The 57,546-nt window shown below is 32.9% G+C and overlaps 1 protein-coding gene and 1 long non-coding RNA gene across 2 annotated transcripts; one reads left to right on the top strand and one right to left on the bottom strand.

Moving 5' to 3' along the window:
* Positions 1-28,995: 28,995 nt before the first annotated feature.
* Positions 28,996-50,970, bottom strand: LOC112729688 (uncharacterized). Its single transcript, XM_072208797.1, has 12 exons — positions 50,779-50,970; positions 47,823-48,381; positions 45,242-47,728; positions 44,837-45,109; positions 40,863-41,699; positions 39,849-40,697; positions 38,946-39,605; positions 38,034-38,855; positions 35,641-36,780; positions 29,973-31,003; positions 29,614-29,725; positions 28,996-29,289 (listed from the first exon to the last, which is right to left on the bottom strand). The coding sequence occupies exons 2-10, from the start codon at positions 48,318-48,320 to the stop codon at positions 29,996-29,998; spliced, it is 8,574 nt and encodes a 2,857-aa protein (XP_072064898.1). The 5' UTR covers positions 48,321-48,381; positions 50,779-50,970; the 3' UTR covers positions 28,996-29,289; positions 29,614-29,725; positions 29,973-29,995.
* LOC112726861 (uncharacterized) lies at positions 32,215-32,902 on the top strand. The gene is made up of 3 exons (XR_003165436.3): positions 32,215-32,433; positions 32,533-32,586; positions 32,675-32,902. It is a non-coding gene; the product is annotated as an uncharacterized lncRNA (long non-coding RNA).
* Positions 50,971-57,546: the final 6,576 nt, after the last annotated feature.

Below are 57,546 nucleotides of genomic sequence, written 5' to 3'. Positions count from 1 at the left end.
ACGGAGATTGTCGGCTTGAAGCAAGCTATGGTCGTCTTGTAAATCTCAGTCAGGCAGATTCAATTGGTTATGAGTTTTGATAATTAAAAGATAAATAAAACATAAAATAAAATAGAGATACTTATGTAATTCAATGGTGGGAATTTCAGATAAGCGTTTGGAGATGTTTTGTTACTTCTGAACCTCTGCTTTCTTATTGCCTTCATCCAATCGTGCGTGCTCCCTTCCATGGCAAGCTGTATGATCCTCTCAGTGAAAATGGTCCTCTACGGTTTCTGTACGGCTAATCAACTGTCGGATTTCTCGTCTCGGATGAAAAATACCGGGTACAGCTATCGCATGGCTAATCATCTGTCGGTTCTCACTTGTGTCGGAATAGGATCCCTTGATCCTTTTGCACACTGTCACTGCGCCCAACATTCGTGAGTTTGAAGCTCTCCACAGTCATCCCTTCCCAGATCCTACTCGGAATACCACAGACAAGGTTTAGACTTTCCGGATCTCAGATGCTGTCTATTGATTCTAGCCTATACCACGAAGATCCTAATCACGGATTCGGATGCTCTGTTGTCAGGAGAGGCGATGTGAATCCGTGGATCAGAGACCCAAGAGAATATACTCTGGCTGTCATCCAATGACTACGTTGAACATCATGTAGACCGCTTTGTGGTTGTCAGGCACCTAGATCTTGGCTAAGCGAGTAACGAAGATAATGGGTGCTTGTCCCGGGTCACCCCCTTCATTCTGACTTAACTGAATTAAGTACAAGAGTATATCTTGGAGAAGAAATAGGCTTGAATTGAAAGAGAAACAATAGTACTTGCATTAATTCATGAGGAACAGCAGAGCTCCTCACCTTAATCTGTGAGGTGTAGAAACTCCACCGTTGGAAAATACATAAGAAAGAGGTCCAGGCATGGCCGAATGGCCAGCCTCCAGAATATGAAAAATGGCATAAGATTCAAAAAAGGGTTCAAAGACTTGATCAAAAGATCTAAAATTGATCCAAAGATAAAATACAATAGTAAAAAGTGCTATTTATACTAAACTAGTAAACTAGGTTTACAGAAAATAAGTAACTAAGTGCAGATAGTGCAAAAATCCACTTCCGGGGCCCACTTGGTGTGTTCTTGGGCTGAGCATTGAGCTTTACACGTACATAGGCCTTTCTTGGAGTTAAACGCCAGCTTGGGTGCCAGTTTGGGCGTTTAACTCCAGCTTTGGTGCCAGTTCTGGCATTTTACGCCAGAAAAGGGTCTCTGGTGGGCGTTTTGATGCTAGTTTGGGCCATCAAATCTCGAGCAAAGTATGGACTATTATACATTGCTGGAAAGCCCAGGATGTCTACTTTCCAATGCAATTAAGAGCACACCAATTGGGCTTCTGTAGCTCCATAAAATCTACTTCGAGTGCAGGGAGGTCAGAATCCAACAGCATCTGCAGTCCTTTCTCAGCCTCTGAGTCAGATTTTTGCTCAGGTCCCTCAATTTCAGCCAGAAAATACATGAAATTACAGAAAAATACACAAACTCATAGTAAAATCTAGAAATATAAATTTTGCATAAAAACTAATAAAAATATAGTAAAAAGTAATTAAAACATACTAAAAACCATGTAAAAACAATGCCAAAAAGGGTATAATTTATCCGCTCATCATAGACTCGCCGCTTGGCACCCTAGTAACTGGCGCATCTGATCAACCCACTCCTGACTGCAATTTACCGGTATCAAACTAGACTTGTTGAAGTTAATGCTCAGCCCAGACATGACTTCAAAACACCTCAAGAGTCTCTTATAATTTCTCACTGTCTCCTCCTCCGGTGGGCAGAACAATATAGTGTCATCAGCGAACAATATATGTGATAACTCTATATTATCCCTACCAACTAAGAGCGGTAATATTATCCTATTTCTTACCGCCTCCCCGATCATTCTGTTCAGCACATCTACAACTAGAACGAAAAGATACGGTGATAATGGATCGCTTTGCCGAAGCCCTCTTTATAAACCCCGGTTAAATTAGTAAATAATTAATCAATAAATTAGTTTTTAATAAGGAGGATTAGAAATGTGAATATTATATCAAATTAGGATAGAGCTCATCGAAACGAGAATTTTGACACCAATTTCGAAGAAAACGGTCCAAAATTGAACCGAACGGACTGAACCAGTTGAACCAGACTCGAACTGGGCTGTCGGTCCAACCGGACCAGCCCTTTTAAGTGAACCCAAGCCTTCGTCCCCCTCATTTCAACGTAAACAAAGCTGAAAGCTTCCCAGGGAAAAGAAGAACGAGACATTCCCGTAACCCTCACGTAAATTTCCAACTCCCGTAACTTCTCCGTCCAAGCTCTAATCGCTGCACCGTTTGCGGCCACACGTTCACTGCGTCGAGCTCTACGTTTCTACCGGAACAATTTCACTGGTAACTTGTTTAATCACTCCCAGCCCTCTTTTCCCCCAATTTTCGAATTTTTAATGGGAAGGTTGAATTTCTTTGATTTCGGATGTTTTAGGATTTAATTAGCTTGAGAAAAACGTTCACTCTTGCTTATGTGAAGCTTGGGTAAGGTGAGGATACGATAATTTTATTTTAATTTCATTAAATTTGAGCTTTGAGTATTAAATTGGATATATATGTGTTATAAATGTGTATTAGGTTGTGAATAAATAATTGGAGCTTGAAATTGTGAATACTGGAACTTGGAGGAAGCAGATTAGTTGAGGTTTTGAGGGCTGTGTTCTTTTAAGAAAATTGTCTTGGAATAATACTTGGGAATCGGCTAAGGTATGGTTTAGATTTCTTGCATTTAATATATAATGTTCTGTGAAAACTTAGGCTAGATGACCATAGAATAAGTTGGATTGCATGTGTATATTTAATACTTAGTATCCTATTGATGAACATGGTTGGTTTGGTGTTTGTTGATTAACTGGTGATTTAGTGAATTATTGATTTGAGGTATAATTATTGTGGAGGTTATTGTGATAATGAGGTATTTTGTGTTAAGAGCCTAGGATTTGTGAACTATGATTCTTAGTTAAATTTTGGTTGTTGGGTTTAAATACTGTATAAGTATAATTGTTGATCTGAGGTAGATTTATTGTGGTGATTGTTATGATGATGAGGAAGGGTATATTGAATTGAAAATAATGCAGGTTTGGACCCGAAAAGGGTGGCAAAGTCCGAGTTTTAGAGGAGATGCTGCCGAAATTTTGTTTAGATGATTATTTAAAAGAGATTTAGATTTAAAGTTTATATGGTTTGATTTTGAGTTATTAAGAGAATGAGTATGTTTTAAGTTTGAAGTTTTATTCTTAGAAAATAATGAATTATGTTTTGAATGGGAACTATTGATGGACGGAATGGGAGGTGTGATAATGAAGGATAAGGACTGAATATGATTGATGTATGATGATGAATGAGATGTGATTGAGAATGATGTGGATGTTGATGAATTATAATTGAATTATTTATATGGCTTATGAATTTGAATGATCTGAGATACGAGATTCCCTGAATAAAATGCCGTGGCTTGCCACCACGTGTACCAGGTAGAAAACTCGATACTCTGTTGACCCTACGACGTAAGTGTGACCGGGAACTATATAAATTCCCGAGAATGTTACCCCCATTGAGCAATATTGATTATTTGAGATAAAGCTATGCAAAGACTCATGGGGATGCATGTCAGGGGACAGTCTAAGTACACTTCATACTTGTCGGGTTGGCTGGATAATCGACAGATGAGCCTCATCAGTCATAGGGCAGGCATGCATCATCTGCATATAAAAAGGCCCATGAATTAGGATTGAGAATGGTGGTTTTAGGTTATGATTTGAAAGTATATAATGCTACTCATGAAGCTATGGTGACTAGGATAGGATGTCCACAAGTTTCCTTTCGAGTGCAACAGCGTGAATTTGTGTATGATTTAATTTCTTTGCCTATGACTGGTCTTGATCTCATTTTGGGATTGGAATGGTTATCTAAGAATCATGTTTTGTTTGATTGTTCTAAGAAATCAGTACAGTTTATGCCGGAAGGGTCAGAAGCACCGGTTGTGGTGAATAGTTACTATTTGAATTCTATGATAGTAAACTGTTCTAGAACTGAATGTCAGGGTATTATGTTATTAACTGCGGGAGTATCAGGTGATGATCAGAGTTTAGAGCAGATTTTGGTTGTATGTGAATTTTCAGATGTGTTTCCGGATGATATTAATGAATTTTCACCTAGCCGGGAGGTCGAATTTGCAATTGAGTTGGTACTTGGAACCGGTCCGATTTCGATTACTCCTTACAGGATGTCACCTTTAGAAATGGCTGAACTGAAAGCTCAGCTGGAAGATCTGTTGGGTAAGCATTTTATCCTACCAAGTGTTTCTCCGTGGGGAGCGCCAGTGTTACTGGTAAAGAAGAAGGATAGGAGTATGCAATTGTGTGTCGATTATCGGCAATTGAATAAGATCACTGTGAAGAACAAATATCCGTTGTCTAGAATCGACGATATAATGGATCAGTTACAGGGAGCCGGTGTGTTTTCTAAGATTGATCTGCGATCCGGTTATCATCAGATAAGGGTTAGAGACGAGGATATTCCGAAAACTGCTTTCAGAACCCGTTATGGTCATTATGAGTATACAGTGATGTATATATGAACAGGATTTTCTGATCGTATCTGGACAAGTTTGTTATTGTCTTCATTGATGACATTCTTGTTTATTCTAAGACTGAAGAGGAGCATGTTGATCACTTGCGAACTGTGCTGCAAATTCTGAGAGACAGGAAGTTATATGCTAAGTTATCTAAATGTGAGTTTTGGAAGAGTGAAGTAAAGTTTCTTGGTCACGTGGTGAGTAAGCAGGGAATAGTTGTGGATCCTGCTAAGGTGGAAGCAGTAATAAATTGGGAGCGACCAACTTCAGTGACAGAGATCAGGAGTTTCCTAGGTTTGGCAGGGTATTATTGGAGATTTATTAAAGGATTTTCACAACTCGCCTTACCTTTAACTAAGTTGACTAGGAAGGATACACTTTTTATTTGGACTTTAGAGTTTGAGGAGAGCTTTCAAGAATTGAAGCACAGATTGACTACTACACCGTGTTGGTATTGCCTGAACCAAGTGAGCCATTTGAAGTGTACTGTGATGCATCGCTGAAGGGCTTGGGGTGCGTTCTGATGCAGCACCAGAATGTTGTAGCATACGCCTCACGGCAATTAAGGCCACATGAAATGAACTATTCGACACATGATTTGGAACTTGCTGCTGTTGTGTTTGCTTTAAAGATCTGGAGGCACTATCTCTATGGCGTTAAGTTTTATGTTTTCTCATACCATAAGAGTTTGAAGTATCTTTTTGAGCAGAAAGAGTTGAATATGCGTCAGAGGAGGTGGATGGAGCTTCTGAAAGATTATGATTTTGAATTGAATTATCATCCAGGAAAAGCAAACGTTGTGGCGGACGCCTTAAGTCAGAAATCTTTATATGCAGCTTGGATGATGCTACGAGAAGAAGAGTTACTAAAGCCATTTCAAGGTTTGAACTTGGGAGTTAGAGAAGAATCTGAAATTCTGTGTTTGAGTTAATTACAGATCTCAAGTGATTTTAAATCAGAACTTATGAAGGCTCATCAAGATAATGAAGCATTACGTAAGGTATTGTCAGCAGTTGAACAGGAAAAACAATGTGGAGTGTCAGAAGGTCAGAATGGTTTGTGGAGGTTCAAGAACCGGATTATTGTGCCAGATATTGGGGACCTGCGACAGAGTATCTTGAAGGAAGCTCATAAGAGCATGTTTTCAATTCATCCAGGGAGTACCAAAATGTATCAGGATCTGAAAGCGATGTTCTGGTGGCCAGGTCTGAAGAATGATGTAGCATTACATGTATCTAAATGTTTAACATATCAAAAAGTTAAGATTGAGCATCAGAGACCATCAGGAACCCTTCAGCCTTTGGAAATTCTACAATGGAAATAGGAGAGTATCGCAATGGATTTTGTGATAGGTTTGCCTAGAACCCGATCTGGTTGTGATGCTATTTGGGTGGTTGTGGATCGACTGACAAAATCAGCTCACTTTCTTCCTATCCGAATAAGTTGCACAATGGAAGAACTAGCTTGAATGTATATCAAAGAGATTGTCAGGTTGCATGGCGTGCCTTCTACCATTATATCAGATAGGGATCCTCGTTTTACATCAAGGTTCTGGGGAGCTTTTCAGCGTGCATTTGGGACTCAGTTAAGTTTGAGTACTGCGTATCACCCTCAGACAGATGGTCAGTCAGAGAGAACTATTCAAACCTTGGAGGATATGCTAAGGGCTTGTGTGTTGGACCAGTCAGCAAGCTGGGATCGGTATATGCCATTAGTAGAGTTTGCTTATAACAATAGCTATCATGCGAGCATTGGAATGGCTCCATATGAGGCTTTGTATGGCAGGAAATGTCAATCTCTACTATGTTGGCATGAAACTGGAGAAAGAAGTTTGTTAGGGCCTGAGATGATAGCTGAAACGACTGAGTAGATAAAGAAGATTCGTAGTTGAATGCTTATAGCCCAAAGCCGTCAGAAGAGTTATGCAGATCAAAGGCGGAAACCTTTGGAGTTTGAAGAAGGAGAACATGTCATTCTGAAAGTTACACCAACCACTGGGGTAGGAAGAGCTATTAAGACTAAGAAACTGAATCCCCGTTATATTGGACCCTTTGAGATTCTGAAGAGGATTGGGCCAGTGGCTTATAGAATTGCCTTACCGCCATATCTTTTGAATTTGCACGACGTGTTTCATGTGTCACAGCTTAGGAAGTACACTCCTGACGCAAGTCATATTCTAGAACCAGAACCAATCTAAGTAAGAGAAGATCTAACACTTCCAGTAATCCCGGTAAGAATTGATGACACCAGTGTTAAACGATTACGAGGAATGGAAGTATCATTGGTAAAAATAGCTTGGAGTCGAGCTGGTATCGAGGAATATACCTGGGAGCTCGAATCAGATATGCGAAAGGACTATCCACATCTCTTTTCAGATAACCAGATTTGAATTTTGAGGGCAAAATTCTTTATTAGGTGGGTAGGATGTAAACCCCGGTTAAATTAGTAAATAATTAGTCAATAAATTAGTTTTTAATAAGGAGGATTAGAAATGTGAATATTATATCAAATTAGGATAGAGCTCATCGAAATGAGAATTTTGACACCAATTCCAAAAAAAAGGTCCAAGATTGGACCGAATGGACCAACTGGTTGAACCGGGCAATCGGTCCAACCGGACCAGCCCTTTTAAGTGAACCCAAGCCTTCGTCCCCCTCATTTCAACGTAAACGAAGCTGAAAGCTTCCCAGGGAAAAGAAGAACGAGACATTCCCGTAACCCTCACGTAAATTTCCAACTCCCGTAACTTCTCCGTCCAAGCTCTAATCGCTGCACCGTTTACGGCCACGCGTTCACTATGTCGAGCTCTACGTTTCTACCAGAACAATTTCACTGGTAACTTGTTTAATCACTCCCAGCCCTCTTTTCTCCCAATTTTCGAATTTTTAATGGGAAGGTTGAATTTCTTTGATTTCGGATGTTTTAGGATTTAATTAGCTTGAGAAAAATGTTTACTCTTGCTTATGTGAAGCTTGGGTAAGGTGAGGATACGATAATTTTATTTTAATTTCATTAAATTTGAGCTTTGAGTATTAAATCGAGTATATATGTGTTATAAATGTGTATTAGGTTGTGAATAAATAATTGGAGCTTGAAATTGTGAATACTAGAACTTGGAGGAAGCGAATTAGTTGAGGTTTTGAGGGCTGTGTTCTTTTAGGAAAATTGTCTTGGAATAATACTTGGGAATCAGCTAAGGTATGGTTTAGATTTCTTGCATTTAATATATAATGTTCTGTGAAAACTTAGGCTAGATGACCATAGGATAAGTTTGATTGCATGTGTATATTTAATACTTAGTATCCTGTTGATGAACATGGTTGGTTTGGTGTTTGTTGATTAACTGGTGATTTAGTGAATTATTGATTTGAGGTATAATTATTGTGGAGGTTGTTGTGATAATAAGGTATTTTGTGTTAAGAGCCTAGGATTTGTGAACTATGATTCTTAGTTAAATTTTGGTTGTTGGATTTGAATACTGTATAAGTATAATTGTTGATCTGAGGTAGATTTATTGTGGTGATTGTTATGATGATGAGGAAGGGTATGTTGAATTGAAAAGAATGCAGGTTTGGACCCAAAAAGGGTGGCAAAGTCTGAGTTTTAGAGGAGATGCTGCCGAAATTTTATAAAAATTAGAGATTTTGTTTAGATGATTATTTAAAAGAGATTTAGATTTAAAGGTTATATGGTTTGATTTTGAGTTATTAAGAAAATGAGTATGTTTTAAGTTTGAAGTTTGATTCTTAGAAAATAATGAATTATGTTTTGAATTGGAACTATTGATGGACGGAATGGGAGGTGTGATAATGAAGGATAAGGACTGAATATGATTGATGTATGATGATGAATGAGATGTGATTGAGAATGATGTGGACGTTGATGAATTATAATTGAATTATTTATATGGCTTATGAATTTGAATGATCTGAGATATAAGATTCCCTGGATAAAGTGTCGTGGCTTGCCACCACGTGTACCAGGTAGAAAACTCGATACTCTGTTGACCCTACAACGTAAGTGTGACTGGGCACTATATAAATTCCCGGGAATGTTACCCTCATTGAGCAATATTGATTATTTGAGATAAAGCTATGCATAGACTCATGGGGATGCACGTCGGGGGACAGTCTAAGTACAATTCAGACTTGTCGGGTTGGCTGGATAACCGACAGATGAGCCTCATCAGCCGTAGGACAGGCATGCATCATCTGCATATTACTTGAAGCGAAGTGGTTACTTGGTTATTTTGTTATGCTATGATGTATGTATATGTACTTAGCTTTCTCTCCACATAACTTATTCTTTTTGATCCTCCTAGAGGTGTATGGAGAGGTAGGATTTTGTTTATGTACATTTGGGTTTTGGATATGTATATATGTGTGTATATTATCCGGCCAGTCTTGACTTCGCAGGCTGAGTCAGGAGCTCGTTATTTTGTATCTTTGACTCTCTGTTCCTATTTTGGGTTACTTTACACTTGACAGTTGTAGCTTTCTTAGCACGCAAGTTAACTCATTTCTCGAGCGTTGCGCTTTCGTTTCGCGATTTTTATTCCCTCTATTCTTCAAGGCTCCTAGCATATTATAATTCTTCTGCTATTATATATATACATTTTATTTTAGAGGTCGTAATACCACACCACCTCTGTTTTACGACTTAAGCGTAAAGCTCTGTGTGGTAGGGTGTTACACCCTTTCCATCTTGAACGGTTTAGACGGTGCCCCATTTTTATTTCTCTTCCTAAGTGAAATTATAAGTGAAATTATAAAAATGTATAGCCATTAGTGCATCAACTGTGCTTTTTATATCCAACAAATACTCGCTCACCGCACCAGAGATCTAGATCGAGCTAAGTCTGTTCTTGAACTGCATCACTTTTGCCTTGATGTGAGAAGAAAAATAAGCTTCTAATCACTTCCAAACTTGATGCGTGAACACACACCCAACCATTCTTGCTGTGAACAGTTTGGTCATGGATGCAAGCAATCAAGATTTCAATAGTGCATCTTATCTTTTCCACCGCGTATACTCAGGATTGATAGATTCAGAATCAGCAAGATACATCATTGGAATGTTCTTACCAGTGAGGTGGTGTCAAGTCATTCAGCAGCTAAATCTCAACTTTGCTCTCAAAGATCTTGGGGACTTGCACTACTTCCTTGGCGTGCAGGTTGTCAAGACAACAGATGGTGGTCTCTCCCTTCTACAAACTAAATACATTCAAGACATCCTGAAGAAAGCAGGACTAGAGGGTGCAAACCCTGCTCCACACCACTGCCTTCTACACTACTAAAACTCACTGCCACCGGGGGTGTTCCATTTGATAATCCTTCCCTATATAGAAGTATAGTTGGTAGCTTACACTATCTAACAATGACTAAGTCTGAAACTGCTTATTCTGTCAATCGAGTTTGCCAATTTATGTAGTTTCCATTTGAGGATCACTGGAAGGCGTGGTAAAGCGTATTCTTCGATACCTGAGTGACACCTTGCATCATGGCTTGTATTTACAGAAAGAAAGGCACCTTCCCATCCTGGTTTACTGTGGACTCACATACACTATCACAACCCTATTGAATGTGGATACTGATTTTTAGAGTGAAGTGGGGATTGTGGTTGGGTTCATTAAATTGGAGGATAAGGAAAAACAATTAATAGAAATAGAGAAATTGGTGTTGAATGAAGCTATACAAGTTATAAAAAAGGCTGCATCACTAGTGATCTTTTAATTAAAAAAATTAGTATTTGAAGAAAATATTTTTTTTCATTATTTTTAATTTTGACTACTGTATTGTTTACTCTCTGTTAAATTTGGATTGGTTTCACATGACAGAGGAAAGAAGTTTCACTTCTTAATGATATGACCTTGTTAGGATTAACATTCAAAATGATATGGTTAACTGTGATAATACTCTTGTATTCAAGTGATATTAAGGCCTCCAAAGTGCACGGATAAGTAAGTAATGTCTATATGTTAAGAAATTTTTGTTTTTGTTTGACTCATCCAGGTTGCTACGTCATTTTTTACTTATTTTTTTCTTTAGTGTTTTGATGCAAAGAGGAACCTAGAGGAACAGTTTAGTTATTCCTATGACTTCAAAATCACGGAATTAAGTCACAATTAGCCTCTAACCCTTGCATTAGATTAGGTCAATGTTACACCCTTAAAATGTGGTCCTTTATGAATTCCATGCGACATGTTGGACGGCCCTTAATTTATTGTTTTTATGCTCACTCAGAAAGACTCTTGTGGTAGTAGCTAATGGCTAGTTTTTTTTTTTTTTATTACGGTATCTTCCAACTCGGCAGGCTAAGGATTAATCCATCGCGATACTGAGCTCTATTTAAGAATTTGTCGTTGGCCAATGAGTTGCTGCATGCACAAGACAAAATTCAAACCCCCGACGCTTGCTTAAGCGGACTAGTGAACTAACCACTAGACCAACCCAACTTGGTTTAGCTAATGGCTAGTTATTTCCGTAGTTTTTGCATCATTGCACTATATTGTGAGTATTGACCCTTGCAAGTTGAAAGTTTAATACTCATAATTTATTAGTTTTAAAATCACTCACTCACATAAATGACATTATCATATAAATGACATTATCATATGTTTAATTTTCAAACTTATTAACAATATACTCACAAAATAATTTTTTTTTTAATAATTCAATACATTTTTATTCATATGGCAAGATGATTAAAGTAAGTAGAGTTTAAATTTTTATATAAACAACATTTTATAATAAAATAATAATTTTTATAACAACTAACTAGTTGTAATATTTCGTAAAACTAGTAGAAACTTGACTAGTCAAATTTCTTATTCAAATTTACTTCAAATTTTTTAAGTTTAGTCATCAACTTAAAACTTTTAATTCATAATTCTTCTAGTATGGAGTATGAAGTGACTGAATGCATCTTATCATATAAATGTTTCATGGTTCTTTCTTTATTTGTTTTTATCAAAATCAACTTGACTTGTAGCTTCCAATTTTGATTAGGAGAGATAAAATTTGATTTGTGATTATTATAGTTTCCAGTTTCATTACTCCTGATTTTTGTAACTTCTAATTTCGTGATGGTTTTAGTATGGTGTAAGTAGATTTATTTTTATTAATATTGTCTACTCCCTTAAATCAAACTTGTAAAATTAATCATTTCAAGCATCTTCTTCAACTTGTGAAATAATTAATTGGGTCTTCAACGAATTTGTAAAAATATCTGCAACTTAGTCTTCAGTAGGACAATACTCAATCAAAACTTTTTTTTCATTTACTAATTTTCTAATTTTGTGAAACCAAAATTAAATTCTTTAGTCTTTTAAATATATAAAGTATCAAATCAAATCAAATAATATTTTCTCATCAAAAATTCATTTCAACCATACTCTCTCGATCATAAAAAATTTCAAACATATTTTACAATTTCAGAATACATAAGTTAGTATATATACTTCAATGTTTCAAAAAATATTCAAGTAAAATCAAATATTTTAAAATAATACAAAACTTCATCAAAAATATATATAATCTCATCTAAAATTTTTGAAGTATGAGCTTCACAAAATAAATTATTCAACTCTAATAAATCAATTATTCTAATCAAATTAACATTTTTGAATAATAATTTTATAAGTATAATTAAAATCTCACAATAACATAAATTAAAACAACTATAGACATAAAGTCTACTCATAAATTGGTCCTAAAAAACAGAAGTAACCAAATCCAGAGTGCCAAGTTAAAAAATGAGGAGAGTTGAAGTAAAATGAAAAAAAGTTAAGAATTTGAATTGGGGCAATGGCAAGGTGGAGCTGGCGGCAATTTTGAGAAACTCCAGCAGCAATTTCGGACAAGCTGAAGTACAATAGTTCGAGTAGTAACAACGTGGCATCAACCAACTCTGTGGCACGCGGCGATGGAAGTAGTTCTGGTGAACAGGGAATATACAAGTGTGATAGTCACAAAGTAGAGCAAGAGTAATAATAGTAGCAGCTCCGGCGGACCTCCTCAGGTGAGCTCTGGTGATTCCAATGACAGCGGCGATAGCTGCGACAGTAGCAGAGATGCTCTCTTCTTCCGTCACGACTTCTCCTTTTTTTTTTCCCTTTTCTTTGTTCTGTTTAATCTCTCTACTTCTGCTCGCTTTCTCTCTCTGCTCAAATTCAGCGACGGTAACGATGGTGATCGTGTTCATTATCAACATCGTCTTCCCCTACTCTCTTCTTGCTTCTCTTCTTCTGGCGAGCGTCTCTTTCTCTCTCCTCTGTTTTCTTCATTTCTCACCTTCTCATCTTTTCTTTCATTTCTCTCTTCGAATCCAACAATGACAATGGCGGCAGCCTTATTCACCGCCCGCACCACTAAAAGAAAAATATTGAGTATCGTTGGAACAAATCTGATGGTATAAATCTCGCCGGTAATTGTTTACTGGCAGATTTTTCGTTCGCCGTTAATTACCGTCAAAATTTTTTCGATAAATCCGATGGTAATATATTATTAATTAATAATTAAATTAATAACTACCGGCGAATTTAACCGACGTACATAAATTTTAAATTTTTTTAAAAAATTGTTTAAAAATTAATATATAATTTTAAATATTTAAATTCGATAATTTCTAAACTAATAAATCAAAAGATACAATACTAATTAACTTAGAAAATAATTAACTCAAATAATAATAAACTTAGATAATTAACAACAATAAATAATAAGTCAATAATTAATTCAAAAAATAAACAAGTTAAGATTAACTCAGACAATCAACAATAATCAACTAATTAACTCAGATAATAATAAATTTAGAAAATTGACAATAATAAATAATAAGTCAATAATTAACTCAGAAAATAAACAAGTTAATATTATCTTAGAGAATCAACAACAATCAACTAATTAACTCAGAAAATAATTAACTCAGATAATAATAAACTTAGAAAATTGACAACAATAAACAATAAATCAATAATTAACTCAGAAAATAAACAAGTTAAGATTAACTCAGACAATTAATAATGATCAACTAATTAACTCAAAAAATAATTAACTTAGGTAATAATAAACTTAAAAAATTAACAACAATAAACAATTAGTCAATAATTAACTCAGAAAATAAACAAGTTATGACTAAGTCAGACAATTAATAACAATCAACTAATTAACTCAAAAAATAATTAACTCAGATAATAATAAACTTAGAAAATTAACAATAATAAACAATAAGTCAATAATTAACTCAGAAAATAGACAAATTACGATTAAGTCAGACAATTAACAACAATCAACTAATTAACTCAAAAAATAATTAACTCAGATAATAATAAACTTAGAAAATTAACAACAATAAACAATAAGTCAATAATTAACTCAGAAAATAAACAAGTTAACACTACAAGAAAAACACTGATGTTTACCAAAAAAATCCGTGGGTACTATGTTTACCGATCCGTCTGATTAAATATGACAGTATAAACCTCGCCGATAAATGTGTACCATCGAATTTTGATGTCCGTTGGTAACTTGCGACAAATTTAGCTTTGGAATATGATGGTTCATGGACAAAAAAATTTGAGTAATTTTATCGGGAAAAAAAAATTCAATGGTAACATTAGCACCACAAAATCAGCCTTCATGCCACTTTACCGTTGGACAAATCCGACGGAAAAGGTTTTTAATTTTCTAAAATAAATGAATGGTTGTTACTGTCAGAATTTTCTGTCAGTAAATCTGCTAGTAGTGTGAATATATTTTTTTTTCTAATCTATGATGTATCCCGATAGTTAACAATTGATAGTCAACTCTCAATTAACATAGAACAAATTAGTATTTTTATCTAAAAATAGTGATTTGTATATGATGTAAAATATCAAATATACAAAATGTAAGCATGAAATGAAAGTTTGATAATGAAATACATAAGATAGAAAACTATATTAAAATTTATCTTATTCAGATTCATCATCTTCTTCCTCTAGTCCTTCGTCCTCCTCTTCTGAGGTAATTTCCTGATCATCAAACTCGTCTTCTTCTTCTTCGTCTCCATCAACCCAGTTTTCTTTTTGAAGATCGTCGTCGTTCAGTGGTAATGTGTCGTCATCTATCCTAAGGTCAATAATGTCATAATCCAAAACAGCTGACCTAAAGGTGATTGAAACACCAGTATCCACCACCATTTTTGAAGGAGGTGGATCATGAATTTGGAAAGGTTCCTAACCCTTTGTTCCATCAGACTCGATGCAACCTCTTGGCTTAGTCTTAACCACAACCACCAAACTAGACTTGCATGATCCTAGATAAGGCAAATAGTATACCTGTTATATATTTTGAATTAGAATAAAAGGATTGCAGTGCCTATATTTCTTGGTCACATTTACTTCGGTGATATTGTAGTCCTTGTGCTTTCATGTTCCTTATCACGAACTTGGATCATACCATTGACACATTAAACACAAACACCTTGTGTGTAGTACGACTAAAATACTCTAATTGAATTATATTGTGCAACATTCATACCAATTAGAATGACCACCGCCTGAATCTCCACGAATCCAGACCCCGGTGTTATCTGTTTTCTTTCCAACCGACCATTGTAAAAAATGAAACCGATATCAATTAACATTGTATATTAGGTAGATTGTGCCCTTATTTATTAGATCCCAATTAAGTACAACTAGTTTCGAATCTCTTGTGTCAGCTAGATGCACTATGACGTATTCTCTGAACCAATTGAAAAAATTATTCAATGATGTCTCAGGATTTGTTTCTTGGAATAACCTATGATACAATAGGATAATAAATAAGAAAATTTCAGTGTAATGAAGTTTTGATTACATGAGAAGATAGTATCTTACTAAATGCAAAAGTTACGAATGCTTAAAAACTCACATCAAGTAGGGTGAAACCTGGTCACAATTAAGCAATACTTGCAGATATATGACATCAATTTTCTTTTTCTCTAACCAATATTCACTACCCGTGCCCGTTACAACTCCTTCCAGAACAAATATTGGATACGTTGGTCCTCTTGACGAGGATTCTCCCCTCTCAATTCCTTCTAACTCTTATTCTACGTAACTCAACATGAGACTCAAAATAGAAGGAGAAAAATGCGGATGTTTCTTTAGATATGAATGCTTTGCAGATACTATGCCAGGTTATGTGAGGGGCCAAACTCATCGATGTATACAACCATTTTAGCTTAGGGATTAAGGGTAAGTAGTGCATCCGTTTGTTTGGAATTCTCTTTCACTGCTGTTTACCAATCCATTCTCTCCTGAATTGAAATCTCTATGCATCACAAAATCTACAAGCAGTTAGATCTACATCTTCCTTGTAATACAACAGATAACCATTCAAACAATAATCAATTTTCACCGAATTTAAACCTAATTTTGAAACGTACTTCTTTGCTTTGTAGTGGTTCCAGGAGATGCCACCACTAGTCTTAACAGGTAATAAGTGGTTGCAAATGGTGGCCCACTTATCAAAAGACTCTTGAGTGTAATTTGACTCAAATTTAATACTCATCATTCTAACACATGCAGACAATTTCAAATGAATAGACCTATCGTAGAAGGGTTTCGCGATAGATTCTAACAGATGATAAAAATTCTTTGCTTCTGGGTTAGGCTCTTATTTAGCATCTTCCGTATCAGTAACACCTATTACATCAAACACCATCTCGTTGTATCTCTCTTGGTTACACTCCCAATTTATTTCTTCCATGTTTGGTTTTCTAACCACTCAGACACTCGTCGATTGAACCCTAGCCATATTGAAACTCGAGGCAGACTGGTTAACTCCTTGCTCATCCATTTCTCCGTGTTTCATTCATATCCAATACCCATCATTGAACCCATTACGGTAGATGTGAAGTGTTATATTCGAAGGTCCTAATCACTTAGTCAGCCGACATTTATAGTATATACAAACACCTAGATACCCCTTGAGACCTAAATGGTTCTATGTTGAAGACATACGCAACAAATGCATCAACCCCCTCAAAGAATTCAGGACTGTTGTCCCTATCATACATCCATAGATAGCTTGGATCATCTTTCAACAAACACCTTAGAATTCATCCAACAACAAAATTATTAAAATTTTTAGAAAATTCGGCATATGTATCCTATAATTAGAATCTCTAACCTAATTCGATTATCGTTTTCTCACAAACCAAGCATGTTTTAAACCATTTAAAAAAAATTCGGTAGAACTTTTTCTTAATTCAAAGACATCAACCAAATAAATTTAACTGTTTTCACAAAGAAAATAACTGTAGGAATAAATTAGAACAAACACAAATTCAATAATGCATCAAATCCTAACAATTCCAGTGCGCAACCCCTTATAACTCTACAATTTTTCAGCAACAAGGGTTTCGAGGCACCTCTACACGACCTTCTCCCACTTTTGTTCTAAAACGCTATCTTAAATAAAATAAGTCTGGCATCAAACTTAAACAATTGATTATATTTAGAGATAGAAAACCTACCTAAAACACAAATGCACAGAATATGAAAGAAGCAAACACCAATTGATCTCAGAGAAATTGCACTGTCCTAATAAAAAAGAAAATTTATTAAATTCACAAGGTAAAACTAATTCAACAAACTAAACAAAGTCTTCCAACAGCTCGAGAACTCTTAATCTCACCCTACTTAACCTATCTTAACTTAATTTGATTTCTATTTACATTAAATTGATATAAGAAATCCTAATCATAAACTTTATTACACTAATTTAATCAATAATTTGATAATACAAAATCCTAAACTCACAAAAAAATTGAAAAACTAAAAAAATTAAACCAAACCCTAATCACAAACTTCATTACACTAATTTAATCAATATTTTCATAAACTACTTAACAAAATCCTAAACTCACATAAAAAATCTTTAAAAAAAATAAAAAAATATGCTAAAATTACCTCTGATAGTAGTTGCAGGATGGTGGAGGTGTGATGGTGACAGGAGACAGTAGTGATGGCGACAATGTCACCATCATCGACAGCAGTGACCACTAACGCGAACAGTGGCGACGTTTTCGATGGCTCCATTGGTGACCAACAGCTCTAGCGGCAACAACGTCTAGCGACAGCGGCAGCGAAGGCTCCAGCTGGTGGTGGTGACATCGATAGCTTTATAACGGAAGAGAGAAGACAAGAGGAGAGAGAGAGAGAGAGAGAGAAGAGAGGGAGTGAGTTTGAATTTTACCCTAATTTTACTGTCGGATTTACCGACAAAATTTTTGATAGTATATTGCATAAATGCAGTGTTTCACTAAAACGATATGCCGGTGGCTGAATCTGACAGAAAATCTACGAGTAAAGTTGGCGCTACTGAAATAAGATTTTTCGCCACTGATTACCGTCGAATTTAGTTTCGAACATAAAATTCAACGGTAACTGATTTGGAGAACTAAATCTACCTTGTATCCAATGCAAAAGCTACCGCTAAATCCGACGGTATTTAGCGTGTTTTTTGTAGTGTAAGATTAACTAAGACAATTAACAACAATCAAGTAATTAACTCAAAAAATAATTAACTCAGATAATAATAAACTTAGAAAATTAACAACAATAAACAATGAGTGAGTAATTAACTCAGAAAATAAACTAATTAAGATTAACTCAGACAATTAACAACAATCAACTAATTAACTAAAAAAATTAACTCAAATAATATCATAACAGAAATTAGAACAATGCAGTTGGGGATCTTACACTTGCAGAATAAACAAAATTCAAAATAATAAAGAGAAACCAAAATAATAAACACATAATCATCAAAACTAAATTCAAAATCAGAATTATAAACAAAATTTTAAACATAGAATTATCAAAACAGAATTAAAAAAAAATCTTAAATTAAAATAAAATTAAAAAATCCTAAGTCTAAACTAATACCTGAAGTAAATCTGAAAAATAGTTAAATCTCTAATACAAATACATCCTAATTTTTTCTTATTATACATAACAAATTGAAATTAAATAGATTAGAATTTAGGGTTTATCTATCCAAAACTAATTGGTGAGTTACCTGAAGATAGTGGTGGCCCATTGGACTTTTCTAGCGTGGTGGCAACATGGATGGTGAAGTGGTGGCGGCAGTGACCAACTGGCAAGGCTACATTAGTTTTTTTTTAAATAAATTAAAAAATAAATTGTAGGAAGAATGAGGAGGATAACATGCCTGGAAGGAGGAAGGAGGCAGCTCCGGCGATATAGGCAACAACACAGCAATGACAGCAGTGGTGGGAGCGACGAAAACGGTGACGATAGAGCGACCAATGTAACGCAAGGAGTCCATGCAATCTTTGAATGCTGTTGGTGGTGGCCGATGCTGGTGGAGGGGCTGCCGGAGGTGGTTTGTAGGAGAGAGAAAGAGAGAAAGGAGAAGGTTAGAGAGAGAGAGAGAGAGAGAGAGAGAGAGTGGAGAGGATTCGTGATTCGAATCTAGAACAAAATTACCGTCAAATTTACCGGCAGATAAATTCAACGGTAATGCTTTACGAATAACCAAAACGCAGCATTTCACTAATTTAGAATCCACCGATAAATTCGATGGCAATGATCGTACCAATTTTTATTTTTTTTTCTCCAATTATCATCGGCAAATTTACCGTCAAAAAACCAAATCTGACAGTTATTTTTTTACCCAACGAATTTATTGTCAAATCCGTTGGTAAATCTGCCAATAAATTCGCCGCTAGTGTATGACGCTTAATTCATCGATAAATCTTACAGTATTTATCGTTTTTCTTGTAGTGAGTGCTCTCTTCTTCTCTTCTTTCTTTTCTCTTATTATCTCCATTACCTTCCTGTTCTTTATTTTTTTTATTGCATCGTGTGTATATGAGTGTGTTAGCTGAGTAAAAATGAGGGTATAAGTGTGTGATTAAAATTAAGAGAAAAAAAAATAAAAAATAGATCCTACCATCTCATTTATTTATTTATTATTATTATAATTTTTTTCTAGTTATTACAATGAGAGCGTTGGGATAGTGGCAAAATGTACATCAACACTACATAATTAAAAAGCATCCAAGTTAGTTAATTGAGCAAATTCTACTATTTTTAAAAGGGAATTAGTTTTCTTCGATTGAGAGATATACTAGGAGCCAAAAGAAAAGGAAGCTACATATGAACTAATTGGTTAAAGACATATTAGTAAATAATAATAAGTTAACTAAATTTTATTCATGATTCAAGAAACACACCTTCTGCAATTTCCACATCATAAACACCTCCTGTAAATATGCAAACCACCTTTTACTTACAATTGCACATATTTTTCCATCCTTCATGGTGTTGAGTCGACCCAAGCTTTTGGCAGTTGTTGAACGAATTAAACATTCTAACCAATAACAATTAACCACCACTTCCAAATTTGTCACGTGAGTGAGATGTACAAAAGAAGGTACTATAGTTTTCATATAAGAATTGCTATAATTATTGGAAAAGTTTAAGGACGAGCAACTTTGTTAAATTTTGGCCAACATATAACTAGTAAAGAAAAGTAAGCCATTGGATAAAATCTCACACCAATCTCACACCATTAAAACTATCATTAATGACTATTTGATGACTACAAATCACAAAAGTTGTTGGTCCCCTAACATTCCTCTTCTTTATAATCAATGACTCTATCCTTTCAAGTGTTGCGTCTTGTTCAAATCCAACATTATTCTCAAGATAAGGTTCAAGATTTTCAGCTTTGGAACAACCCCCTAACGGCTTTCAACTTTAACTATAATTTCTTGAGGTATCAACTTTTTGAGATAGCGACAATCCTTCAATCATAAACTCTTCAGGTTAGGGTTACTATGAAGGAAAGAATGTGGAATATGAGAATTATGCGATAAGCCAGATATATAAGTGAAGCTCTTTCAAATCGTCCCTTCGAAAGTCGTAGCTAGATGAAAATAAGAATGTGGACTTCAACTTATTGACTACCTATAACAAGTAGATAAAAAATGATGAAAATAAGAAAGCATGCTTAACTTTAATATTATATATAGAATTCAAATTTTATATTAATTTATATAATATTTTAATTAAAAATCAACTACTAGAATAATCAAACCTAACATAAATAATATAATTAAACTTTTTTACAATAAAATAGTAAATAATAAAATATCAAATATATATTCTACACTTAGTTTCACAAATTAAATGATATTTTAATTGATATAATATTTTAATTATTTTTAAATTACATATTGTATAAATATAGTTAGTTGTTTTATATTGTATAACTATTTAGTACTTCTGATTTTAGAAAATTCAAGTTTTAACTCCTATGTCACACTATACTTTATAATAATTTTTTCAACACCAAAAATTCTGATGATGATTCTTTAGATGCTAATGAGTCAAATGATGATTTTTAATGAATTTTAAAAAATTGTATTGTTCCTTTTTAAATTCATAATAAGTTTATAAAAATATAAATTTTTTGAAATTTGAACTAAAATACAAGTCATATTTCTATTTTATTCGTTTTGATTTTTTTAATATTTTATTTGAATCCAAATGAGAGTATTTTTTATTGATATTTTTTTTAATAAAGTTAATAACGATTACTTTGAGAATTTAATTTTGATACACAGTCAGTATAAAATAATTTTACACGTACATCCAATTATGTGAATGATCATCCAAAAGAATGGATGTGATTGTACGACTGTGAAAGTACATTAAAGTTATACTCTTAACTTAAAAGTATATAAAATGCGTCAATAATATGTATAAGTAGTAATTTTACCTGTATATGCTGTAGTGAATTAACTTGACTTACTACTTGTATAGAATACACATCAATTTTATTCAATTTATACATAAATAACCTAATCATTAATTAATTCTGATTTAGGACATTTGTGTAATTTTAAATTTTATTTATTTTATTGGTGTAAATTACACCAACAAAGAAAAAAATTCACTTGTTTTTAATGTCTTACGTTGTATCTGCTTTCTATATTCCTTTCTCTCTTTTAGGTCTCCCCACGGTTGTTGCTAGAAATACTATGTTGGATTCGAAACCTGAATCGGTGGTACTTCCCTTGGTAGCTAGGATTGTCCAAACAGTAGATGCTGCAGTAAATGCAAATAAATCCGAAGGTGCTGATTTTCTTATATATGATATTGATGAATCGAAAGATCTTAGTCAGGAAGTCAATTGTGTATGAGAGAAGGTGAATATACCCATTTTTGTCTCGTGGAATTTGCAAGGAGCCAAGATGTCTTATCCTGAGGCTTCGAGTTTACTTGCTTCTGGTGCTTGACTCATCTATGTTGCTGCGTCATTTTTTACTTAGTTTTTTCGTTTAGTGTTTTTGCAATACCTCACTATGTTGTGCGTGTTGATCCTTGCAAGCTTTGCACTATTATGAATCTTCTTAAGTAACAAAAGTTTTCTTTATTGTTTTCCTTTTGTATTTGACATCATTATTTATTTGTTTACTTATTGTTACATAAATTTAGTTATGATACTGTCAATATATCTTAACATTTTTTTAATATTAGTTTTTATCGAGTTTCGGTGGAGTGGGTGTGGCTGGTTTATCTGCTTCACTATTGACATATCTGCTACCAACAACATTAGAAGATCTTCTTGCTCTTGGCATTTGTTCTGCTGGCGGGTATTATGATTTTCTATTTTTATTTGTAGTTGACTTCCTTTCTTATTGCTCAAGATTGTATTCCAAAATTTGTTCATATTGTGATAGAGTTGATGATATCTCTGATCTTAAATTTTGTAAAAGGAAACATATTCACTACACCAATTTAATTGAATAGCTACACTTAGTTTGTGACCCATATTTTAAGAGTCACTATTAAATAAAATTGTGACACTTATCTCTATAATTTTTTAACCGTCAGTATTTAAGTATTTTCAACAGTAAAATTGTAATGTCTTTTCACTGCTTTTTCGTTTCTCGAGAATCCTAATCGCCATTTATCTTCGTTTTTCTCTCATCCTTCTTCATCATAAACAAGTTACAACTCACCTCTCCTGAGCCAATAACTCACTGCTTCCTCTTCAAAAATTCATCCTCATCTTTATTCATTCATTCCGTTTTTTCTTCTATTCGTTTTCCATAGATTTCGAATTCAACAACATTCAAATCAAATTGTATCCTCCAAATTCCAAATCACGCTCGAATCGGAAATCAATTTTTGGATCAGTTTCACGCCTAAATCTGGAGTATTCTCGTGATTCGAGCTCGGATTTTATTCTTGAAGCACGCGAGTAGGGTTTTCTTTGAGCTCTCCAGATTCAGCATCAATGGCGTAGTTATGGAAACAATGTAGGAGAACGACATCGTTACGCGGTGGGACCGAACACCGGTGGCGAAAACAACTTCCTCCAATTCGCGTTGGCGGCGGTCTGGAGAACGCGGCCACCGGGGGCCAGACTCCTGATGCAAGTCGCCGCTTCCACAGTAGCAGCCATCAGCAACAGGGAGACTCCATCACAGTCTCCGATGCCATCAATTCTCGCTCTGAGATCCACCACCGCGGCCGTAGAAGGTAGCAAAGTCTCCGAGCAAATTGCTGTTCTTTTTGGTAAATCTATGATCCACGTAATCTCTAGGGGAAAAATTTGCAAATTAGGTTTCAAAATGATCAAATCCTTATATAATCATGATTGAAATTTGAAAATTGGGGATAATTTGACTTGGATATGCCTTATTTGAATTTGGTAGCATTGAAATAGAGAATCTGAATATTATAATTATGCTTCATCAACAGTTGTATGTGCATTGTATGAGAGGAAACTGAATATTATAACATTGACTTTAACAATGCGTTCCTCAATGGGGACTTGCATGAGACGGTCTATATGGCGCAGCCAGAAGGCTATGCGCACGGGTCTGGTGTGGTATGTAAACTAGAGAAGGCACTCTATGGGCTGAAACAAGCCCCACGAGCCTGGTACCTCAAGCTCAGCAGCACCTTATTCAGCTTTGGGTTCACCAGTACAACCTTGGATCCATGTCTCTTTATGCGTTCCTGCTCGATGTCCACCACTTATCTCCTGGCCTATGTAGATGACATTCTCGTCACGGGCACCAGCGCCACTGAAATTGAAAGCTTAATTCAACAGCTGCATGCGGTATTCACCCTCAAAGATCTAGGAGAAATGAGCTTCTTTCTCGGGGTCGAAGTGGTCAGGGACTCGCCGGATTCCCTTCTTCTCAAACAGTCCAAATACATCAAAGAGCTTCTAGGAAGAGCCAACATGCCAGATGCCAAACCAGTGCCGACTCCTATGCTCAGCAATCCCAAGCTCACAGCAAGCATGGGATCTCCCTTCGAAAATCCCTCATTATACAGATCTGTGGTAGGGGGCTTCAATATGCTACCATTACCAGACCTGAGATTGCTTATTCTGTCAGCAAGGTGTCCCAATACATGCATGCTCCATCAGATATGCACTGGAAAGCAGTTAAGCGGATTCTTCGCTACCTGGCCGGGACAATTGACCTAGGGTTACAGATCCACAAGAGCGACACCTTAAGAATCATGGCTTTCAGTGATTCTGACTGGGCCACAGACACTGATGATCGCAAGTCCGTATCAGGATACTGTGTTTTCCTTGGCACGAATTTAGTTACCTGGTCAAGTAGGAAGCAGCGAACAGTCTCAAGGTCTAGCACAGAGGCTGAATTTCGGGCGTTAGCTGATGCTATGACAGACACAATTTGGCTGCAAAAGTTACTACTAGAGATGCGCTTACCACTTGGCCCAGCACCCACAATGTTCTGTGACAACCAAAGCACAGTACTGATGACCCGAAATCCAGTTCTCCACAGTCGATCAAAATATTTTGAGATAGATCTTCACTTTGTACGGAACAGAGTAGTGCAGCAACTAGCTCATGTAGTTCACATACCCTCACAAGACCAGCTTGCAGATATACTGACTAAGCCACTGTCGCAGGCAGCTTTCCACAGTCTCAGGCCAAAGCTTCGGGTTGCCACAGACACACCAAGACCTCCTGTAAGTTCAAGGGAGGATTTCAATGAGACTATACCAGGGAAGCAGCACCCCTCAGGTTAAGGGAGGATGTTAGGAGTAGCGTATAGGCAGTTAGTAGTTAGTGGCTTGGCACCAATTCTGTTATCTGAATTCTGTTATCTGAGTTGTCAATCAGTTAGGAATGTAGCTAGGAATATGGTGAGCTGGCATCAGTTTGTTACAGCCCTCACTATGTATAAATAGCAGATCACAGCTCAGTTTAGGCTTCACTTCTATAACCGTAATTTCTAGAACTCTCTCTCTCAAATTCTGGAATTCTCTATGACTCTCACAACACTTTAACATCTTCTTCTACTTCGTTCTTCTTTTCATCTGATTCTCTGATACCTTTCAGTAATTGTTGCACAACTTTAAGAGTATAGCTCATTGTTAGTGGATTTTAATTTAGAACTTTTGTATTAGCATTAGCATTTATTTAAATCATGAGATTAATCCTTAATAACATTACCGCATTTCAAATTGTGATAATTAACATCATTCTTTAATTGATCACTGATGCCGAGGAAAGACTACTTCAGGCAAATTAATCTTTGGTGAACTTGTTGTAGAATGTAGATAGAGGTTGATATTGCTTTTTAAAATATTGGAAACAAGATTTTAGAAAAATCATAGATAATGATTATGTTGATGGTACCTTTGCATATAAGTTTTAATGTTTCTTGTATGCCAAACTATAGGGAATAGCTAGTTTATGGTTAACGGCCATGATCCCATCGCTACAACCTTACGAAGCACTCATCCAAATATGCAACTCTGCTTCAGCAGCACAGCTAGCAGTTTTGTTTCTTGCTTTAGGACTAATTTCTATTGGAGCTGGTTGTGTCAGACCTTGTTCCATAGCCTTTGGAGCGGATCAACTCGCAGTCAAAGAAAACTCGAACAATGAGAGGTTCTTGGATAGCTACTTTAATTGGTATTATACCTCAATAGGAGTTTCAACTATCATTGCATTGAGTGTAATTGTTTACATTCAAGAAAACCTGGGATGGAAAATTGGCTTTGGAGTGCCTGCAGGACTAATGTTCATATCTGCTCTCAGTGATTGTTTAATTTAATGCAAAAAAAAAAAAATTGATACAAATCAAGAAGAGAGTAAACTACAAGAAAGTTACATGTTTATTAAGATTGAAAGGAAAGGTCATGAATCAATGCAGAAACCTTTTTGAGGTATTTAAATTTCATTTTATTTATTAGTTAATATTACAAAGATAATAGAAGTCATTCATTGTCTTGTAAATCTAGTATTTATGTGCTAATCATACTTTGTCAAAGGTATTTTTCAGAGAGGAAGAACCATTGAAGCTGAAGTTGAATTTAAGAAGCTCTTGGGAAGACATACATTGGCATGACCTTACATGTTAGTGCCTGGGAAAGCATCTCTTGAAGCTAAGATGAGAAAAATGGAGGTAACGACATTGACATGACCTTTACATGTTGGCCTAACACATAATTATCTACAATAAGTTACTAAATATTTGTTCCTGTTAACTAAGTCCCTGTTAATCTTAATTTCATGGCTCTTGTTCCTTTAAGATTGTTCTTTACTATTTTATTCTATATTACTACATTCCTTATAGTTGTCCTATGAATGTTTTCTACATACCATTGTATTATTCTAGTTTTCTGTCAAAACTAAACAAAGAGGTGAGATCTCTAATACATGTTTGCCTGTTTGTATTTGGATTTTGTCTCCCTTAACACGATTTAGTCCATTTTTTATTGTAGAATTTGGCAAATAGGCAGAAACTTGAGTGTGGAAAAGAAACAGGTATTGACCGATCACGAATAGCAACGACTGTTAGTGCTTTTCCAATGCTAGAACTTTTTAGATCCTGAAAGGTGAAAAATTCATGCAAAGGGATGGGTTATTCTTTGTTATTGGAGTTCTATTAACTTTAACAAAGGAATTCTAGATATAAATATATACTGCTAGAAGCTCCTTTCTTAGTATTTTCTGCATTATATTGGCAGGACATTTTCTGCAGTGGATTCTGCATGGGACAGAGGTTGCAGTAAAAAAACTTGGGGAGGATGTAATTACTAATGAGGAGAAAGTGTGAGTTGCTCAAAAACCTTGCATTATATTTATTGTACTTAATATATGTTAATGGTTTCTAGACTTGCATAAAAGTGCCAATGCTCAATAGCTTTTCTGAATCATCGACCTCAATTATTTTATTAGGATGCGAAATCTGACCGTATCAAGCAACTTCTTAAAGAGACTGAGAAGTATCTCCAAAAGCTTGGTTCCAAGCTACAAGAAGCAAAGGCTGCAGCAGGTCGCTTTGAACATGATATTGACGAGGCACAATGTGGCAGTTTTCTTGATAAGAGTGAATCTACTCTTGAAAATGAGGATGAAAGTGATCAGGCCAAGGCAAGTTTCCTTTCTGAAATTGCACCTCTCTTTTTAAAGCTTGGCTATTAATAATTATATTGCTTATTTCTTCCAAAATTCTATTTTACAGCATTATCTAGAAAGTAATGAGAAATATTATATGATGGCACAAAGTATAATTTTGTACATGCGGTTTCTTATCAGGGTTTAATAGTTTTGAGTTTTGGTTTATTTATATTCCATTACAAAAATTTACAAAACTTTCTTATCTAGGGGTTGTAGAATAATGATAGATTTTCATTTTCTAAAGAGAAACTGTTCTGAAATTTGTATCCATGTAGTTAAAAGTTGTTGGACCTGTTGCTATTTTAGGAGGAGGTCTTCTTCAAATTTCTATTCTTTCCAAGGTATGATGCTGAGTGTATATGTTATGATCTTCAATAGATTAAGTATTTATGGTTGAGTAGAGACGGGGTCTGAACATCATTTTCCACTTGATTTGCAGATATTTGGAGCCAAATTGTGTGAAGGTGTTTTAGTTGGCTCATTTCTCTCCCTGTCATCAATAGCAGTGGTAGGTTTCCACTTGATTTTTATGAGCTTGGGGTTATGCCATGTATTTCAAACAAATTCAAATGTGCATTAGTCTTGGTGGTAATTTTTCTTCGGATATTTCTAATTTTCTATATTATTATTCGTGAATGCATTCTAATCACTGCATTCTCTCATTTGCAAAGGACAAGAGTTGCTTGTGAAGCAATTGTTGAAGCTGGATACTATTGAGGTTGAACATGAAGCGAAGTTGCGGAGAAAAGTTGAGGATTAGGTTACAAGTACAATTGTTAGCTTTATATATTTGGATTAAGTTAGGATTTTTTGAATTTACATTTTATGGATTATGACTATGTAAAACTTATAGAATTTAACTTTTGAAATATAGTTTCTATTTTTGTAAAACTTGTGAGATTTAGTTTAAATTTGTTGAAATATAATGCCATTTATTATGTTGTTGGTAAACACAAATTATTATTTATAATAGAAATCATTTTTGCAATAATTAATAAAAGAAAGCATTGATGTTGGAGAGATTATGAGAGTTTAAAACAGTCACTAAATACAGGAAAAAACTGTCACAGGAATTAGTAATTTAGTGATGATTTTAAATCGAAAAACCATCACTAAAAATATTGTGACAATTTAAACAATCACTAAATGTACCTAAAAGCGGTCATAAGAACTAGTAACTTAATGACGGTTTCAAATTGTCGCTAAAAGTTTCATGATAGTTTAAAACAGTCACGAAATAGAAAAAAAACCGTCACTGGATTTAGTAATTTAATGACAGTTTGAAAATGTCACGAAATACAGTACAAAAAACACCTTGACAAGTGTTACAAATTAGTGACGGTTTTTATACTTCAAAAATTGTCACAAACAATTTAGCGATACTTCTTACCAACGGTGGTCCAAAACCGTCACTATGTCAGCTGGCGACGCTCAAATCTATGACACTTTTGTTAACCGTCGCGAAAACATTTAGTAACGGTTAAAACTGTCGCCAAGCATTAAAAAAAGCGTCGCCAAAATGTTGTTTTGTTGTAGTGATTGCACTATTATATGGAAAGAGTTGCATGAAATAATTATATCCAATTAATCTTGCCGAGACACTCATCTCTATTCTTTGCTAGCAGTATGTTGGTGGCAGTATATTTGTAACTAATACGATCTTATCCAACAATCACAATTTTTTAAAAAGAAAATAATCAAAATATACATGTCATAGTTACCATAGCAATACGCTGTTTACAAGTAAAGGCATACACAACTTGAATTTTTATAGTAACATAAGATCACAGTTATTAGTTATGCATTAAAATAGTGTTATGTAGAAATAAGAAACACAAACCACACACTCCTTCAATATTGTACAAAATTATTAGTCTACTTTCATACATAAAAGTACACTAATACTCTCAATAAATTAACCACACACATACACCTTATATCTTGTATAAAAATCCAAAATATAATTTATTCATAAAGTGATAAAACACACTTAGCTTATAGCTTTGTCACTTAAAAGTTAAAAAGGAATCATACACTTCTTCCTGCATAATAATACAGGGAATTTATTTATATCATGCACAACACACCACACTCAAATAGAAATGAATATTTGTTGCTTTGATGGGATCTACTTATATCCTCCTCCTACATTTGGTGTCCCATAGAACCTAGAAAATAAATTTCACAAAAAATTGTGTTAGATAATATTGACTAAAGTTTAAAAAGTTACAAGATTGAAAAAAGCAACATTCTTTATGATTTGAGTTGAATGATTGTTACCCAAACTTATTATAGTAAGACTTTCCTGTAGCAAAAAGAAATATGCAACTGCGTCAAATTAACTTGTGTTTTTTTATAGCTAATTGGTTACTTGGCCTAATAATTTTAGTGGTCAATTTGTCATAATCATGAGATTGTATCCATACATAATGAAACCATAACCATTTCCAACTTTATTTATTTTTTAAAATAAAAAGAAAAATCTTACTAACCATCCTTATTTATTCGTCCATTACTCCTTGATTAGACTACTAGTTTTGCAAGGCTAACTGGTAACAAATGCATGCCTTGAAAATAAGCTTCTCTCAGCAAGCAACAAATTTCCTGCAAGAATTTGTATACAAGGGCTAGTTAACTCGAGACAAATTAACTGTACTGTTCTTTTTAAAATTCTCAGAAAGAACAAGCATTGGATAATAAAATAAGCAATGTCAAAAATATTATATAATCGAATATGAAGGAAGCAAATTAAATGACATTTCAAAACAGAAACTTCCTCCATTGTTTTGGTGGAGTGTATAACATGAAAAGTCAAAGAAGATGCAAATTGAGAAGATAGAGAATAACTTACATGTTAAATTATGATTGTACTAATTAACTCATCAATGCTGCTTTATTCGATCGATTCTCAAATTGTTGACTAACTGTAGTGTTTAGAGGATTCTCGTTTGAGCAACGAACTCCATCTATCTCCACCTTCCATAATTCAGGTGCTTCCACGTGACCGTGTGAGAAAGTTTTCATGCTCTCGCATTGACTGATGCAAACTTCAAACCCAAACCTTGGGAAATTCAAAGTTGATGAGTTTCCGGTGAAAAAACTTTCAAGTTTTGGCAGTTCACTAAGAGTCAGATATTCGAGGTCTGGGAATGTGAGATCTTCATGCTGTTTGTTTGCCTCTTGTGTTGCCAAAACTACTGTTTCCAATGACTTACATTTGGAAATCTTCATCTTATTCAAATTTTGCAAGCTTTTGGCAGTTGAGAATGTGAACATATACTCCAATCTGTTGCATTCAGTGACCTTGACTTTCTTTAGAGATGGAAAATTCAAAGTTGAATTTCCTTTGTAGAAGCTCTCAAGTTTTGGTATTTGGCTAAGAGACAGTTTCTCATGTGGTTGATAATCCAGCATTAAACTTTCGAGTGCTTCACATTTGGATATGTGCAACTGTTCAAGTTGAACAAGACATTTGGCGGTTGAAGAAGTGAACAAAGACTTCAAAGATGCACAACCCTCAACTTTTACCGATGTGAGATTAGAGAAGGTTACCCAGGTGTGGTCTAACCCAATAGATTCAAGCTTGTGCAGATTCCTCAGTTCCAATTTTTGAGCAAGCAGCTGTGAATGAATAATCTCAGGCTTTTTTGAGGGAAATATTTCCTTGAAAGCACTGTCGGCCACCCCAAGCATCTGAATATTGGGAAGTGGCACCTTCGGAAAGAAATCAAAGGCAGATGCAGCATCTGAGTCATGAATATCATTAAAGCCTTGCAATGTCAGATATGTTATGTTTTGTGGGTCCAAATGAAGCAGTTCATTGTCAAGCATCATCACACCTGCCTTGTCTATTGACAGTTGCTGTAAGTGAGGGGTAACAACCTGCTCCATTGGATTCAAATTTAGTAAGAAGGACAACACACCATCATCATGACATGACAATATAATTTACCTTCTCCCTTTTTTAAATGTTGCAAAATGCGTAAAGTATTCTAAATAAAATAAAATAAATGAAGCATGCAGAAGCTTATAAGTTAAACATGTGTTATAGAAATTACTCTTCTTGACGATGAAGATAACATGTGATAAAAGATTATTTTACTCGATCAATATAGCTTTTCTTATAAATAAAAAAAGATTTCACATGACAATTGAATTTAAAAATATTTTAAATAAGAAAAGATCAATTTGTTCAACGGTAAATAACAAATTTAATAAAGAATTTGCCACTTTTTTTTTAGTTATAAAAAGGTATTATTGTGACAAAGTCTATTGCAAAATAGTTAAATGGCTTTTTTTAAATAAAATATTAACTCACTATTTTCAGTCTCTTTGTTTAAAATTTATAGATACTCTTAATTCAATCCTAAACTCAAAATAAGAATCAATTCTTTTGAGTTCATTGCCAAACTATAATTTATTGCAGATAATTTCAAAAATATTATTTGACATTATACTTGAAACATACGAGGATGACAAATCAATGGAATTAACTTTTCTCAATAAGCTTATTTTCAAAAGAAAGGCAAAAGTATTAATTTTTTTAAGTAATATCATAAAAGAATTAAAATAAGTTTAGTATTGTATATTTTTTTAAAGACTAAATATTTTTTTGACAAAAAAACAAACTACCGAATTTTTAAAACGAAAAAAATATCTAACATTATTACGTATAACAGGTTATTAATATAAATCGATATATGCATATGCAATTTTGTATTTTCAGCATGCAATTTTTAAATTGACTTTTAGATGTGCATATAAGCTATTACCACATATACAAGCAAAAGATCAGAAATGGCAAAAGCTGCTCGTATTTAGTTGAATATTTGAGATATGCTACTAAAATCAAAATGATGTTAATTTGCTTTGTTAAACTTTTTAAAAAGTCACCGTATTTTATTTTGTATTTGGTAAATCAAAATGATTATTGTAAACCCTGCAAAAATCGGTAAATTATTAGTTAATAAATTGAATTTTAATTAGGAAAGCTAAAAATACAAAACTAATATCAAAATAGGATAGAGCTCGTCGAAACAAAAATTTTGATACCAATTTCAAAAATTTGGCCAAAAAACGGACCGAAAAGGCCAAACCGGTTGAACTGGACCCAAACACTTAAATGAGGCAGCAGCTCTTTTCTTCTTCACAAGCTGCTGCGACGCCATTACAGCAAGGGAGGGAGAGGAGATTCACAAACCCTCACCATTCCTTCCAACTACCATAACTTCCTCATCCGGGCTCCGATCGCCGCACCGTTTGCGGCCACGTGTCGGGCTCGTCGAGCTCTTCAATTCTATCCAAACAAAACAGTAAGTGAATCGGTTTTTCCTAGCTCCATTTCTGCTGGTATATGAATTTCGAGTTTAAGGTTTGAGAAACTCAATTCCTTTATGATTTTTATGTTTTAGGGGTCCACTAGACTTGATTTCTTGTGGGTATTGCCCAAGGATCAGTGGGTAAAGGTAAGAGATCTCAAACCCTAATAAAATTTCTGAATTTAGGAATTTGGGTATTGAGTTGTTATGTTTGGATGTGTTAATTGTGGTTTAGGTAGTGTGTATGTGAATGTTGATGCTTGTTGGAGACTTGTTGGTGATCAAGCTTGGTTTGGGGCTGTTTGATTGAGTTTGGAGGGGCTGTAATTTTGAGTTGTGAGGCTGCCTTGGGTGAACTAAGTGATCGGCCAATGTATGGTTTAAGTTTCGCACGTTTAATATTTACAGTGTTGTGAAAACTTAGGTTAGAGGAACCATAGGATAAGTTGAACTGTTAATTGCATTTAATGAGTAGTTTGTAATGTTGTTGGAGTAAATTGTTGATGAACATAGATTGGAATTATGAGGTATTGATGTTATTAATTTCATGCTTTTGGACTTGCTTATAATGGGTTATATTGAAGTTGATATTGATGAATTATGGTTGGTGATTGTTAATAAATGGTTGTTATGTCAAGTTGATGGATTAACATGTATGAAGAATTGATTTATGTTAATGGCATTTAATTGGTATATGTTGATAGAAGGTTGATAAATATATGATGAGAATTGGTATAGGTGAAGAATTGATGTGAACAAAGGAAAAGTTATTGATGTATGAGGTAAAAGTGGATAATTTTGATGTTCTAGGTTGGTTGAGTTGATTAAAGCTTATATTGGTAATGGTTGTTGATGAATTGAGTTGATATGGTTTTACAATGCAAGTTTTAAATGGTAAGAAACTTAAGTTGGAGAAAAAGAGGTTTTGTTGAAAGTGGTTAAAACCAAATTTTGATGAATTTTAGACGTCCATAATATTCTCCTCAAATTTTGGATTGGGTTGTGGTTTATTGCAAATAAAAGATAGTTTCAAGAGCTTTTGATTGATATCAACTTTGTGGAAAACGGAATTTTGTGGAGAAAGTTATGGACGTTGCAAGTTTAGTGTTTAAATCTGAGTTCAGGGTGACCAAACCGGCTTTGAATGTTTTTAAACCAATTTTCCACTTCTAAACCTCCATTTTCTTCCCTTTAAGGCTTAAAGTATGGTTCTAGGTCCAGTAGGTAAAAGAAGCTAGGAAAATAAGATAACTTGAAGGTGAAGAAAGTTATAAATAGTGGCTTTTATGAAGAAAATAAGGAAGTTAATGAAGTTTAATGTTAAGGTTTGATACTTGATGATGTATTGATGATAATTGCCATGGCTTATGAATAATGATATCTGAGATACGAGTTTCCCTAGGTAAGAACTGTGGCTCGCCACCACGTGTTCCAGGTTGAATCTCGATACTCTGTTGACCCTACGTCGTAAGGGTGACCGGGCACGTATAAATTCCCGGGTATGGATAGCCCCCATTGAGTGATTATATGATGATTGAATGTGAACTCTATGCATAGACTCTTGGGGATGCGCGACGGGAGATAGTCTAAGGTTTTCAGACTTGTCGGGTTGGCTGGATAACCGACAGATGGGCCCCATCAGCCATAGGACAGGCATGCATCATATGCATTTGTTTGTATGGATTGCTATGCATTTCCTGGGTATGCCTAATTGATATATATTACCTGCTATTTGTTATACTTGCTATTTGTACTATTTGATCATTACTTGTGCGGGAACTTGTTTGGTTGCTTGTTTCTGTTGCATTCTGAATGATGAAAGGATGGGGAAAACGGAGGAAATGGTTTAGTGTTAGGTTAAGCTTGAACTTGAGTAAGTTAGGCAGATTTAGAATACCTACCCCTATTTATGGCTTCTATTTAGTACTTAAGTTGGATAATTGAATAACGGAGTTCTAGGATTGCCTATGGCATTCTCAGGACCGTATTTCTTATGCGCGTGGCACTTTTACCATGCTGAGAACCTCCGGTTCTCATTCCATATTGTATTGTTGTTTTTCAGATGCAGGTCGAGAAGCTCCTCACTAGACGTCTGGATCTTGGGAAGCGAAGTAGTCCTTGGGTGTATTTTGGTTTTGGTTGTATACATGTATATATTTGTTTAGCTTACTCTCCAAGTAACTTGTGTATGCTGCTCCTCTTAGAGGATTAGGGAGAGATAGGAGTTTACTTTGATGTTTTGGTGTATTTTGGGGATACTTAAGTATGTTTATATGTATATATATATATATATATATATATATATATATATATATATATATATATATATATATATATATATATATATATATATATATATATATATATATATATATCCTCCGGCCAGCCTTAGCTTCGCAGGCTGAGTCAGGGGCTAGTTATGCTGTTACCTTGGCTTTCCTTTATTCTTCTGCTTATCTTTATCATGTTCCTATTAGGTTTCTTAGCATGCAAGTAATCCTATTCCTTGAGCGTTGCGCTTTTTATTTTGCGATTTTCTTTTACCCGTTTTTCAAGGCTCCTAGTTAAATAACTTTTTCTTTATTATTATTATATATATATTACTATTCTTAGAGGTCGTAATACCTTACTATCTCAGTCTTATGACTTAAGCATAATACTAAGTATGGTAGGGTGTTACAATTATATATTTATACTTTTAGTTTTAAAAAATTGGAGATACTTTTTGAAGTGTTTTCTAAAATTAGTTTGTATTATTGAAATTAAAAAGTTTTTAATATAATTTTATATATTAATAAATATTTATATTTATTCTTGATTAAATAATTAATGCCAAATTTTATTTACAATCAAAATTTTCTATTTTTATATATATTATGATCATTTTAAATTTTAAAAACTATTTTATTAAATATAATTATTATTATTTATATTTATTAAAAGTCATTTTTAATTTAATTTACCAAATATAAATACTATAATTTTCTAATGGTGGGTAGCTTCTTATATTATATACATGCATTTGGCTCATTATGAATGATTTTTTGGTGAGTGCTCATTATGAATGATTTAAAAGACTTGGATTGATTCGTCAGAGATATATTAAGTTATTAACAAACAAAAAATAAGAATAAGCATATCATATATAAACCTAACAAGATTAGAAACTTAGGAATATTTTTAAGGTAGGAGCTTTCGTACCTCTGCAGTGGAATCTGTTGCAAATTTACACTGAGAAATATCCAACTCTCTTAACTTGGGCAGATTTAGAATTTGCATTCCAGCATAAATGTATGTAAGATTTGGCAAATTGTGCAGAGTCAATGAGGTTAGCTTAGGGAACATAATAAACTCCTTATTTATTTCTTCATTGTCTGCTTCATCTTTTGTTACAATTTCAACCAATTCCTCACAGTTTTTTACATCTATCTTTTTTATGTTAGACATGGGCAATGATGCTGGCAACAAGCTTGTGAGGCTTTTACATCCATTCACAACTACTTCCTCCAAACATGGAAAGTTGAGACTACTTCTTTTAGGATCCTTGTTCCAAATATGGCTTAGAGTTGGCAGATGTTCCAAAGTCAATGTCTTCAAAAGAATAACAGTAATCATGTTTGTATCTTCTTCATTTGTTGGAGCATCTTTCACATCAAATATTGTCTCAAAGGAACCACAAGTCCCAACCACCAACTCTTCCAATTTATGAAGGGAATGTAGCATATGCCATGGTAGTAATGCATTTGATAATGAAATTTCAGAGACTTCCATTCCATGATAAATGTAGCTCAGATTTGGCAAATTCCACAGCTTCAGACAAGATAGTTTGGAGAAGATATTAACCTGTTTATTTGCTTCTTCTTCTTTGGCTAGTTCATCTCTGGAGACAATTTCAACTAACTTCTCACAATTCTTCACTTCTAACCTCTGTATGTTAACTGATTCTGGGAACAAGGATTTTAAGCTTCCACATTCATCAACAATAACCTCCTCCAATTTTGGAAAACTTAGCTTTCTTTTAGGATGCTTGTTCCAAACATGGCTCAAAGTTGGAAGTTTCTCCAAGGTCAATTTTTTCAAAGGAATAACAATATCTGTTGGTGTATCTTTGACTTCGAATATGGCCTCAACAGAATTGTATCCCTGCACCTCCAACTCTTGTAATCCACTGAAGAAGGGAAGTAAATGAGAAGGTAGTATTGCGGTTGTAAAAAATTCATCACACCCTTTCACCACCAGACTTTCCAATTTGAAATCAGAGAAATAGCTCTTTCCTAAGATATGTACTTTATCAAGCCATAAATCTTTTAGCTCCCAATGATTTTCAAGAACAAGATGTTCCTGGGTTTTATTATGTCAGGAAAGTATATATAATAAAAAAGATTAATTAGAACTTTAAATATTTTAAATTTTCTATCAGAAATAACAATAGTGATGAATATAATTAATTACAAAAGAAATAATAAATAAATTCTGAGTTTTTTAATTGAAAAAACTACTAAACATCTTATCAAATTTAATGGACAACATACAAATTCATTTGCCGATAGTTTGAAATTGATATAAAAAATCTTTTATCCCTTGTTTATAAAGGTTTAGATATGGTTAGCATAATTTACTTTCTAATCATTTGTTTGTCACTTACCATTTTATAAATAGATGTTTGGAATTTTATATTTACCCACATTGATCATTTTGTCAAAAGAGGAATGGTAGGGGATCAGCAATTTTTGTTGTTTTGTAACCATCAATTGGCTATCAATAGTATTTTTAATAGTATGAGATTACATCTAATGGTGGGAGATCACTCACTTTTGTTTTGATGGTTAAGTGCTGGTCAGAAAACACAAAAGTTGTTGGCCCCTAGACTTTTCCTTGTCGAAATTATATTAATTAATTATACCTCTTTTGGCGTGACCATAAAACAATGCTAACAAAAAAAATAATATATTGCCAATTTTCATTTCATTTCCAAAATTTATATCAATATATAATAAAAGGATATATGATCAATTTCTTAACTGGTGAATTTTGTACTCAGATCTTAGTATGTTTAACGTAATTTTAGAGACATTTATAGCCACTTATGTTAATTTATATTATAAAAAAGCAGTTCCAACATATATATATATATAATAGTTGTAATTGCATAAATCAAATGCAATGTTAAAAAGTTTTTAATATAATTTTATATATTAATAAATATTTATATTTATTCTTGATTAAATAATCAATGCCAAATTTTATTTACAATCAAAATTCTCTATTTTTATATATATTATGATCATTCTAAATTTTAAAAAATATTTTATTAAATATAATTATTATTATTTATATTTATTAAAAGTCATTTTTAATTTAATTTACCAAATATAAATACTATAATTTTTACAAATATATCTTTCAAAAGTCAATTTGGTGAAAAGTAAAAGATTTCTCAAATTTGAGTTTATAATTTATAATTCGAAGAATATTACATTCCTTACATTTTTATTTATTAATAATAATAATAATAATAATAATAAATTCAAAACAAAATTTGAATTAAAAAAAAAAAAAGAAACTTCGATGGAAATAGATTCAAAAGTTTTTACCTGTTGTAGAAACTGGTATGCAGCAGCTACGTTTAGATCATCGAAGAACAATCTTTCAGCTTCATAATAGGAGTAAAATACTTGAAATAATGGTGGTTTCACATTTATTTCTGTTTGAGAGAAAATTTTCATCTTGGGGCAGTCTTGTATGTCCACTCGAATTAAAGAAGGCAAATTCAGTGTGGCATTCCCTGAATAAAAGCATTCCAGGCTATACAGAGATTCAAGAGTTATCCTGTGTAGGCGCTTAAATTCAATAATGTCTTCCGTCCCACTTTCTTCTTCTTTTCCCACTATTTCTTTCAATGACTTACAGTATTCAACTTTCAACTCCTCAAGGTGTATTAGCATTTTTACTGCTGAGGATGTCAATAAACATTCCAATCCATCACAATCATTTATATGCAATTCTTTCAGATTGGAACATGATTGTAGTACTAATACTGTTGTCAATTTACGACAAAAAGAAACCTTCAATAACCGCAGCTTTAACAAGTACTCTAGCCCACTAATGGAGTTCAGCTCATTTAGTGAGTCCAACTTCAATTCTTTCAAGTGAAGCATCCTCTCACCCGCTTCTTTGGGAATATTCATGGTTTTGCAATGTTTGTTCCCATATATATCAATAATCTCTAATTTGGGAAGCATCTTGTCAGCAAGTATCTCAAATGGTGAAGTAGAGTTCTCTCCATCATCATTGTAACCAGAGTACCTAAGGTAAAGTTCATTTAAATAGTGATGAAAGTCGCCTTTATTCATAAACTGCTTCGCCCAAGTGTGATTTGGATTGAGCCACAACTTCTCCACCTTGGAAACACCGTCCTATTAATGAATTAAGGAACGCAAATGATAAGAAACAAAATATATAAGAGAAGAAAAAGTGTATATAGACCCCATGCACTTGCTTATTACCTCCGGATATTTTTGTTGTTGCTTCGGAAACAGGTGCAGCTGCTTTAACTCGGGGCACTCCAGAGTCAATCTTCCAGAGTTTAAGTCTCTTAGCTGTGGCAACTCTGATAGTTTTAGTTTGGTTAAACGAGGAAACACAAACTTTTGTGATCCTTCCACTGCTTCCTCTTGATCTTTTCCAACAAGTTCTTGCAACTGAGCGCAATCGCTTACATCAAGTTCCTCGAGCTTTTTAAGATCTCTGGCCAAGACAGTAGGAAATACACTTGTCAGTTTACTACAACCATTGATAGTGACCTGCTGCAGATTTTGAAAGCCTAGAAGGATTTCTCCTTTGTCATGTTGCCACACACTCTTCAGACTTGTAAGATAATTTAAACTTAGCTTCTTCAGTTGGAATGATGATTCCCAGCTCTTAGTGTCATCCATCTCAAAAATGCTTTCTATGTTGTGGCAGAGCTCCACTCGAATTTCTTGTAAGCTCTTCAAACAACAGAGGACATTTGACGGAATTGCATGCGATGCATCCCAGTCATATAGCGTCAGATTTTTTAAACCAGAAAACCAATCTTTTCGGGGACCTTCTTTACTTTGCCAGATTGATTTTAGAAAAACTTTATCAGAATACAAATGCAACTCATTCATGCCTTCAAAAAATTTCTGTGAATAATGCAAAATTAGTTATCACAAAAATTGAAGTATACTTGTTACATTATTCGAATATTTCATTTGATAATGATCTGCGTAAATAAAAATGTTAATTATAAAGGTCTTCGCCAACTAATTCAAACAAAGTCATGTTCGAATAAAATAAAATGAAATAAGCTATATGTCTTAATTATTAATTAAATGAGAAAATAAAAAGGAAACCACTAATAAAAAAAAAATTCATAAAAGACTTACCTTATTGTCATATATGTATTTTATTGTAGATTTTATATTGTCTTCGTGCCAACACCATCTCTTTTTCTTTTTGTGATGCACATAATATATCTTTTGCAAATTTGGCCCACAGTCCACTTCATTTGCAGAGAAAACTCGCATTCTGGGGCATGCACTCACAATAAAATTCTCCAGTGAAGGGAATTTAAAGGCACAATTCTTGGAGCTGCAGAAACTATTAAAGCTCTCCAATGACACAAGCTCAAGAGTTGTCAATTGTTTGAAAATGATGGGAACCTCCGTGACTACATTTTCTTTTTCTTCCTGTCCTTGTTGTGTTTTCTCTGAAACAATTTCCTCTAGAATTTCACAATTGATTACCTTCATGGATTTGAGTTGACCCAAGCTTTTGGCAGTTGATGGTGACATCACATATCTTAATTGCCCACAGTCAACCACTTCTAGAATTGTCAAGTGAGCGAGAGACACAGACGAAGGTGCTATGGTGTACAAACTTAAACAATTGTTTATAACCAATGACTCTATCTTTTGAAGGACTGCATCTTGTTCAAAGCAAATCTTCTCAAGATAATACATGTTTGTTAATGTCAAGCTTTTCAACTTTGGCACAACCCCAATAGCGGGCCTTCTTGTTCCACCAGGCTTCAATTCTCTAAAGTAATAACAATGATTCAAGCATAAGCTCTTGAGGTTAGGGTTGCAATGAAGGAAACAATATATAATATCAGTATTATTCAGTCGAGACAACTGAAGCTCTTCTAAGCTATCCCTTCTGTAGTCATAGTCCATTGATGACCCGACTAGATGTCGCGGTTCAATGTGCATGGACTTTAACTTGTTATTCATTACCTATATGAAATCAATAATGAAAATTAATGAATTATATACAACATTGCCACATTGACTGTTCTATTTTAATTAATTTGTTTAATTTTTCTTATCCCATAAATTTTCTTCCATTTTTCTACTAGCAAGCTAGAATCTATTCGGAGTTAAAAGACTTGCTAGTATTACCTCCTTTACTTTTATTTCTCCAGTTTTAGAATTTTCTGGAAAAAGAATATTCTTTGTTTTTGCATGCAATAGGATTTCTTCAAATGGTTCCAACAAGTAACAACGTTGAATAGATAGGTCATTCAATGCTGGACAACTTAATTCATAAGCTCCCGATGAATAAAAACTCTTGAATTTTGATAGTTCCAAAAGCTTGACACTAGTCAATTTAGGCAAGTTGAATTTAACAGGACCACTTTTGTCGATAACATCATCTTGTCCCTTCTTGCCTACTATTTTCCTCAATTTAGGCAAGTTGAATTTAACAGGACCACTTTTGTCGATGACAACATCTGCTCCCTTGTTGTCCACTATTTCTCTGAGTTGAGAGCAATCTGAAACCACAAGGCTTTCAAGACTTTCCATATTTATTTCAGTAGTCTTGACTACAGAAACTGAAAATATGTTTTCCAACCTTTCACAATCATGCACCCATATCTTTTGCAATTTGAGATCACTCCATTTTACTTCTTTCTTCCATTTGAATACATTTTTCAGTTTTGGGAGTGTTTCTAAATGAATATCTTGCAACTTGATGTTATCTTGTTTTCTATTATCATCATCAGCTTCTTCAAATATAACTTTGATTGACTCGCAGTTCGTAACCCTCAAGGAACTTAAATTCGACAATCTTCCAACTATATTATAAGGAATCACATGGACCAATTCATCACATTTCTCAATGATAAGAGTGTGTAGTTTGCCAAAAGAATTTTCATGAGCTTCAGAATTCCATATTTTACACAAACTCTTTATGTTACTCAGTTTGACAGTCTTCAAATTTGGAAAAATTGCATCCTGCTTTTGGTTCACAATAGCAAGCTAATTGAATTAGCAATTATGCTAAATACATTTACTGCATTCAAAGTGCAAACAACTCATTTGAAATTCTTTTTTCCTTTCAAAAATTCTATCAAAGCTGTAGCTAAATGGGTCATTCATTGAAGGGTGTAGAAATTAATGTGTTATATGGATATGAATGTAAATAAGTAATCAGTAATTTAAGAAGATAAAAAAAAGTCAGAATTTATTTTATTTATTATTTATTAATTTCATTCATGAACATTCAAAAATTACATATTAAAAATATTTAATAAAAAAATTAACTAAAATCTAGGAATGATCAAACCATAATTATCATAACTGAAATGGTAATCGGTCCGGTCATATAACTCAGCTCACCTTAATTTCCATCACTACTCACCTCTCACCCACAACAAGAGCAACTAATTTTTTTAACTTTCAAAAAAATATCAACAGAAAGCGATGACGGAGGAGTTCAAAAGCGATGACGGAGGCAAACGCAGGGCTGTCGAGAGAGGAGGAAGAGACAGAGGCGAGTGCAAAATAGGAGGATGATCAATTGCAACATATAAATTTTAAAATTTTTATTTTATATGATCCAACTTTTTTATTTTTATATCATTCAAATTTTAAAATTGGAAAAGTACGAGGAGCCAATGAAATATTTATACAATGTGTACAATAGAGGTTTATGGAGTATTAGACATATAATCATTAGTATTATCTTTTCCCTGAAGCTTTTGGGATGAGTGGTATCATGACATGGTATTAGAGTGCTAAATCCGAAAGGTCAAGAGTTTGATTATTGGTGAACTCCAAAATCAGTTTAACCTTTTGGGAAGATGTTTATTATCACTAGTACTCGAATGGTTATTCTAGATAGTATGAGGATGTTCATTTTGTAACTCAATAGCCCATTGTACACATTATACAAATAGTTCATTGTCTCCCTAGCGAGATCCTAAACATATCTTCAAAATATTATTGAAAACGACAAAAATAACCAAATATAATATTTAACTCCACGGAAGATTGAAATTAACATGCATACACTCCCTTAAATTAAATCTGACTTTTATGATTAGTGGTGTGATGTACTTTTATTCATCAGTGTGTTTTTTTTTTTTTGTCTTTTCTTTTAAATTAAATAACATCGAAGAGAAAAAGTTTTAAAATTTAGGCCAGCATGGACTAATATTTTTCAAATTTAATACAAAGATACAAATTTAAAGAATAAGTGAATTATAGTCTGACCCTAGCATAGTTAAAATTAAACATTAATTTTGATTCAAATCTGCAGCGTAGTTAATAACCAAATTAAAAAATCAACCAATAAAAAAGTAACACGTGCTCAGGATAACAAGTCAGTTTGAATTGACTTTCAAAAAAAGTACTTATTTTTTTATCTTTTTAAAAGGTATATTTTTTTTAACCGACAAAAATAATTTTATATTTAGATTAACTTTTTAAAAAAAATTTTAAATATTAAAAATGTCTTTTATTTTTATTTTTTTAAAAGTAAGGTATTATTAGCTTTTTTTTAATAAAAGCAAATTTTTTAAAGACTCAAATCTATTCTATTCTTAATATATAAAAGTAGATGGATAAGTTTACCCACATTATTTTTAAGACATATTTCTCCTTCTACTAATGTCATGTCAGCAATATCGCTTACTTGGTAAAATTTTAGAATCAACCACTCAATTCTTGCCAAATCAACTATTATTTTCAAATCAACAAAAAAAATATATATATATACAAAAAAATATACAAGTAATAAAAATATATGCAAATTAGACTGCAAAATTAATGATAATAATTAGAAATTAATAGTGTCTAACTAAATTTGTAACCTATAAAAATTCATATCCCTATATTTATTATATTTTACCGTTATAAATAATATAATAAATTTATAACCTTAACAATTAATTTATTAATTTTATAAATAACTCATTAAATGTAATAAATATCTATAATACAAAAGTCATAATAATCTATTAATCATATTTCCGTTACAAATATTCAAATTTTATACTATTTGAACTACTTATATAAGTCTTTTATCACTATTTCTTCAAATAACATCAAATTTAACACAAAAAATTTATTTTCGCATTACACAACATCTCAAACTTACTCAATGGAGCATCATTCTTTAGACAATATTTCCAAACAATCAGACAATTGGTTTATCAAAGTTCGTGTGGTTCGTCTATGAAAAATATTAACACCCACAAATAAAATGAAGAAGAGTTTCTTTGCTTAGAAATGATTATATTAGATGAAAAGGTACAAAACAAACATATTTATTGTATTTTTAAATTGAACATTTTTCAACACTATTTTGAATTTGTATCACTTGAGATATTGTCTAACAGAGTGGGTCAAATAAAATGTTAACAAATAATTTCATGTTATACTATTTCAATTATTATTAAATATAATTTATTTAAAAAAAATTCTACACATTTTTGTTCTTTTTATTGTAGATGTCATTGTAAAACTGCATGCACATCAAGAGATATATAGGAGAAAGAAAATCATACAAATTCAAGACACATCTTTGAAAGAAGAACATACATGCAAAAATGGAACAAATAACACAATAGAAAGTGCATACAACTCAACAATTCATAAAGAACAACATGCCTTCACAAGAATCTACACATAAAGAAAAAAGCAACAACTCTAACAATAACCAATAAAGAAAAAGGAGGACAAGCGTCACATAAGAAGACTAGGTTCATCAACCAAAATAAATGCAAAAATCAAACCACCAACTAAAAATGTCACTTTGTATAACTCCAATATCCAAATCTTTTGTACTACAAATTATTTTAAACAAAACACATTTTAAATTTAATTTTAGTTTATACATATTTAATTTAATTTTACAAAAACATAATCATTTTTAATATTTATTACATACAATAATTAATTTATGGCCCGCGCATCATGCAAGTCTCATTCTAGTAACTTTTAAATTGAATAAAAGTATTTTTATTTTTTTTTTAAATATTTTTTTCACTCAAAAAACCAATCCAGCAAGCAAGCTAGCACTTAAAAATTTTTTTCACCAAGAACTAATTAATAAGACAAATGTAATATATTGTTAGCAAATTACGTACCTTATTGTTCATTTTAGTCTCTCCACTTTGAACTTGAGGAAAGATGTATCTCATCTTACATTCACTGACAGAAAGGCTTTGAAGATTCTCCAAAGGTCGGGCGATAGAAAATGACCATAAGCATTCTAAATTCCAACAGTCATTCACGTCCAAGTGTATTAAATTTTGAAAGGGAGAAATGCTTTGGTTTTTATTATTCCATGTTTGGTCACTCCATATGTGGTTGATTTGGAGCACAGACAACTCCATTCTCTCTAGCTTCGGAACTTCAATCTGTCAACCAATATAAAAAGTTAACTATTAAAGAAATTGAATTCGATTTTCTTAAATTACTTTCCTCCCTTGGAGAAAAAACAAGTCAAAGTGCACTAGATAATCAAATCTGGAAAGAAGTTATGAACATACCTTGTGATGGAACAGTGATCTGGTATCTCCGTCTGATGCAACAGGGTCGAACCCAGTAAACTTGGATAAAGATTGTAGTGTCAAAGAACGTAGTTTAGAGAACTTAGGAAGAGGCTCTTTTTCATTATTTGTTTCCATGTCAACAATCTTCTCCAAAGAGTAACATTCAGAAATTTCAATTGTTTCAAGAGCAGCTAGTTTTTGGACCATAGAAAATAAGAAAACATTTTTCATCCGACCACAGAGCCTGATCTTAATCATTTTCAACTCAGCAAATGAATCTTTTGAGAGTGATTGACAGCAGCATATTTGATCCATTTTCTTGAGCTTATAGAGATGCAAAGACTCCAATTTAGGAAAAATCCTCTCAGGATACCCCCTTTTCTTTGGACTGATGAGACATTGAATACTATGATTTCTTGCAATGGATAAATGCTTAAGAGATGGAAATCCTTTCAAATTCAGTTCATAAAAAACATCCTGGACACTGTTGAACTTTTCCAGCAACAAAATTTCCACTCTTTCAAACAGCATTTTGATTGCATCATGGGAATGAACGTCAAAGCTGCCATCCTCTTGATATACTGCCAAGCATCTGGACAATTCATACTTCTTTGGAATCTGGAAATCAGGATCTGAATATCCTCTGTTTGAAGACCCAATGATAATCTTGTAGCTATACAGCTTGTCAAAGAAGAAATTATTGGGCAAAGAAGAAGCATTTGGAATTTGTAGGTCTAGATTTGTTAATTGGTTCAGATTTCCTAACACAGATAGACTAGCATTTTCACTCTGCTTGCCATCATCAACCTCGCTTTGAAAGGGAATGTTTCTCATATACAACTCTTCTAATCTAGTTAAATTTGACATTACATCATGTGGAATCACTCTAAGCTTGTAACAGTTACTTATGTCAAAGATTTGTAGATTAGATAAATGGCTTAGTTCATGAGGCAAACTTTTGACATCAGATCCTGAAAAGCTGAGAATTCTTAAGTTTTCCAACTCTCCTATGATCTCTAATTGCTCACCTAGAATGCATTGCTCCAAACAAAGCATCCTAAGTTTTGTGAGGTTTTTAATTGATGAAGGCAATTTTGAAAGATTGACACCAATCAAAATCAATACCCTAAGTTCTTCCATTTCTTGAAAGAAACTATCTGGTATTTCTAAACATGGACCATTATTTTCAATATGAAATACGCTAAGTCTAGGACATTTTATGCTCTTGGGAAATCTCCTAATGAAATTGCAGTGTCTTAACGAGATAATAGTGCAGCTTTCAAGTTCATCCTTGCTAGGCCATTCATTGAATTTTCCTTCAGTCATTGTGAACACATGTCTCTCCTCAGATGATATTGACAAAGCTGCATTGCGAACAAGATTTTGCATTGTGAAATGATGACTTGAATAACTGTCAGACAACAAACCTGAGTCTTTTAGCTTGGCAAGTAGCATTTGTACTCTGTCTCTGGCTTCCCACACTGAGTAGACGCCTTGAAGAAAACCCAAACCGATGCAATATCTCACCAAATCCGCAACCAATGCGTCATGATCCATATGGGCACAAAGCAAGAAGGTAAGCTTGAGCTCCTCATTTTCTAGAAGCCCGTAACTCAACTTTGTAGAATATTCAGGTGCTGCATTTGGATTTTCCACCGCAAGCTTTTCAAGTTTTACAAGGGTATCCTTCCAAACCAAGGGGTTCGGCTGATTTTTCAATGCCCTTGCAGTTGTAACTATTGACATAGGCAAACCGTTACACTTCTTGGCTATATCAGTTGCCAATGTTTCAAGTTCAGAATCATTGGCGCCTACTCCAACCATGCTCTTGAACAATTTCTCTGCCTCCATGACATTTAAGACATTTATAGCAAAAATAGAGGCTGCTTTCACATCCATTTCAGTTAATACCTGTCTCATCTCAGAAATCAATATAACCTTGTACCCCCTGTTGTGCTCTTTTAACTTGCTAGAGCCATAGACGAAGGAGGTTTTTGCTTTCATCTTATTCTTATCATCATCAGTAGCAGATTTCCCAGGTCGCTTATTATCCTCCAATTCAGGATTTTGGCTATGAACCACAATGGCAGAAGATTCTTCTTTTGTTTGTAGTGGGATTCCCAAAGCATTCAGATCCAGTTTGGCATACAGATCATCCAGGATTATAAGGATGTTATCCTTCTCATTCTTCAGCCTCTCTTGTATGCTAGTTGCTCTTGCTTCCTCACTTTCATCTTCCAATTTCATTCCTAGCATTTCAGCAATTTGGCCTTGAATCTTCTTTGTATCAGGACGTTTTGTCACGTTCACCATGATCACCATATCGAACAACTTGTCAATTTCCTGAGCTTGTTTGGCAGCCTTTATCACCAAAGTGGTCTTCCCAATACCAGCTGGTCCATAAACACCAACCAATCTTGAATTCGAGTCTTCTAGCGATGCCATAATCCTTTTCATTGTAGTCCTTCTCGACTTAAATTCCATCTACATATGATGCACAAGTACAAATTCAATACGAGTATTAATTATGATACATACAACTCTATATGAATATCATAGAAATGAAACTGCTACTCACATAATGAGAATCAGAAAATGTAACACCCATGAATCCAGAGGATGGCCATTGTTGTTGTTGTTGCTGCTGCTGCTGCTGCCAGTAAGATATATTATCCAGCTTTTCTTTTTGTAGCTCCATGACTAACTCTTTGATTTCTTCTGCCCTCTTGCTACAGAGATACCTTTTCTTCAGATTTATGACAACGTGTTTACTGTGTTCATCTTTCAACTTGCCATATTCAGAGATTATTTCATCTACTTGACGCAGCCATGCTTTAACATGATATACTTCTCTCCCATAAAGCCCTTCGTCCTCCTCGGCTTTATCATGGACCTTTTTTCCATCCTCCTTGAGCTCCTCCACAGCTTTTCCTAACTTCTTAACTTTCTTATGGCAGTTCAATGCGTAGTCCACCCGATTCCTTACATGCTTCTTCCACAAATTTGTGAGTTTCTCAACTGCGAAGTCGAAGGCACGTTGTTGCAAGAAATCAGGTAAAGGAATTGGATTAGCCATGCTTTTGTTCTTAGCTTGTTGCCCTACATGGCTATATCTTCTTTCTCCTCTACATGCATGCCTGTGTAACAAGAAACGTGTATGAAATGTGAAATGAAAAGCAATTGACATCTTCTCAAAAAAGTTTTCTTGGAAGCTATTATAATAAGCAATTTGATTGAAAAATCTCTACTAGAAATTTTTTTTTTAATTGAAAATCACAACATTATCAGTCTTTTATCTTATTTTTCTGTATAATGTAAAGTCATCGATAGGTATTTGACGATAAAAGATAAAACTGTGGATAAAACTTAATTAAATTACAACATAGTTCGCATTTAAACAAGGGCAAGTTACTTGAATAAAATAAATGAAAATTAAAATTATTCATATACAATTTTTATAAAAAGATTATTCATATACATTTTTTTCATAATTCTATATAAATTGCTATAGGGGTAGCAGTTTATAAAAATAACAGAAATTGCTGTAGGTACGCAGTTTTCATGCAGCACGTGAATGATCAGAAATCACTATAGAATGTAGCAGTCTCGTAAAAAGGTGATACAAGCATAAACCGCCAAAGGCAACAACGATTTATGTTAATATGTTCTCCAAGATAATCTGCTACAGGGTCACACTTCTATTAATATCACAATGTTATTAATAAAATTCTTATCATTTCTATTGATTAAAAAAATAAATCCTAACACTTAAATTTAAAAAAATTAAAGGAAAAAGTACAAACTAAATAAATAATATAATTTATTTTGTAGATTAAATTAGAATTTTATTTTATTTTATTTAAAGTAGTAGGTCTATTATAAAAAAAATTAATAAAATAACTTAATTTTAATTCACGTCACAAATTAATTAAGTTAGATTGATCTAGTGTTTAGCTCATTAATTTGTATTAAAGATTTAAATTTCGTCTTGTGCATGGCGATAGATTAGTCAAAGTGCTTGTTTGGGCGCCATTATTTTGATAAAAAAAATTTTTTTTTTAATGAAAAAATATATTTTTTATTTTTTAACATGTTTGGCAAATTTTTAGTAGTAAAAATAAAAGTACTAAAAAAATAAAAAAAAATACTTTTTTGAAAAACTGTAATTTACATCATCATTTTTCCTTAAAAAAAGATGTCTTTCATAATAAATAAACAAAAAGTACTTTTATATTGTTATACCTAAACATAATTGATGGATAAAAAGATCTTTTTGCATGAGATATCCAACCATAAAATTACTTTTACTTTTACATAAGATTTTCTAAAAAAAGATAAGTCGAAAAAAAATCTTTTCTTAACAACTCACCCAAACAAACCTATTCCAATGAAAGATACGATAAAAAATTAAAACAAAATTTATATACTCAAAACAACATAAAAGAGAAGGCACTTGCCGCTAAACAAATTATCTTAAAAAAATATTAACATAAACTGCTACTCTCTCAATGGTTTATACTTGCTTCACTTTCTTCAGAAATCACTACATCCTGTAACGAATTTTGATCATTTACGTTCTGCATAAAAACCGTGCTAACCTACCGTAGATTTATGTTATTTTTGTAAATCGCTACATTTTATATGACGATTTACATAGAATTATAAAAAAATGGATATGAGTAATTTTTTTTTAAAAGTCGTATATAAATAATTTAAATTGATATTTATTTTATTTAAGTAATTTACCCTTAAAATGATTATTCTTATTATTAGGATTTTTGGATCATGTACTACATATCTAAGATCATATATACAGTGTGATTTCAGTTTTTATTTTTATTTGGTTTGTTATTTTTGTGTATCCCTAATTACCATGAGCAATATTGTAAATTAAATTCGCTTCTCAAAAATTTTAGAGCTTAAATTAATATTTTTATCCATAATATTATTACGAAATTATAAATTTTTAAATAAACTATACATCTATATTTAATTTTTAGTATGAAATAAAAATTTAATGATATCTAATATTTTTGTAATATATATTAAAAATTTTATCAAAATTTAAAAATAATATATAGAATTGTCAATAAGATCAACTTTACGTGAAATTAGTCATAGTCCTGTGATTATTGACAAATTATAATAAATATCAATAATTTGTTACAAGTAGTAAATTGAATCAAATTGATTTAATTTACTATAGATGTACTGTTCATCATTTCATACTAAATCAAAATAGGTCACTTTAATTTACTATCAATCCTAATAAATTATTTGTAAGACTAAATTGATATAAGTCAATTCGATTTATATAAATCCAAGTTGAGACATGCACGTAATACAATTTTATTTGGGGGATACAAGTAACTTTGATCAAGGTTTGGTTTATTAACGTTTTTTATCCCAAAAAAAAAATTAAATAATACAAGTAATACAAAATCAAGTTGTCTACTAGGCATTTAGTATTTAGAAGCAAACATAATAAGGATAACAAAAAGTGAGTACGGAAAGAAGACAAGTATTATACGGACCTGGAAAATCTAAGGTACAATATAATAGTATCTTTGGTTCAGCTTTCTTGTGCTTCTTCAATCTGACAATCTCTCTTTCTCCCTAATCCCTCTCCTTAGTTCTTTTCAGTTTAGATTTTTCTCTTTTTCCCGCTAATTCCATCCTCCCTAAATTTTGCTATCCTTTGCGTCTTATGTATATCAACATCTCATAAATTCTTTGCTTTGCTTCAGGCACATATAATAATTTACCCTTTAGGCTTTTTTCTTTATTCCCTCCCTTATTGGTTCCCTTCTTTTTTGTTTGAGTAAACATGCTTCAATGCATTTTACCCATATTCTTTGCTTCAGAGGCCAACTCTACTTTGGATGCTATTAATATATTATTGCCACTCATGCATTATCGTTCCCCTTCTTTAACAATTTGATGTCTTTGCCTTTTGCTTTTCCTTTCCTTCTTTTTCTTTTTCTTTTTTTGTAAAAAAAATAAAATAGAATTCTTACGCTAATGGTTCTGTATCACTTCATCAACGTTTTTGCTTGTTTGTTTGTTTGTTTTTATTTATTGTTATTACTGTTTGAAGTATTAACATCTCTATTTGAACATATTAAGAAATCAATTATCAGAGGGTATTTGAGCTCAAGCTAAATAAGAACTGGGCTGTACGATTTGCTTTACTTCAACCATTGTTCCAGATCCAACCATGATTCATAGAATTTCCAAAAACTAGATAACACATCTATTATATATATTTAATTTTACAACCAAAATGTGTCACATATTATCTTTTCATTGTAATTGAAATCAAATCTTTTTCTCTAAAATTAAGGAATTTTTTTCTCCTCCTTACTAATTTTACAACAAAAATGTGCCACATGTCACTTTCTTAATTGAAACAAGTGTATTAACCCATGTGATGCACGTGATAAAATTGAAATTATAATTTTAAATTATTTTGTTAAGATTAATTTAAATTATAATAATTTGATTAATAAAAATATAACATGTTATGTATTATTTGTTTTTTCTTAAGCTAGTGTTAAATATATTAACTTTAAAATAGTTATTAATTGGTTTTAGTAATCTACTTTCTTCAATAAATCAAACATATATACTCAATGTGACCATAAATAACTTAATAATACTTAGACCCACCAACAAATTTTTATACGTTGTTTTACTGTCAAGTAAGAACATATCAAAATTAAATCAAAATAAATAATAAATTATTAGAGAATTCTAATGCACAAAATTTTTTAATAAACAATAAATAATTTAAATCTACTAAAAAATAACTCAACACTTTTCTTTGATGCCTGCAAAATATATACCTGAAATAATATTATATCAATGTTAGTATACAGTTTTACAATCATCGACCGTATTTACTATACATGACTCATTCTTAAAAGTTATTCTATACACTTGTGCAGTCGGAAGATAAATTACTGGACTTTATTTTATTTTTCTAAATTATTATAATTATGCATTATTCATTAAATGTTAATTGTAATATTGTAATATAATTATAATAAATATATTTTTCTAAAATAAATTTAGAAGAGAGAATAGTTCTTTCATTTTGGAGGAAAAATGAATTCATAAGGAATTGACACCTCACTTTTATTAGTTGATAATGTATTAAATATTGACTTTATATAATTATAATAAAAATATTTCTCTAAATTAGTATAATAATGCATTATTCGTTAAATGTTAATTGTAATAAAATTATAATAAATATATTTTTCTAAAATAAATTTAGAAAAGAAAATAGTGATTTCATTTTAGAGAAAAAATACATTCATGAGGAATTAACACCTCACTTTTATTAGTTGAAGAAAAAATTCAGTTTTAGTATATTTTGTCATTATTATACATTTTTCGCTAATCATATATTTACTGTTTTCTTTTCTTTGTTTCAGCTTTTTGAACCTGGGTTTAATTTCTCGTAGTTCTCACTTCTCAGTCATTCTATTAGATGTAGTTGATAACTATTGAAATTCTTTGATTAATATAGGAGAAAAATATATTATTATATGATAGAATTAATATGAGTATATTTTATTATTGAATAAATAAAGTTAATATAAAATAAAATTATACATAAAAAAAGCAAAGAAAATAAAACTAAAATAGCAAAAGTGAAAAAAAGACTTTTTTTTATAATTTTGTTTTGTCATTTTTATGTATAGAAGATTAGAAAATAGTAAATTTTTAACTAAATTAATTTATATTTGTTGTATTCAATTTAAATAAGTAATAAATTATCTTATTTTAATTTATTCCTTAAATTTATATATCATAAAAATTAAATCAAATAATTAATATACATAATTTTAAATTGTGTGATACTTAAATATCTATTCAAATCAATTAGTTGATATAATTAATTCATCATAACGAATTGACTTTAATGAGTTAAACAAAATAAAGCAGAAGCATGCTACATTGATTCTATTGTTAAAGGTAAAAATTCGATTTTTATATAATAGAATAGATAATATAATAGACGGCGAGAAAGAGAAAGATAAACATTTTAGATCTTAAGTTGTTTCATTTGGATGTTGCAATGTGGGTATCACATTATTTTACTTATTATACCCTATGGACCCTTTTGTAACTTTATTTCCGTATCAATGGAATTTCACTACCTTTGAATACTAAATTAAAATTCAAAATGAAACTGAAAAAAAAAGTAAAGAGTATAAAATTATTGATTGAAAAATACTCTAAATAATAAAAAGTCAAATTAATTTTAATATTAAATTCATTAATACGATTTTAATTTTATATAATAGTTAGAAAATAGATTAGTAAAAGAAAATGGAAGAATAGCTTTAATTAGTATTTGATAAAATATTTATTTAGAATAATTAAAAAATATAAAATTATGATATTATTAAAAATAATACATTTTTATGTTAAAAAAATTATATTTAAATAAAATATTTATAAAATATAAAATTTAGAGTAACATTGTAACACCCTAACTTTTAGCACCTCATGATCGTACTAAAAGTTCGAGTGCTACTTACCTCTAAACCTTTTTATTATATACTATCTTTATTTAATTTTTTAAAAATTCGAGGTGTTATATCCCACCCACCTTATAAAAATTTTCGTCCTCGAAAATTGATATAAGATGGAAAAGATTCATGCATTCTTCCTTTTTAAACATGTCAAAGAAAAACAAAAAGATTTAACATGTTCAGTTTTCAAACGTGAGGAAAATAATATCGCATGAAAATGATTGAAAAAGTGTAGTGTGGTGCAGTGGTTTTATGAGAGGTTTAATGCAAGTTAAACTTAGAATCCAAAGACTTGCAATTTTAGCAAATAAGCTCAAGTTTGAACAAAGAAATTCAAAATCCAGAAAGAGAATGATTGAACATCACAGATAATGGTTACAAAAATTTGAGTTTCAGATGCATGATTGTCTATTGATTAATGCTGTTAGTCGACCGTTGCATCTCTCATGGTATTAGGTCTGGCCAACTTAATACTAATGATTCATGTATATGGAAACACTAATAGATTATTATAGACAAAATAGAAATAATAGGTTATGCGAATCAAGAGGTTTGGGAACGTTAGAAGTTACGTCCTTCAAACCTCAAACTTATCACAAATATCAATATAAATTAAATCGACAGGTAATCACAACATCAATTCACTTATTAAATACCAATTTAACCGGTGAAAATTTATTAAAACCCTACCTCCGTACAGAAATTACAACAACGAAAACTCTGGAGAAACTTTTCGTCCGAGCTGCTAAAGAGAAAAACGCCAGAAATCGTCTGTGCCTCCTAGAACTCCAATTGGCCGAACTCAAGAGAAAGAGGAGTTACATCACCATCAACTTCTACCGGACAAAAATAATACCAATGTGTAAAGAAGAAAGATACAAACACTTTTACTGGACTGGATTTTTAATTGGAGTTACGAATCTCAAGAAATCGAAACCAGAAGTTTTACGGTGCCATGGTTTCTCTCATTCTCTCTCATGGTTTTCTTTCTCTCTCGGTGCATTCTTTTCTTTCTTAACGCTAAAAGGGAGAAATGAGATGCTGAAGATGATGATTAATAAAGATTAGGAAGCTTAGGTGTCGTTAGTTTATATATATATATATAAACACACACACAATCACAGAGTTACATAGCACAGAGATATGCGCAAACAAGCATGATGCATGTCTATTCCTATCGCAGGTAATGAGCTCATTTGTCGGTTTCGACTCGCACCCGACGCAATCCGACTCGCAAGTCAGATAAGGCATTCCAGCGGCATAACCTCTGCAAGTTTCCACTTCTTGCAGGCGCTGATTCTCCAGCTGAAATATGCCGAACATGACCTCTGCAAGTACTTGCAGGTGCTGATTCTCCAGCTGAAGCATGTGCCACTTTCTCCTGGAAAACATTTCTTTAATAATTTAAAATCAGTTAATATATTTCTTAAAGCTTTTGAAAATTTCATTTCTTAAAGCATGTGCCACTTTTTCGAACTTTTCGTTTATGACTAATAAGGAAATAGCTTAACTCGGACTTTTAGCACCTCATGATCGTACTAAAAGTCCGAGTGCTACTTACCTCTAAACCTTTTTATTATATACTATCTTTATTTAATATTGAGCCTTCGCGAATACGAACCGAAACTTTAATTAAGAAAACGAAAAGAGACTTTATTTTACGCCACTAAATCACAAAAGTATATATATTCACATAGTATTAAATACATAAACTTATTTCAAGATTCCCAAAAACAAATCCTACCCCTCTAAAAACTCTAACTAACAAGGCGAGGGGAAAACAAATCCTAACAACTCAACTTATAAACATATTCCTCTGTGCTCCCGTAACTTGACAATGAGCCTTTGCACCTGTAGCTGAAAGGGGTGGAGGTAGGGGGTAAGAACTGGGAAGTTCTTAGTAGGATCGGGGTTAGAAGTTAAGTTCATTTTGCCATTATTAACCGACCGCAACTAACAACAAAACACTTATAAGCATGAATAATAAAAGAACTCAGAAGTCAATCAGTCATGCAGCACACACACACAATCACAGAGTTACATAGCACAGAGATATGCGCAAACAAGCATGATGCATGTCTATTCCTATCGCAGGTAATGAGCTCATTTGTCGGTTTTGACCCGCACCCGACGCAATCCGACTCGCAAGTCAGATAAGGCATTCCAGCGTCATAACCTCTGCAAGTTTCCACTTCTTGCAGGCGCTGATTCTCCAGCTGAAATATGCCGAACATGACCTCTGCAAGTACTTGCAGGTGCTGATTCTCCAGCTGAAGCATGTGCCACTTTCTCCTGGAAGCCATTCCATATACACGAAATTCCCATACAATTACTCACACATCAAGCCCACGGCTTAACTTTTCACAACGACACTATAACTATTTACTCTCCGTCACCCTCTTGTGACCTTTTAATTATTTCATAAGTACACGTGCCGATTTATCTTCTCTTTTTCTTTTAAAACTAAAACCACATCTTTATGCCATTCTCCAAAATCTTTAAAACAATTAATAATCCAACCGACTCCAGCAGCAAAAACATTTCTTTAATAATTCAAAATCAGTTAATATATTTCTTAAAGCTTTTGAAAATTTCATTTCTTACTCCCAAAATAATCAAAGCATCCCCGCTAGTTGTTCATACATAACTGAATCAAAATCCCAAGCAAACAACAATAATTTAACATAAACTCATTCAAATTCAAGCAATAATCAACTAAATCAACATTCACTTATCAAACTCATATTTAATTATTATAAAGTTACCAAACCCTACCTCCATACGAAATCAAACTAACGGGACCTTCGAAAAAGTTTTCTGACCGAACTGCTGAAGGAAAAAGCGTCAGAAATCGTCTGTGCTTCCTAGAACTCCAGTTAACCGAACTCAAGGGGTAGGGGAGCTACGTCACCGTCGACTTCCACCGGACAAAAATAACGTCAACGCGTAGAGAAGGAAGATACAAACACTTTTACCGGATTAGATTTTCTATTGGAGTTACGGATTTCAAGAAATTAAAACCAAAAGCTCTCGGTTTCATGGAGCTTACGTCCCTCTCTCTCTATTTCTTTTCCAAGTGGTTCGGTGAAGAAGTAAAGGGAATGATGAATAATGGAATGAAAGGTGATCATGTGTCATTAGTGCTTTGCTTATATAAAGGGAACGTGGCATTGGTTTATATATATATATACATGCATAAATTTCATTTTCTTTTCTTTTGTTTCTTCAGAAGGCTTCGGTAGTAATAATAATAATAATAATAATAATAATAATAATAATAATAATAATAATAATAATAAATAGTTTTCTTAAAAAATACATCTCAATATAATATATTAATTTATAAATAGTTAACTATTTAATTTTAAAAAAATACGGGATCTTACATCCTATCCCACTTATAAGAATTTTCGTCCTCGAAAATTGATATAAATTGAAAAAGTTTCATACTAACTTTCCTTTTAAACATGTCAAAGAAAAACAGAAAGATTTAACATGTTCAATTTTTTCAAACGTGAGAGAAATCATATCTTATGAATCACAAGATATGGTCGGGAGTTATTCAAAACACATCTCAAGAAAGAAGTTCGAAACAAAGAATTTCACTACAAACAATCAAGGAAGAGATGACTTCAAGCTACATTAGCACAAGTAAGGATTATACGTTGAAACGAAGCTTACCCCTAAAACTTAACCTCTAACGTTCCCAAATCCCGTGATTCGCATTACCTATTACTTCTATTTCGCCCATGATAA

The sequence above is a fragment of the Arachis hypogaea genome, chromosome 12, assembly GCF_003086295.3.
Source record: "Arachis hypogaea cultivar Tifrunner chromosome 12, arahy.Tifrunner.gnm2.J5K5, whole genome shotgun sequence".
Classification (NCBI taxonomy): Eukaryota; Viridiplantae; Streptophyta; class Magnoliopsida; order Fabales; family Fabaceae; genus Arachis; species Arachis hypogaea.
Note: the sequence above shows the minus strand (reverse complement) of the source record. Positions and strands in the feature narration are given on the sequence as shown.

Coding starts and splice junctions, on each gene's coding strand:
- LOC112729688 (XM_072208797.1), bottom strand. CDS start 48,320: ATGGCTAATCCAATTCCTTTACCTGATTTCTTGCAACAACGTGCCTTC. Junction 38,856..38,945: donor AACAACAAAAATATCCGGAG/GTAATAAGCAAG, acceptor ATTCATTAATAG/GACGGTGTTTCCAAGGTGGA. Junction 36,781..38,033: donor CATACCAGTTTCTACAACAG/GTAAAAACTTTT, acceptor AATAAAACCCAG/GAACATCTTGTTCTTGAAAA.